The sequence below is a fragment of the Tachypleus tridentatus genome, chromosome 1, assembly GCF_004210375.1.
Source record: "Tachypleus tridentatus isolate NWPU-2018 chromosome 1, ASM421037v1, whole genome shotgun sequence".
NCBI lineage: Eukaryota > Metazoa > Arthropoda > Merostomata > Xiphosura > Limulidae > Tachypleus > Tachypleus tridentatus.
The window spans coordinates 84,884,691-84,956,779 of NC_134825.1; the positions used below are offsets into that span (position 1 = coordinate 84,884,691).

General features: G+C 32.0%; 2 protein-coding genes across 3 annotated transcripts; both read left to right on the forward strand.

Annotated features, from left to right (window-relative positions):
- Nucleotides 1-16,984: 16,984 nt before the first annotated feature.
- On the forward strand, nt 16,985-24,400 carry LOC143254233 (uncharacterized). 2 transcript variants are annotated; one of them, XM_076509060.1, is made up of 8 exons: nt 16,985-17,131; nt 17,871-18,020; nt 18,902-19,213; nt 20,272-20,622; nt 21,024-21,374; nt 21,781-22,116; nt 22,486-22,827; nt 23,138-24,400. In XM_076509060.1, the coding sequence occupies exons 1-8, from the start codon at nt 17,060-17,062 to the stop codon at nt 23,534-23,536; spliced, it is 2,313 nt and encodes a 770-aa protein (XP_076365175.1). In that variant the 5' UTR covers nt 16,985-17,059; the 3' UTR covers nt 23,537-24,400. The 2 variants fall into 2 exon arrangements, with proteins under 2 accessions (XP_076365175.1, XP_076365186.1); XM_076509071.1 differs by lacking the exon at nt 21,024-21,374.
- Nucleotides 24,401-60,286: 35,886 nt separating this feature from the next.
- On the forward strand, nt 60,287-65,538 carry LOC143254238 (uncharacterized). The gene is made up of 3 exons (XM_076509083.1): nt 60,287-60,634; nt 61,275-61,361; nt 64,942-65,538. The coding sequence occupies exons 1-3, from the start codon at nt 60,623-60,625 to the stop codon at nt 65,221-65,223; spliced, it is 381 nt and encodes a 126-aa protein (XP_076365198.1). The 5' UTR covers nt 60,287-60,622; the 3' UTR covers nt 65,224-65,538.
- The last annotated feature ends 6,551 nt before the right edge of the window (nt 65,539-72,089 follow it).

A 72,089-nucleotide genomic window follows, 5' to 3' on the forward strand; every position in this document is an offset into this window, starting at 1 on the left:
TCTGCTTCTTTGAAACATGTGATGTCACGATAAATGATAGAATTAGGTTTATCCCTCCTTTCTGACCATATTTTTAAACCTTTATAACTCATTAACGTCTAATTCAACTACTACTCATAGGAAAGTCACAAGATAACATTATTTACTGAGTTTTTCAGTCTAGAAGCTTATTCATGTTAAAATTAGATTTCACACAAAGAAAGTGTGTTTTACAGTCGTGGTATTCAGTGTGAATGACTCATGGAAAGAAGAATTATTAATAAAAATAGATGCAAGAGAGAGTTAATATTTTAGTATCTTCAAAATCAAGTTGTGACTGCTGTTTGACGTTTAATGTATTGAAGAAGTGAATAACACACATATTATAAAGAAATTACAGAATATCATGATATTTAATTATGAATATCAATAAAGGAAAAACACGCACGTGTAAGACAGCAACAACAATAAGAACTTTATAATTAAGCAACTTCTGCTGCTAATGCTAGGTGCTAAGCGATCTGTGTCTCTCAATTGGAAACAAAACAACATAGAAGAATGAGCGCTGTGATAAAACTTCTCAAAAACATAAAATGTAAAGATAACGAGTGAAAAACAAAGAAAAATGGACAAGTCCACGATTCACAAAAAAAAACAAACCATTAAATGTATTTTCACGGGAAAAACTGAACAAAGAATTCCAAGAAAGTCAAGTTCAGATAAAATAAATTAAACAATATTATGAAAAATTAGCGCATAAAATGATATGGCAAATCAAGCTATGCGTCAATCATATGTTCAATTTTGGTTCTTTTATGAAAGTTTTTCAAGATTAAAACCAATGCTATTTGTTGTAGAAAGATTACTTATACACGTGGGTTTTAAATTACAGATTGTTAATAGTGGCTGTACTCGCATTCCTAGTTCACGCAACTTGCAGAATATAAAGTAAAGCTATTTATCTCTAAATCTTTATTTGTATAATATAAAATAATGACATTTTTTGCTTTAGAGCTCTGGATTTTGTAATTAATAGCTCAGAACATTTTAGATGAATTGACAATAACGAATTCAAATCTCAATAGTAACGTTTAAAAATACACACATACATATGTACCATTCTTTCTGGTGTAACATTCTTATTGAAACCTTTATGGATATAGTGCGAGTACTCACTCCTTTCAACATCAGAACGGTATTTAACACATTCTAATAGTTTAATACCTTATTATTTAACCCAACAAAATAACTCAAAAGAAAACAGGAAAATGTAAATTGAAATCCAAACTGGAATTTATCTCTTAATATTTCTGTTACAAGGTTAACACGTAGGCAAGTTGAAACCATAACTAATAAAAATACGGTGTATAAGCTAACAATATGCCCCCCCCCCACCGGAATGTCTGTAAACTTATAACGTTATAATCCGGTTTTCGATACCCGTGGTGAGCAGAGCATTCGTAGACAAATGTGTAGCTTTGTGTTTAATTACAAAAACAAAATAGCTAACAATATTAGCTTAAACATATATGAAAATTAGATTATATAAAAACCTAAGGAAAAATGTTACTATATCTCTTCAGGTACATCTTATGTGCTTTACTTTTGAACTAAAATAAAGATTTCTAAAAATTTTTGAATAGCCAAGTTCAGTATCACGTTATTACAATTTACATATGATACAGTCGCACACGAGCATGTCCTATATTGAAAAACTGGATTTGTCGAGATATTTGATCAAATAAGTGGAGTAAAATATATTCATTCTCAAACGATTCTACCTAATACATTGAATATGAATTATTTTACATATGAAAGGGCTGGCGAGACATAAAATGTAAATTAGAAACTCCGTCGCCTATTCGTATGTGGTTAAATAGTAATACTTTACAATCATCAGCCTAGTTACTAGAACATCATGACTGAAATATGAGCAACAGGTTTATATGCATGAACATTTCATTGGACAGATTCACTCTGAATGTCCCGTTACAAGGCTGCCACCAGTTAGTTAACGGGTAGGAAATGTGCCAGATAGAGTGAACATCTCACTAAGGAATATTTTGCGTGCGCACACGTGTGCGTGCATTTCTGTAACAAAATAAACTTGGCATATCGAGGGTAAAAAGCATCAGAAAGAATTAAAACGTTATTCTTGTCACGAAAGTGTATGTTTATCTAGATATGCGCAGTAATTTATGAAAGTAACTGTCATTAAAACTATTAATCGTTTTTCAGAGATGAAGATTAAGATATCTATTATTATTCAAAACAACTAGAGTGATACCACTTCACAACATTAAATCTATATTTATCAATCGACTAGTGCCCAAAGTAGAACTAATGTTCTTCAAGGACTGTTTGTTTGTTTGTTTTGAATTCCGCGCAAAGCTACACGAGAGCTATTTGCGCTAGCCGTCCATAATTTTGCAGCGTAAGACAAGAGGGAAGATAGCTAGTATCACCACCCACCGCCAACTCTTGGGCTACTCTTTTACCAAAGGGCGAGCATGTTTGGTGTGACTGGGATTCGAACCCGCGACCCTCAGATTATGCGTGGAATGCCTTCAAGGACTGAACAAAACGTTCTGCGGATTTGATAAAAAAAATTGTATTTTTCTTACTAACGAAGTGTTAGACATGTTTTTCTGAAGTTAGAGATGGTTTTTTTGCTGTTAATTAAATATACGGTGATGAGTTGTCATCAGAGTAGCTATGGACTTAGAGCAAAACTCAAAAATCCATTCGCATAGCTAATTAAATATACTTTTCTTTCCTTTCTACTTAACGTTTTTAGCGATATTTTTCGTAGTAATCTTAATAATACCTACAAGGTCCGGCCTACTTAGATTTTACGTTTTAAGACTAACAATGTCAAACAATTGTTAAAATGAGAGTGTAATTATAAACAATAAATCAAAGTAACAAGTAATGGCATTAGATTTACAGACTGCCGTAATCAATAGTAATAATGAAATTAACAATAAGTAAATTATATAGTATGTGTAAGGAAGAAATACGTAAATATTGACTTCTTTTTATGTAATTAAATCTTAAAGTAATTGTTAAAAATCTATTATCACGCCTTTTATAAATGACATAAAAATGTCAGATAATAGTATATTATATAATGAGTAAACTTCAATTTCAAGGAAATATTTCAAGTCAAAATGCTATACACCCTTAAAAAGAGCGAGAAACAAAGTGAAACACATAAAAATTAGTACAATTTCTCTATCAGTTAGCACTGAAATTTAAATATGTAGAGATATTCATTTTGAATGGAATTTATACAATATATTTTAACATAACAGTGTTTTGGTTGTACATTGTCACAAAGTAAAGAATATTTGTATCTGTTTTGATAATTAGAACTGAAAAACGACAAGATGAACTGGGTTTTCCAGTTTGTTAGTTAATTAGATAAACATTATTTAACCATTGAAAATCATAAAACATATTTAGGTAAAAAAATGTGAGTAAAAATGTTTAACTATTTTTCGTCATATTTTAATTAATATTTTATACAAAATTTTCATTCATTAACTCAGCCAGGAAAGTAATATTTCATTCATTAACTCAGCCAGGAAAGTAATATTTCATTCATTAACTCAGCCAGGAAAGTAATATTTCTCTTTGTAGTAGCATGACATGAACAAATACCAAACTTAATTGGCATGTATGTATGAAAATATGTGAATGTGCAAAACAGGCTTAAATCAGTGTGAAAAAGTTATGAAAAAATAAGAATTAATCATATACGATCTTAGTTCAGTATTTCGAGGAAGATTGAACCAACCATCTATATTTACTAAAAGTAACAACAATTAGGATTAGCTACAAATGAATGAAAAAGACTATAGATTTACTATAAGGTGCTTGTTAAAAGTAATGGTTATAAAACATGCACTGACAGAATTTCCAAAAGCAGTATAATGATTTGAAATTAGCAAGTTAAAATATCTGAGAATCGATAAGAACATTTGAATTTCAACCAACATCATTTTGGCAAATGTTATTAGAAAATTTCGACTGAAACTCTTCCTTGTTTGTTACCTAATTATGTGTCTTCTGTATTTCACAATAAAAATCATCCTTCACCATATTCTTCTTATGATGATTGTAATGTTATTTTTCTATTTACTTGATAAGTTACACAAGCTTCCTTTATTTTCATGAGTTGCTGTTTTCTCTTTTTCCTTTTGCACACTGTAACATTTTTTCCTTTCTCTCTAATAAACATGATACTACTTTTACACTTTCTTATAAATTTTGATTTCAGTTTAGAAAACTGGTATTTTGTTTTCTCATCAGATTACACTTCAAACGTTTTGCGCCCGGCATGGCCAGGTGGGTTAAGGCGTTCGACTCATAATCTGAAGGTAGCGGGTTCGAATCCCTGTCGCACTAAACATGCTTTCCCTTTCAGCCGTGGGGGCGTTGCAATGTTACGGTCAATTCCACTATTCGTTGGTAAAAGAGTAGCCCAAGAGTTGGCGGTGGGTGGTGATGACTAGTTGCCTTCCCTCTTGTCTTACACTGCTAAATTAGGGACGGCTAGCACAGATAGTCCTCGAGTAGCTTTGTGCGAAATTTCAAAACAAACAAATTAAAACTTTTTCTACAAAAACAACAACAATTACAAATCGAGTTAAAGTTCCTTTGTACATGTTTATGGTTGAACAATATCGTTAGCGTGCTGGTGGTTTACATCAGTGTTTGCCATAAGATCAATCTTTAGATAAAAATATGTGTGACCTAAACGTTGATGCCATTGCTAATTTTTAATAGATTTGTGTTCAAGCACAGTGAATAACTGATATATTTTTATGTTGAAAGACAGTATCTAACCGATTAAATACGATGCCATAACACTAAGCAGCTTTAATTTTACAATAATAAAAGTGTAATACTTAATGAAGCCTTATGTATATTATAGACATGTATAAAAATTTTAAATTAGAATTCAACAACTCTATTCGCTGCTCATGGTTAGAAATGCAGTAATGAGAGTTAATATCAATTCAGTTTCAACAGTTACGAAAATGTCACTTGATTTCACTTCGTGAGAGTAATTTTGATGACATTGTTATATATAAATTACGTAGAGAATGAACAGTTGTTTAATTATTATAATTTGTTATTCTGAATTAATTTATCTGACATGCGTTTCCTTAAAAAAACTAAATCAAATGGAATGTGAGAAATTTTATATGCATTTAAATTCAATTCTTCTTCATTCTAGGTTTCAGGTCACAGTAATAGAGCCGGTTGAATTTATCGTTCTCAAAAAAACTTACAAAAAACAACAAGAAACATTCTGAATACCAAGAAAGATAATATCTTATTATTTAAGAGCCCCGAGAGTTATTTTTCGTGGGTAGCAGTATGAAAATGTAATCAAATTATGTCTCTGATTTTCAATTGTTCTTGTGACAAGCAATTGTAGACATTGGACACCTTTATAATATCAGGAAGTTCAGTTTCAGTCATGATACTGTGCAGTAAAGCTAAGACTTACTTCAATGCTACTTCTTTTGACAAGTTTCTTATTTTAACATATAAGGTGTCAGAATTTGTAAGTTTCTCTCAAATAATTCATGCAGACTGCACAAGGGGAATCCTATTACACTTACCGCTCGCACCGTTTGGAAGTAAGAAGAAAAATTGAAAGCAAGACGTGTAGAAACTTCACAACTAATATGGTAGCAATAACGTGTCCGTATTTGACCTTGCTCTATTAATCCTCAGGGCACACCTGCTGCTCAGGTGTCCTTGGGTTCTGGTATTTGTAGCTCATCCATCTTAAAGCAAAAAAAAAAAAAAATCAAACAGTTTAGGTGATATTGTTCAACAAAGATGGCCTTAAGATATATTCCCGTTGAATATCTCATTAGTTCAATGTAAAACTTGACCTGAAACAGATGTTCCCTACTAGTCTAACAAGCAATAATAAATTATTTACACTCTAAGCGTTGTAGAAGAATATTAAATAGATACAAGCAAAACTGTTTCACTTGCAAAGTGTTTGATAAAACGTTTAAAAATACGTAACATTCTGCAATGATAAACAAACAAGGTTATTTATATAGAAAGGTTAATGAAGCATAAAATGAAATAATGTTAAAATCAATAATTTATTTTACGCACTTGAAGAGTTAATTTAAAATTATCATTTTTATTGTGAATAATATCAAAAACAAATAGAACTATATACAGCTTCAATAGTATATTTTAAATTATTATAATAATAAACTGGCTTACTGACTTAATTTTACAAACATGACTTTTGATAAGCATGATCTGCATATTACATTAAATATTTATGGGATTTCCCTGATAACGTAATGAATGTTCTCCTTAATGAAACTTTGTAGAATGAACGGCTTCTACCTGTTTAGAAGACACAAGTGTAGAGGACGACGTTTCGAAAGTCTTCAAGACAACAAGCAGTAACCGTCTATTCTACAAAGTTTTATCACGAATGCTCTGCCTAAACTTTCTATCAAAAAAGTTATATTTTTCCAAAATAATTAAATCATAAATTTCTCACCAGTTACATTGTTTATTAGACACACTACAGATCGTTACCTGAGAAATAACCAAAGTTCCTGGAAAAATAATCATATATACTGTTGCAACTATTTATGTTGCCATGGTTCATGTTGTGCTTCAAATAAATATCCATTTTCAGTCTGCAAGGAAATTAGCATAAAAAACTACATTAATTCTAAACTGAGCCTTAAAGTAGGTTAAGTATGAATTCTGCCATTAAAGTTTTTACATTTTTTTATAAATCTTAAACCTAAATTATAACTTGAAGATTACAACAACTGATATTTATTTTAGTAAACCTGATTTATTATTCAAATATCATTCATTTCCTGAGTAAATATAGTAATCTTAAGTTATTCCTCAGACATCACTAATATCTGTAGAAGTTTAGTAATCCAAAATTAAACTAATTTTACTGCGCACTTGTACTAAAATGTAAATTTGCAAACTAAATATTATCATACAATTATAGCTCAGTAAGTCTGAGTTTTGTTATACTTGTTTACACGTGAAATATTTAAATGTGTCCTAAACGTTATCACATCAGTACATTTGTATATAGTAAATAAGATTTTACTTTCGCACGTTATTGAACTCTGTAAGCTTAGTAGGTGTAGCTATGCCCTGAAATTTGGTAAAGCTGTTGTTACAACATATAATTTATTAAACATAATACTACCTTAAACATTAGCGCACCCCCTATAGTATAGATCTAAGATCTGTCTAGTAAACCTGAAATAATTTTAAAACAGATTATTTATATTTTAGTAGTATATATTAAATGAATAATTAATATATATATATATTACAAGTATTGGTTAAGAGAGATGGGAGGTTATTACAGCTAGTTCTTCATCAGGATGGTTAAATTACACAAAGTGGTTTATGTTCGAGTGAAAAAAATTCGAAATTATAAGTAAATATCTTTATTGATAATTTCCTTCGTAAGTTAAAATTATTAACATTGTAAGTGGAAATATCAGATTTCCTATTTCCGTGATGGTCTGTAACTAACTTGAAGTGATGAGAAGGCTAACATTTTCATACTATTCTAGTCAGTTAAAACTATATGGTAAAATAAAAGTTAAATGTAAGAAATACATATATTAATATAAAATATCCATATGAACAATTCTAAGTTAAATATAAGCATTTATTTGGTTATAGATATTGTTCGAGCTTTTAAATTATTTTTTTTTATTTTCACCGTTAAACATTTGATAAAACTGTGCTATATCGAAACAACTGATAAGGATTATACAACGGTTTTACTTGTAACACAAATTCAGTAGTTGAATAATAAATATAAAAACTTGTAACAAAAATTAAAAAGTTAAAACCTATTAAGCGGGTAATCAGTTATTTACCGATGTTTAGTTTGTTTGTTCTTCAGTAAATTAACAATTGACTATTTTAGCGGTTATGAAGAACATTGTTATAATTCAAGGAGCAAAATCAATACATATATATTTGGTAATGAATGAAATAGTTGACACACAAAAAACTAACGCTGGTCTTGAACATGTACATTCACTACGCATACCTAAAGGACACAAATTAGATTTCATTAAGAGATAAAGTGAAAGTAACAAGCTTTGGAAAACCACGCCTGGGATAACTGTGGTTGAGTCATGTCTGTTGTGGGATGATGTTTTAGTGAAATGTGCTAACTTTTGTTTTGCAGCAAGCACATTTAGGAAATATTTATAAAATGAACATATCTTTACGTTTGATACATTTGCAGTTATTCTAAATGAACAAACAGTTTACTATATATTTTAAACCAATGTTTTTACTCTCTATTCAGTGTGGTTACCCATTCTCCTAAACATTACTTCAAAGTCTTGCTCGATAAAGATGCATTACAGAATATGCAACTTAATTACACAAAGTACATATAAATTAGCTGGGAATATGTAATATTACCAGTATTTTATTAGTAAGAAAATACTGTATTTAAATACTTATGGTTATTTATATTTTGTTTGTTTCTTATTTTATTTAGTTTGCCCATTAATAAAATTTATATTTAAAGATTTTTCCTACAAAGAAGACGACACCTATTTGTTATTTTACTGATATTACAATGTGTATTTAAATAGAAAAGAAGACACTACTGTAGTATTATTATTAAATAGTTGTCTACTACATAATATCGAATAGTAGATTAGGCACAATGCCATACTATAATTTGTGCACCTAACTTAATTTAGGTTACTAAAGCGGTGAGCTCAAAACGACTTAAAAACCAATAAATATTATTCTACTATTTAATCACGAGGAACAAAGTAAAGTGTTTATTTTTAGCCAGAACTACCACGATTCTTAGTCAACATTTTCTATTGTTTTTTTTAGCCTTAAGAAGTATTTTGGCAGTATTGATGAATGTACTAAATAATTTACTCCAACTGGCTCAGCGGTAAGTCTGTTAACTTACAAAACTAAAAATCGGGTTTCTGTGCTCGCGAATAGCACAATACAGATAGCCCATCATGCTTAGCTGCAAAAACAACAGCAACAATTAAACAGTTTTCGGTATATAGATTCTTAAGTTGTATATTGTAAGATCTATCTTTCTTACTGCTTTATCTTTATCTCAAGAAGAACACTTCTTTCCTCGTGAGATATGTTCATGTTCTGGTTTAGGAATCGTGGCTAATTTCTTAGCACTGCTTTCAGAAGTATTATGTTTGATATCCAAATGATTTATCTAATTAGATTGGACTGTTGTTCCATAATTTATTTTACCTCTAGAATTATACTACACGTCCAGCATAATGGTATTTTTTATGGTCTTCCACTAAAGTTTCTTCGAAAATATTTTAAAGTTTATACTGAGTTCCAGGAGAGCGAGTTCATATAGTACCTGAAGAATCTTATAATATAAAGAAGAAGGCAAAACACGAATCAAAAATTGTTGTCAAATGATCCATAACAATCAAAATTGTACCATGGCTTTAAAATATTGGATCTTATTCAATAATCTTTATACCTGTATTATGAAAACATCTTGCAAAATATACTCTTCAAAAAAAGAAACCCAAAAGGGATATTTTTGTTATTTTAAAGAGAAATATATGTAATAACGTTACAAGCTCAAAGTATGTGATGTTACACGTGTTAAGGCACTGATTGTCGGACCAAAATGACAATAAAAGTTGTGCACTTTGAAAACGGAGGAAAACATCGGATTTTTCGCCAAAACGCATTCGTGTCCAATAAATTTGTTTGAGAGATTTGCATGTTCTGCAAGTGCAACATGTGCAAAATCCCTATAAAAGTGACGGGTTCTCGGTTTCCATAGCTCAGTGTTAAGCCACCGACACGCAATACAGTTACGCCAAGACTGACTGAAGCACAACGCAACAACGCCATTGGTTGCTTGGAAGCAGGCGAATCTCGATCAGATGTTGCCAGAGCTGTGAATGTCTACCCAAGCACCATCACAAGGCTATGGAATCGTCACCAACAACATGGATCAACTTGTGACCGTCCATGATCTGGCAGACCTCGTGTGACCACGCTCGCACAAGATCGCTACAACCGGTTACGTCGCCTTCGGGATAGGACCATCACTGCGACGTCTACTGTCTCAACCATACCAGGGCAGCGTAAGATTTCCGATCAGACCGTACGCAACCGTCGACGAGATTCTTAGGCCCCATGTGCAACCCATCATGGTGAACGTCAACGACGTTTTCCAACATGACAACGCCCGTCCTCACACAGCCCGACTCACCACTGTCTTCTTGAGACACCACAACATCAACGTTCTTCCCTGACCCTCCAGATCACCAGATGTAAACTCCATCAAACATCTTTGGGACGAGTTGGACCGACGTCTGCGACGGCGACAACCTCAACCGTAGACTCTACCTCAGCTTGCAGCAGCTTTGCAGGCTGAGTGGACAGCCATTCCACAGGATGTGATTCGTCATCTCATCGCTTCCATGGGCATGAGATGCCAAGCAGTTATTGATGCTCACGGGAGGCATACTCGTTATTGACGTTGAGTGACGTTAAACGCTAACTAGAGAGCGTGGACTTCGCCTTTGCAGACTTTGGATGTTCAGCAGTGAATGTGCAAAGTTTCATACATGTCATACAGAACTACCCGAAATAAACTTGTTTACAATATGTCTCAAAGTTTGCCTTTTGCGTTTCTTTTTTTTGAAGAGTATATATGATATATTTGTTGGAGCAATGCCTTGATATTTTGGAAAATTTAACTTAGAAATCAATTGTATCACTGAGACAAACGCCATGAAAAGTTAAGTATCTTTATAACCAGACATTATTTGGAAGATGCGTAGCAGCATGAACCCAGCAAGCGTTGTTTTTCAAGGACTAATCCTTTCAAATTCTAGTATAAATGATTACTCCGAAGACCTTGCTTTTCTCCACCAACCTCAATATTTGTCTGTAATTGCACATATACAACATTCAAGGACAAAATTTATATTTTTCCCCTTTATACAAATAAATATATATCTTTTAAACACACGAGTTGTTAATAAATAATGAACGAATCATGGATTATAAATAAGGAATTTTTAACTTACTACTTTTACTTCTTGCCTTCACTCCAGAAGTAATCTTGAACAACATTCTGTTATCCCACTTTTGAGAAGGTTCGTATGTCAAATAAACACACAGATGTACACGCATTCACACACACCCAAACAAACATATATTTATATATACATATATACTAACCATTAAAAACGTCTGGAGGAATGCATAGAACTGATAAAAAGAAAGTTTGAGAACTTTGAAAAGTGTTGTTATTTTTGTTTTACATAATATGTATTTTATCCACAACAAATATACTTGTAAATATATTCAACCATTAGGTTCTTGATCCTTTTATTTACAGAGCAATATTAAATCTGTGATCTGAATTTGTTAGTTTGGAACCATCTAAGTGCTATAATGTAGCGAGTTTGTGTACTAAGCGTTGGGACGTCACCAAATTATAAATTAAATTATTAGATATGTTAGCGTTATCTGTATTGGCTACTCATCTCTAACGAAAGGACAGTTTTTACTGCATGTTATTCAAACTGAAAATCACGGTGTTTGAGGAAACTGTCAGTGACACAAGGTATAACCTTGAGTTATAAAAAGTAATTCAAGATGCTTCAGATTTTCTTCTGTTGGAGGACAATCGCCAGCAGCAGTGTTCTTTTTACGGCAAGGACACAGATATTTTTTTATATTAAGTGTGCTATGTCCAGGAGAGTTAGCTAAAATCTGTGCAGAGAAGCAAAATAGAGGAAAACAGTATAAGATTTGTGAAATGATTTTTCATCTTTTAGAGAATCACTTTACTAATGCAAAACAACAATAAGATTATAAAATAATTATTTAGAAAATTTTCACAACTTAAATTTAACTGTGTGTCTATGTTTTCTTATAGCAAAGCTACATCAGGTTATCTGCTGTGTCCACTGAGGAGAACTGACCCCCTTATTTCAGCGTTGTAAATCCGAAGACTTACCGCTATCCCAGCGGGAGACTAATTTTCAATCTATAACTTACAAGCAATTTCAAGGAAAAACCAAACTCGCCTCTATCACGTGAGAAATTGCTAGGGGACCATTTAGCATCGTTTGTCTTAATTATAGCTACAGTCTATACAGCTAATTTATTTTAAGAAAAATATTAATAAATACCTCTGGTCAACCACTAATATATACAATTAAAGGGTATCAACCATATGACATATGAATATGCTCTACCTACAGTACTTACAAATTAAATCCATTGAAGAACAAATACTTGTTTATAACTTCCAAAATACACAATTATCAACTATAGTACAATGTTCTGTCCATAACAGCTGAAAGTTTATTTGTTTATTTTACAGCAAAGCCGTTGTGAACTATCTATTGGGATCATGGCAAGAAATCAAGCCTCGGAATTTTGCGTTGGAAGTCCGTAAACTTACCGCTGTCCTAACGGAAGACTACACTTAAAAAAAAACATATCAGTATAATCTATATAGTCTCCTTTAATCTAATATATGATCATTAAAACTTTACAGTTAGACTAAATTCCACAAAACATATAATTTTATTTTGCCTATAATCCATATAACACATGCCATCTAACAATGAGTAATAAACAGACTTATTTTTCCTATATACTTCCCTGTTTGACTTTTGTTTTAGATCACATAAGTTAATGAATATGAAAATTGATACGACATAGAAACCAGATAGAGATGGATAAAATGATTGTTTTTTTGTTTTTGAATTTCACGCAAAATTACCCAAGCGTTGTCTTCGCTAGCTGTTCCTAATTTAGCAGTGTAAGACTAGAGGGAAGACAGCTGGTCATCACCACTCACTGACAACTCTTGAGCTACTCTTTTACCAACAGATAGTGGGATTGGCTGCCACATATAACGCTACCACGGCTGAAAGGGTGAGCATCTTTGGTGTAACGAAGTTAAGAACCCACGAGTTTCGAGCACCTTAACTCCTTGACCATGTGTGGCCCAGGACGAAATGATAATAAAAATGATATAACTTGAATATAAATAGATGTTGTAAGTGCGGTAGTACTTATAGTAGTAATGGGCTAAACGTGCAATAATAATTAATATCTAAAATATAATGCAAACAGCAGGAACACAAGACTTTATAAGCACTTTAGACATATTATTGAGAAGTAAAAAACAGCTGCAGAGTAGCAAGTCATCAGGGGCCTCAAAAAAGTCGATAAAGTAAAAACAAAAAATTCATAAAACCACAAATTTGTCAATCTGGTCGAGTGACTGACTTACCAACATTGTTAGAAAAGTGTATTTCTCTGTCTCTTTTGTTGTTAATTTCATACAAATCCAAACACATTAAATAAAAGCATTTTTTTTAGATTTACTTGTAACCTTGGTAATACCCATTTTGCAACACTCCTAATGAGCTACCAATACAATAATAGCGTTATTCCATGATTAAGAGCAGGTTATGTGAGTTACCTAGTAACAATTCGTCTTTATATTACCTGTAGACTCGACATGATTAGGTTGCAGCTGTATCGGCTAAATAAAAGCGTAGACTATATAAACTTCTTAGATCTAGATTCTAACTATGGTCTAACCTTTGAAAGCCAAGTATGAATTTATATATCTTTATCGAGAGTTCTATGTTGTATGAAGCAATTATATCATAGCAGTGAGTGTCCTAGTAAAGACGAACATTACTATTGCTGACGTCTGTCATGGATTCGTTCGAACGTTCCAAACTGAAAACAAAAACTATGAATTGTATAATTTAAGTTTATATTGTTTTCAAAATAAGTGTTACCTGTTAACATCTAAGGTTGCACTTGAAAGAATGAGATTTCTTTCTAATATGGCCGTCCTTCCACCCATTTCTACGTTGTGTTTTACTTTGAACTTTGATCCAGTTATAACCTTCAATTGAGTTTTAATTTTTAATACTCAATTACTCCTTGTTTTCTTACTTTTGGCACTTTTTCCTACTTACTAATTAATTTCTTTTTACATTTTAATAATTGATATTTCACAGAAACAGATTAATAGATCTGTAAAATACAAATAAGGATAAATAAACAAATCGTAACTATAGATACGTCGAAAGTCATGTCTGTACTAAACAAACGTCTCCCGCAGGTACAGCGGTAAGTCTACGGATTTACAACGCTAAAATCATGGGTTAGTTTTCCCTCAGTGAACTCAGCAGATAGCCCAAAGTAACTTTGCTGTAAGAAAAACACACACACTAAACAAATAAAAATGAATAGATTTGTTTGGTTTGTTTTGAATTTCGTGTAAAGTCACACCAGGGTAATCTGGCTAGCTGTCCTTAATTTTGCAGTGTAAGACTAGAAGGGAGGCAGCTAGTCATCACCACCCACCGCCAACTCTTGGGCTACTCTTTTTACCAAGGAATAGTGGGATTGACCGTTACTCTATAACCCTCTACGGCTGAAAGGGCACGCATGTCTGATGTGACGGAGATTCCAACCCACGACCCTCAGAACGCCCTAACCACCTGTCTAAGGCGGGTGATCTTTGATTAGAAATGTAGTAAAATTCATAATATGAGGAGTAAGATTTGAATAAGTTTATTAACATTTGGAATCACAAGAACCAACCATGAGTCAAGACATGGGAATAATGTTGTATCAGTTGTGTTCTTCTAAAGCTATATATTATATACTTTAGCAATAATTTAACGTTTTTAAATGAGGAAGTATCCAAAGTGTATTGAACAATAGACTTGCGACCATCTCGTTCCTTGATAATGTATGGTTATCCACTTTATCCGTTCCTGCTCCGATACAGTCGTTGTTCATATAAATAGCGCTTAGACAAAACTGCGAAAATATTCTTTGTAAGTAATTGTGTTTATAAATGTATTCTGTTATTTGTGCTTTGCATGTTCAACCACATCTCGTGATCCTCGGATTACGAGTCGAGTGCCTTAAACACCTGGCCACGCCGGGACTAAATAATTAGAAGAAAACCACGCCAATTAGACACAAGCAGAATGGCAAAAGTATAGTACAAAGAGATAGATATGGAACTACACAATAAATAGACACTGATAATCGGGACACATGCAAATAAATAGTTTGAATTAATGAACTCACTTCATGTTTTTAAAAATTACGAAGAAATAATTCTGAAAACGTTTTTTATATGAATTTCAAAATATGCATAGTAAAATAAGGATTTTTATTAACAAAAGATCTCTTCTTGAACTAGAGAAACAGTATTGTTTCAGAACGGAATAACAAAGAACTATATATTCCGGTAATCCCTTGCGGAAGATTTTGTATACACTGTTGGAAAGTCCTGAATCTGGTGTATCTTAATTATGGTAAGATATTTCGATCTGAAATTATCAGCACTCGCTTTCGTAGCGGTCACAACACCTAACCAGAAATGGTCACACATTCTAGTTGGTTATTTTTTTCCCTCTCAAATCAAATTATGCAATCTTTTTTCATTGTCTGTTTGTGATTGTAAACCTGGTTCTTGATATTTTGACCTATGGTGCCAAAAAGGCCATCGTGATCGCATCCCCAACAGCTTCACATGTTGCTTACGGAACATCTCGGAACCTCATATATATATAAGTAATCAAGGAAATGCTGTTGATAATAACATGTCATAGAATAGCAAACTCCAAATCACGGTAAGCGGGGCTAGGAGATATCTGTTGGATTCTAAACAGACGAAATAAAAAAAGAGAGCCCCAGTAGCACAGCGGTACGTCTGCGAACTTATAACTCTAAAAACCGAAATTCGATAACGTGGTGGGCATAGCACAGGTAGCCCATTGTGTAGCTTTGTGCTTAACTTCAAACAACAACAACTAGCTTTGTCTGTATATATGATAATACTGAAAACAAATTCCTTTTAGAGTACCCGTAAGTCGGAGTAAAAACTACTACATTAAGTGTTGCGTTATGCTTAATCTGGAATTAAATATAAAATTACTTTTATATCAGTAATTTCTCATTAACTAGTAATCTAATGACGATTTGTTTAATTAAAAGTATTTATTAAATGTTTTATAATTATGTGATATCTGGATAATCATCGTGAATCTTTGTTTAATTTATAGTCCCCTGGTTGGTCAGTTCTAAGTTTACGGGTTTACAATGTAGTGGACACGGCGCAGACAGTCCACCGAGTAGCTTTGCACAAAGAAAACTAATATGTTTAACTTATATTGTTAGGAACTTTTACACAACTTCCTTTTTTCAATAATGAGATTAAAAATAATAATTTTTATTTTAAACAAAATCACTTTTATTTAAAGGCATGATAAAGAAAACTGTTGTTTTTTTTAATATTGTAAATTTTGGAATTTTACACTTCTACAGAAGAAGAAGAAATTTCTGAAGAATTTCCTTTTTTTCAAAATAACAAAACTATATGATAGAAGACCAAAAGTTTCCATAATTGTTAGTATAATTTACTGAAACGCATAAGCCTAATAACTGGAAGATGATTAATATAACGTGAAACCCCAGCTATTAGGTCTAATGACTGGAAGTTGATCAATATAACATGAAGTTCCAGCTATTAGGTCTTATGACTGGAAGTTGATCAATATAACATCAAGTCCCATCTACTAGATCTAATAACTGGAAGATGATCACTATAACATGAAGTCCCAGCTATTAGGTCTAATGACCCTTGGATGATCAATGTAGCACGAAGACCAAGCTACTGCAAAACAATCCAATGGGATTTAGATCTGGAGAAGACTGTAAAAAAAATACCAATCACAGATAGAAATCGGACTCAATTATACTGACAGAAAAAAAAAAAGAAACACGTATACGTGGAGGTAAGTAGATAACACTAGATCACCTATCACGTGCACGTCGAGGCTAAAAGGATGAGCTAAGGTGCAAGATATTCAAGGTCTGTAGCAGTTTGCGCTACGGTCGGTATGGAAATTAGATCATCTCTACCCTGTTGTCCTTCCGCGAGTAATGAAAATGTTTCCTCGTCCAGGTATATAAAAGAGGGAGCTTGATGAGTGTCAGACATTACCCATCTGGAGGAGACAGACCGAGGATGGCAGAACATTTCAACATGGTGCTTGGGGTATGTATCGTGCCATACGTTTTCTGTATGTACAGAATTTTATAAGACTAAAAGAAACGCAACTGGCCAGCTTAATTCGATAGCTCAATGCAAAAATGATAATAAATTAGCATGTTCCACCATAAATAATACAACGTTCGTTCAGATATTATAGATGTTTTAGAATAGTAGAAACAGAACATGAAAAATTATATATCTAATCCAATTTAAAATATTTAATTTGCATACACAGAATGTTCTGATTTTTCAAAACAAAATCACCCTTACATTTTCTTATATAATAACGAAGTAATACCGTGAATATTTACACCAACTATGAAATAATTTAGGGTTCACAGTAAAGAAATAAATTTTGAGATTTTTAGCACGTACTTTGTAAATAGTTGTCACTGCATTTAATATATGAAAAACTTGACTTTATCTATGTATCAAAATAAAGAAGGCTTCAAAGGTTGGATTACTGATTGTATACTATAATTCAAAACAGAAGGAGAAATTCCAATCTAATCTTCAGTTATTATATATTTATAGCTTAAGAAACTGTAGCTCCCCTTCCTTGCCAGTTTCGTATTATACCCACCCCTCTTCTTTTATAACAAAAAAAAATAATTTTTAATTTATGTAATTAATGATGTCTGAAAAATATCTAAACCAATACAATTCCGTAAAGTTTTATGAAGTTTTAAATAAATTAATTCTAAGGGAGGAAAAATTATCATCATTCGACATTTGTTTACAGATACTTCTTTTCTGTTCCGTGTTGGCGCTTGGAGCTTGCATGGGAATACCTGGAAACGGAGCTGTTATCTTCCATTTAGTGCCACATGGCTACAAAGGAGAAGTTCCACCACCGGCTGCTCCTGCCAGTCCCCTTGAACCTGCTGAAGAAGTAAGAATAATTTTCTGTATTTTATATTGTTATTATTCATAAGCTTGAACATTTTTCTTGTAAAGCATAATCAAAGATCATCCAATCATGTAATGATACAGAAAAATAATTCAGAAATTATTTTCTATGTTTTAATGTTTAATGTTTTTAATGAAATAAATTACACAAGCCATTGCACTGAAGTAAAATTACAATTTCCAAAACGGGTGGTATTGGTATAAAAACTTTAATTAAAATAAAGTTTTAATACCCATACCAGCCGTTTTGAAAATACATTTTTTACTTCGAGTGGGTTTTTCAGCTTCACAAAGTCCTCAAAACATTTTGTTAAATGACATATGTAAGGATCATTTGTATTTTTGGACAATTTTAAGGCCTTAATTTCTTCTTATTTCTCTGTTATCCTAAGGTTAAAATCTATCCTACCTGAGATCTCAGCCTGAACATACGTCTCGCTATGGAAATGTTTCTGTTAAAATGTTAACAGAAAGTACCAGTTCCACAAAATATATTGCTGTAGATCGTTATGTCATAATTATAAAGAATATGTAATATTGAAACATTAAAGATAAAAAATATAAGTATTTTTAGTCAAAGAAATATATATATAAAATTAGAATTATCTATTGAGTCAAGTTCTTAGTTCATACGAGTTTTATTTCACGTTTAATAGCTTTTCAACTGGCTGAAGAAACTTTGTTATTACGTTATTCGTTTTCTCTATCTGAATCTGTAGGATATCTGACTGGCTAATACATAAATATGTGAATATATATGTAAAAGATAATTAGAAAAAAATATGCACATAAAGTAACAATAATTAAGACAAGAACATTTAACCTTTTTGGAACTTCATTATACATTACTTAAACCCTTTACAGTTTAGCCCCTTTTCCTATATGTACAACGCTGTTTCTGGGAAGGGGTCTCACAGTCGACTAGAAGATGGAGATTCCTCTGGAAAAGTGAAGGGATCTTATAGCTTGACACATAAAGATGGGAACAAGAGAATGGTTGATTATACTGCCAGTGGAAATGGATTTTTTGCAACTATAAGAACTAATGAACACGGAATTATACCAGGAAGTAACCCCGCCGATGTCTCAGTTCTTGGTTTGGAAGGAGCCTCTGTGTTACACGATGTGCTACCCTCTGCTAGCGCTGGGAAAGCTATTGAACCCGTTCAATCCCCTGTAAGTATTTGAATAAACTTAATTATATTGATTGATTACTTTTAATTCCAGTCTGTGAATTGTGTTATAAAATCATACAAATACTTATGTAAATATTACATACATTTCTGTAAACATATTTACAAAGAAGATTGTTTTTTTGTTTAATTTCGCCCAAAGCTACTCGAAGGCTATCAACGCTAGCCGTCCCTAATGTAGCAATGTAAGACTAGAGAGAAGGCAGCTAGTCATCACCATCCACCGCCAACTCTTGAGCTACTCTTTTACCAACAAATATTGGGATTGACCGTCACATTATAACGCCCCCACGGCTGAAAGGGCGAACATGTTTGGTGCGATCGGGATTCGAACCCGCGACCCTCGGATTACGAGGTCGAACGCCTTAACACGCTTGGCCATGCCGGGCCATACAAAGAATAAGCAAATAATTATTGATATCACATTAATTAGAGTCGGAGAAATTATAACCTAATCTGCAGTTACTGTACACCTGTAGCTTAAGGAAAGGTTTCGAACATGTTCTCTGACTGTTGTATGTATGTATGTTTAAAACATTATTCTCTACCCATTTCATAAAATAATCAAAATGAGCCATAATCATGAATGACTATTTTTTGATAGGAAAAGCCATGTAAAGGTTTAAAGCATTGTCTGTAAAGCATTATGCTATACTGTAATGGAATACTATGTTATTACTCGGTGGTCTCAGCAGATAGCTCAATGTGGCTTTGCTATAGAAAAATACACATACTGTGTTATTATATTTTTGTTTACGAGAAATGTCTTAGATATCTCTACCTACTGCCATTTCCAGAAAAATTTTAAATACTGACTCCTAACCGGATTTGGTTTAGATATATCTAATCTATAATATACAATATACATTTATGTTGGTTTGCTGTGGTCTACTGCTACTAATATAGTGCGTGTATGGTATTTTCAAAGCAGTAAGTTCAACAAAAATTTACTCATAATATTTTTCATAATATTTATTTATCATTATGTGTATTGAGGTTTCATCTTATAACTATCAAAATAAACGTTTACTTCTTTTACAGCCGTCTCCTTTCTCCTTCATGTACACTGCTGGTGCAGGAACTGGATCAACCTCTAGATCTGAAAACGGTGATGAAACTGGAAACGTGAAAGGATCTTATAGCTTGAAGGACGAAGACGGACGTCAGAGAATTGTGAAGTACACTGCAGGACTCGATGGGTTTATGGCAAAAATTCAGAGCAACGAACCTGGTGTAGAACCTGGTAGCAACCCTGCTGACGTCGAATTTCTGTCCATTCCTGGCGTAGCAGCTATTCCTGCAGCAGCTCCTGCTTCTCCTGCCTCTGATGTAGCTCCAGTTCGTGCTGCTGTCCCTGCCCCTCCTGCCTCTGTACCTGAACTTTCTGCTCCGGTTAGTTAATAACTAACATATTATTTATAGTCATATATATTTACGGTTGTAGGTTTAAAGAACTATTTTATAACCTTTTCATAAAATAATGGAAGACCTTTAAACTATTAAACGCAAACAGAAACAATATGTGACAGATAAGACAACAATAAATGTTTTATTGTAAGAAAAGTAATTAAAGTTCATTGCAACTTTTTGTAGAGCAATATTTTTATTTCTTCTCAGGAAATTTAAAGTAATGCTACAATATAATCAGTAGTTGAGAACTTCTTACGATTTTCATGGCATAAAATGCCTTTCTCATATAGCTATACGTTTTTACATATATTTTTTTCTTAAGGCGATCAAAACTGAACTTCACTGAGACACAATCATAAATCATAATAATTACATTTTTACAGCCGTCTCCTTTCTCATTCATGTACACTGCTGGTGCTGGAACTGGATCAAGTTCTAGATCTGAAAGTGGTGATGAAACTGGAAACGTGAAAGGATCTTATAGCTTGAAGGACGAGGACGGACGTCAGAGAATTGTGAAGTACACTGCAGGACTCGATGGGTTTATGGCAAAAATTCAGAGCAACGAACCTGGTGTAGAACCTGGTAGCAACCCTGCTGACGTCGAATTTCTGTCCATTCCTGGTGTAGCAGCTATTCCTGCAGCAGCTCCTGCTTCTCCTGCCTCTGATGTAACTCCAGTTCGTGCTGCTGTCCCTGCCCCTCCTGCCTCTGTACCTGAACTATCTGTTCCAGTTAGTTAATATTCATCTGTATTTTGTACTTTTAAGCTGGTAAAATGTTGATTTAATATAATTAAATTATTTTCATAAAACCTTGCAGATTTTTAGATCTCAAAGTTGAAAACAAATCGAACAACTACTTTATTTCTAAGCCAAAATTAATTACTTTTAAATTCTGATTATTGTAGTTACCATAAAAAGTATTTGTAAATCATTTACCACTGTACTTGTAATTAACAAAAACTAATCAAGCAAAATTTATCAAATAAAATTGTAACTTAAACAGCTTTTGCACTTCCATGGTATTATATATTTTTTAGTTATTTATTATTATCAGTTTGTATATTTGTTGTTGAATTATAAACATTTTCTCATTGTTAATCTGTTATAACTAATATTTATCAACATTTCTCAATAGCCGTCTCCTTTCTCCTTCATGTACACTGCTGGTGCTGGAACTGGATCAAGTTCTAGATCTGAAAGTGGTGATGAAACTGGAAACGTGAAAGGATCTTATAGCTTGAAGGACGAAGACGGACGTCAGAGAATTGTAAAGTACACTGCAGGACTCGATGGGTTTATGGCAAAAATTCAGAGCAACGAACCTGGTGTAGAACCTGGTAGCAACCCTGCTGACGTCGAATTTCTGTCCATTCCTGGCGTAGCAGCTCCTGCTTCTCCTGCCTCTGATGTAGCTCCAGTTCGTGCTGCTGTCCCTGGCCCTCCTGCCTCTGTACCTAAACTTTCTGCTCCGGTTAGTTAATAACTAACATATTTTTTAGAACTATTCTATAACCTTTTCATAAAATAATGGAAGACCTTTAAACTATTAAACGAAAAAAGAAACAATATGTGATAGATAAGACAACAATAAATGTTTTATTGTAAAAATAGTAATTAACGTTTTTTGCAACTTTTTGTAGAGCAATGTTTTTATTTCTTCTCAGAAAATTTAAAGTAATACTACAATATAATCAGTAGTAGAAAACTTCTTACGATTTTCATGGCATAAAATGCCTTTCTCATATAGCTATACGTTTTTACATATTTTTTTTTCTTAAGGCGATCAAAACTGAACTTCATTGAGACACAATCATAAATCATAATAATTACATTTTTACAGCCGTCTCCTTTCTCCTTCATGTATACTGCTGGTGCAGGAACTGGATCAACCTCTAGATCTGAAAGTGGTGATGAAACTGGAAACGTGAAAGGATCTTATAGCTTGAAGGACGAGGACGGACGTCAGAGAATTGTGAAGTACACTGCAGGACTCGATGGGTTTATGGCAAAAATTCAGAGCAACGAACCTGGTGTAGAACCTGGTAGCAACCCTGCTGACGTCGAATTTTTGTCCATTCCTGGCGTAGCAGCTATTCCTGCAGCAGCTCCGGCTCCTGCAGCTCCTGCCCTTGCAGCTGCAGTTAAGACTCCTGCTGCTAGTGTTCCACTAATGGCTGAACCTGTAATTATTTTTTTACCTTCACTATTTGAGAGTATATTTGTGCTCACAGTTTCTTTATGTTCAATTTACTGTTTCATTCATATCTATTTTTTTATTTTTACTTGGATACTGTGAACAAGAGTAGTAATTGGAATAGAAATGTGTGAGGAATATGAAGAACTGTTAGATGTACCGTGGTTAATACTTTTATGTCCTTCAGTACTGTTAAGAGTAACTGTTTTATAATACGTTTGAGAAGTTGAATTTCATTTATGTTATTGACATTTTTCTGCCTTAAATTTTAGTGGTTTTCTTTCCGTTTACTTTTCAGAACCCCTTCGCCTTTATGTACACTGCTGATGCTGGAAAAGGTTCTAGTTCCAGATCGGAAAGTGGAGAGGCTGGTGCTAAAATTAAGGGTTCTTACAGTCTCCATCATGCAAGCGGACATCAGAGAACCGTTGATTACTCAGCAAATGGTAAAGGCTTTATAGCATCCATAAAGAGCAACGAACCTGGCGTTAAACCAGGAGATAACCCTGCTGATGTTACGATATACTCCCTGCCAGAGGTAGCCGCAGCTGTTGCTCAACCTGATTCTAAAGCTGACACTATGTCCAAACCTATCTCAGCCAAAGAGCTTTTTGCAGCTGCTAAATACGCTCCAGTATCACCATCAAAGTTGGCCAACTACGTCTGGCATCCCAAGGCTATAGTAGTTGAACAATAAAGCGCAATTTGTTCTTTATAAAGATTTCGAACAGGCACGTCAACGGAACTATTAAATTTAAATGTTTTAGGTAGGAATTCTGAAGCTTAATATTAAGTAGCACTTTCTTTTATCTAATTTATTCATATCAAACTATTACAGCAAATTCAAATTATTTTTATACAAGACTTGGCAGGATAAATACTTTTTTATCTAGTTTCAAATTTAGAACTCCTATTGGTCTATTCATTGTTCAGAATTCCTAGTTAAAACAAAACAAATAAATATATATATATATAATATAAATACACCCACACATATATATATATATATAACTTTTGATATATTCATGTATAGCTTATTACTGTGTAGTAACGTTTTGTTTGTGTTTTAGTCATTGGGCTTGTGTAGGGGTGATCAGGTTTTTATGGTGATTAGCTTAATTAGTTGTCCATCTATAAATCAATCAGACCTTCAACATAGACTTTTGGGGTATCTGTTTTATACATTGTCAATCTTGTCTTATAACACTTTTACATAAGATCGTTAAAATACTGGGGTACAAGTGCCTTTGTTTATAAGCTGAAAATGAAATTCACACACATTTCTCACAGTTATAAAAATTATATTTCAAGAAACTTGTTACTAAATGCGTTGGATTAAATATTCTACCTCCTTTGCATCTGTTTTTGTGTATTTGAGTTAATCGTGTATATTGCATTGTTCGTGTGATGTATTTTGCTGGGGTTCAGTTTGCGTCTGCGTTCATTTCGTGTTGCTCTATTTCTTACTGTAATCCTAGTTCGTTATCGTGAAACGTATATATGTGGTTATGTATACGATGTTATGAAATAAAGTACCTATAAATGTTGCATTGAAAATATAGATATTTGCAGCGTTTTTAGTTTATTGTCATCTAATTATTCGTGTATTTCAAGAAAATTTTCATAAATATAAGAACCGTTTAATTTTATACAACTAGACACATAACAGAAATATTTACGATATTTATAACTCCTAATGATATTATTTACTGTTGTTACCATATGAACATAAAATTTTAAATGTTAATGTATAGTATAAATAAGAATCAATGTAATGTATCTATCATGACGACTAAAAGTAAAAATGTATTATAAAGACTGTTAGTATGAATATTGAAACTTTAATTAAAATAAAGTACAGAACAAAGTTTCGACCTTCTGCAGATGACCTGAGTCGAAACGTTGTTCTACTTTATTTTAATTAAAGTATTAGAATGCAGCGTAAAGTATCGTTTACAGCAAGTTTTCAAGCAGACACTTCGAAAAATCCGTCATATGTTTGTATGTTTATATATGTTTAAAAGGAAATTGACAACAAACAACGAATACAACACTTGTTTAGCACATGAACACACAAAATTATAAAAATTCGAAAATTTTATTTAAATTCTCGACTGATTCATAGCTGCTAAGAAAATAAGAAATTTAAGAATATTTTTTATATGAGACAACAGAACTAACTCTTTACACACTATTTACTAACAATTTACATTTTAAAACAAATTCATTTTTATTAAAAAAAACAACATAACATTACGAGGCCCGGCATGGCCAGGTGGGTTAAGGCGTTCGACTCGTAATCCGAGGTTCGCGGATTTGAATCTCCGTCAAATCACACATCCTCGCCCTTTCAGCGGTGGGGGCGTTATAATGTGACAGTAAATACTATTCGTTGGTAAAAGAGTAGCCCAAGAGTTGACGGTGGGTGGTGATGACTAGTTGTCTTCCCTTAGTTGTCTTACATTACTAAATTAAAGATGGCTAGCGCAAATAGCCCTCGTGCAGCTTTGCGCGAAATTCAAAAACAAACAAACGGCTGATTTAGAGAAGCAAAACTCTAGCGTGAAAGGATATTGAGATGCACATGAACATAACATTACCAGACTTTTAATAAACAAATGATAAAGTATTGGCACAAACGCATCATTAGCTATTTGTTTTTTAGTTGTTTTCGAAGGATTTTTATGTATAACATCAGAATACAATTATTCTGTATACCAGATGAAGAAATAAATACAAGCAAAATAAGCAAATACATCCCTGAATTATAAAGACAGGCTGGGCGTGGTCTAAAGGTTAAAGTGCTGGGCTGCATATCAAGGGTTCATGGTTCCAACTGCAATATGATAATTAACAAATTCAGCACTTTTACCAAAGTGAACTTAAGAGCCGTTTCGTTCATGTGTTTCATAAAGTACCATTCTAGTTCATAATATAAAATTACACTGTTGACCACAGAAAACGAAAGTGAAGTAGTTATAAGCATGTAGACGGACAAACAACTTAATATCTTTTCACATAACTTATGCTCAGATCTTACTGTCACGTGAAATCAATTCTTTAGTTAACAGCTTTGTGTTGAATTACCTTTTAATAGCGTCCGTAAATAATGTACTTATTTTTCTTTGTGTTTGTGTGTGTGTTTACTTGACATAAGAAAAAGATTTTATGGAGTTAAGCACAAAGTTTGCCCACCACTGGTTTTGAAACCCTGTTGCTACCACTTGGGAGACATAATAAGAGGAACTAAAGAACTCTTAAGTGCTAAACAGTAAATAAACGCTCTCACAGTTGTTTTCTAACTAAAAGGCCCGGCATGGCCAAGCCTGTTGAGGCGTTCGACTCGTAATCCGAGGGTCGCGTGTTCGAATTCCGGTCGCACCAAACATGCTCACCCTTTCAACCGTTGGAACGTTATAATGTGACAGTCAATCCCACTATTCGTTGGTAAAAAAGTAGCCCAAGATATGGCGGTGGGTGATGATGACTAGCTGCCTTCTCTCTAGTCTTACACTGCTAAATTAGGGACGGCTAGCGCAGATAGCCCTCGAGTAGCTTTGCATGAAATTCAAAACAAAACAATTTTAACTAACTTTATTTTGCGTCGAATAGGTTATTTATGTGTGTCATGAAAACATAATTCCAGATTTACAAAATTAACAAACGAAATAGAAATTTAACCAAATAAAAATTAGAATGAAGGAAAGTATAATATTACTAGTTAGTGATAACTATGCTATTGGAACACAGAATATAAGAAAAACTCGTATCATTTCATTTCACTGATCGAGAATGATAATTTCTTAAACCCAAGGGCAGCTAAACCAGACTTTCTTGTCCTTTGAAGGTTCCCTTGGTATCTATCCTTCAGGCTAAGATAGTATTAAATATCAGTCATAAGACACAAGATCAAAACAAAAAACCAAATGTAATTGATTGAAGACAACTGATTCACGTAAGCCCAAACTGTTGTATGAAATAGAATGACATTACCTGATATTTCTATATAAGTCCCAAGGTCATACTCACACCAATAAAACAGGTGCTTCTCTCAGCTTCATCTGTAACTTACCACCTGTTTGGTTAAATATAGATAATTTATAATATTCAATTAAAATATATTTTATGAATTTTCTGTCATTGGTCTAAATTTGTGATTTACGATCGATCAGTTTGCTTCTTTTTATTACTTTTAGTGATAGTAACGTTAATATTTTACTTTTTATTACTTTTAGTGATAGTAACGTTAATATATTACTTTTTATTACTTTTAGTGATAGTAACGTTAATATTTTACTTTTTAGTACTTTTAGTGATAGTAACGTTAATATTTTACTTTTTATTACTTTTAGTGATAGTAACGTTAATATTTTACTTTTTATTACTTTTAGTGATAGTAACGTTAATATTTTACTTTTTATTACTTTTAGTGATAGTAACGTTAATATTTTACTTTTTATTACTTTTAGTGACAGTAACGTTAATATTTTACTTTTTATTACTTTTAGTGATAGTAACTTTAATATTTTACTTTTTACTACTTTTAGTGATAGTAACGTTAATATTTTACTTTTTATTACTTTTAGTGACAGTAACGTTAATATTTTACTTTTTATTACTTTTAGTGACAGTAACGTTAATATTTTATTCGCTCATATACATTTGTGAATCTAAATATACACATTGTAGTCCAGCATTCTCTGGTGGTTAAGTGATCGTAAGCTCTGGGTTGTGATTTCGAATCAATCCTCTTCGCCAAAATTGCTCGTTCTTTCTGCCGTGGATGTATTACTATCTAACAATCAATCGCACTATCCGTTGTTAAAAGAGTAGCCCCAAAGCGGGCGAGGAACGGTATTAATTAACTGCGAAATTATTGACGGTTAAAATTTAAGTAACATTGCACGAAATTAGAAAACAAAATAACTCGTACTATATCTTACTCTTATAGCACAAAATATCGATTACAAGGTATCCATAATCTTATACTTCAAAAAAAAAAAAAAAAGAAACACTGCGAAAAAGTAAATATATATTTTGAAAAGTATAAGGAAAAGAATTTTCAAGAATTGGGAAAGATTATAATACTGTCAGCCCTAGTTTTGATTACTATCTTCGACAAAATCGTTTTAACTTACACACTGCTCATTAACTTTGTGTACAGTTTTGTTTAAAGCTTGCTTATATTGAATACTATGTTCTTGCCATGTGATTAACTAGGTTATTTTTCACTGTTTCATAACAATTTTTGTTCATTTATGTCACTTTGGATTTTCATGAATTATTTCCTTTCTTTTTACATGTTGGGTTATCATTTTGACTGTTCTTGTCATAACCCGAGGAATTCAGGCGTTGGTCAAACCCCCTATTCCTTATTTAGACGACTTACATTTCTCATATCTCTACGGTCTAGGCGCAGTTTCCAAGTTTCCACCTGAACTTTTACCACTGTCTCCGTCTCGCCTGAACTTTAACGTTCCATTCTTGGTACCTCGTCTTGAACAAACACCGAACAAGAGATTTGATACCACTGCGACCCCTACATTTACTGCTTCAGTTTTTCAGGTTAGGTAGAAACATTGAAAAAAACTAAGTGTTAACAATTCCCGATGTTCATTTAAGTAATTTTTTTAAATCGATCTCCTGAAAATTAGCCTGGCAGGGTCAGGTGGTTAAGGCACTCGACTTCTAATATGAGGATCGCGGGTTCGAATCCCCGTCACACCAAACATGCTCATCCTTTCAGCCGTTGGGAGCGTTATAATGTGACTGTCAATCTCACTATTCGTTGGTAAAAGAGTAGCCCAAGAGTTGGCGGTGGGTGGTGATGACTAGCTACCTTCTCTCTAGTCTTACACTGCTAAATTATGGACGGCTAGCGCAGATAGCCCTCGAGTAGATTTGCGTGAAATTCAAGAAAAACAAAACATTCTACTGAAAGTTAAAGCTTTATATTCAACCTTTTAATATTTTTTGCTATATGCAAATTAGGCGTAATATTTGAACATCGTTATTTATACAAACTTTACTGATGTATTTTACATGAGATAGAAAAGTTGGTTGTTATCAAAGCATATCTACTATTTTATCATTCAATTGTAATCCATTTTACTGTTGTTGTTGTTTTTCTATTATTCAGTACCACCTTCTGTTGACTCAGTAGTAAGTTCGAAGAATTATAACATTAAAACACGGGTTTCGATACTCACGGTGTGCATTGTGTAAACAGTTCATTCTGCCACACAACGAGAAATAATTTATGTAATATATTGACCTTAATTAGCAATTATTAAACTACATATAGTTCATATCTCTCTGAGTAATATGTTATGTAAAGGTATATCAGAACTTTTATTGTACCATCCCTCACTGTCTCTCTCTTTATATACATGTGTGTGTGTGTATCGTTTTGTTAACAGATGCATATTTGATTTTCGCTAGACTATATTTTAATAAACAAAGTCTATAAGAAATAAAAACAGAATATTTAAGTTGATATATCTTTCCAATCTTTTCTCATTGAAGCCAACTGTGGGATATGTCTCCCATTCAACCTTAACAAGAGATATTTCCGACACCAGAAAGGAAAAGCTCAACCCTGACGGATCTATCCGTGGTTCCTACAGCTTGATCGGATCAGATGGGCACCAAAGTACTGTAGAATACATCGTTGACAAATCAGGCTTAAATCCGCTCTCAAGTGACAAAGAAGACAACAAAAAAATGGATGAAGGTCATACAGGGAGTTTGTTCAAGAAATATGTCCACGCTGGTAGATAGAGACCAACTTTAACTGCCGGAAAAACCTACTTTAAATTTCCAGCAGTTTTATATGTAGATCTGTAACTGGTTACATCTTTTAACGCGACTTTTAAAGGAAAAGTCAAAGGATAATAGAATATAAATGTACTGTATGTGTGTTGTTGTTTTTTTCACACACAATATACTTAAATCTTTCATTGTCTGTTTTTTAAGAAAAAGTAATCGAACTGAGAAATGAACTTTAAACTATACAGTTACAAAACTATTACTAAAAAAAAGTTTAAATTTCTTAAAGTATAGCAAATAACTGATTGTATGAACGTCCCTTATGTTATTGTTTCATCATGATTAATATTCACTTCTAAATAATTTTCTTATGCGGAGTCAGTTTAAGTTGTTAAACATTTTTCTGATAGAACACCTTCACAGAAAAGCAGACTACACCAGCCTGCTATGAAAATATTCTAATAAACTTTGAACGTAACCACAATATGTTTGCTGTTATTTTCCAAATTTAGATTTCTTGACGCTATTCAGATTGTCTGAAATATTATGTATATGTATATTTAATTTAAGGTTAAGCACAAAGTTACACAATAGGCTATCCACGTTCTTCTAAACACGTATATTGAAACTTATGTAAACAAATCAGGGAAGTATGTATTCGGTTATGTTATAGAACTAAAATATAATTTTCTGTAGCCTCATAAGAATTACCTTGGAGTAGAAACTACAAACTTTTTTGATTAATCTATACAACACATATGCTCTAAATACTGAAACAACATGTCATGAAGATTATAAACCAATGAAAATCTAAATTAACAGCTTTTAACACAAGCCTCTAGTAAATGATTCAGTAAACAACGCGTTTGAGTAAACAGGCACTGAAATAAATTATAAATAGCTTCGGTTTCTTTGTTATGAATTTCGCACAAAGCTACATAAAGGCTACCTGTGATAGCCTTCCCTAATTTAGCAGTATATGACTAGAGGGAAGGCAGCTAGTCTTCACTACCTTTCGACAATTATTTTACCAAAGAGAAGTAGGATTTGTCATCATCTTATAGTGTCCCCATGAATGAATGGGCGAGCATGTTTGGTGTGACAGAGAGTCGAACCTGCAACCATCAGATTACGAGTCGAGTGCCCTAACCACCTAGCTATGCCGGGTGAATAACGTCAGAAAATGAGTAATAAACAAAGTACAACGTCAAACACAAAACAAGACTGACTTTATTAATTAATACTATTCATTCCTTTTGACCTGTAATAGACACATATACTGCAAATTTCAAACTTATGGTTTTATGTTGCAATGGTAAAAAGTTTTTGACCAGTTGGTTTTCTAAGGTCACATGATATACTCTAAATACCATTTTTTTGTAATAAGTAATTTGAATTTAAGATTTTTGCGCTACATAAATTCACTGTATCATTATTATGGCTTGTTTGTTTGTTTTTGAACTTCGTACAAAGTTACTCGAGGTCTATCTGTACTAGCCGTTCCTAATTTAACAGTGTAAGACTAGAGGGAAGTCAACTAGTCATCACCACCCACCGCCAACTCTTGGGCTACTCTTTTACCAACGAATAGTGGGATTGATTGTCACAGAATAACGCCCCCACGGCTGAAAGGGCGAACATGTTTGGCGCAACGGGGATGCGATTATTATGGCTTAAACACTAAAGTAATAGTTATATTAAAACATCAGTTTTTGAAATAAATGCCGTTTAATATTTTAAAGAAACACAGATTGTATTAAGAAATTCAAATAATCTACGCTTGCATGACTCTTTCAGTATAGCGAATTCAAATGAGTAAAACGTATTCATAATATAGAACGTAGTGCAATTCAAAGTGAAATTTTGGATAGAGCAGTGTTCCTCTGACATTCACTGAACTACAATGGTAATTTAGTGTATTGCAAGAATAATATAATTTAAGTGAAAATTAAGAAAATAGGAATTGGAGCATCAAAATTAAAGAAAGGTAAGAATGGACGGAAACATTACAACCCTTGGTGTGTTTTGACATGGTGTAACCTGAAACAGGGTTATGGTCTCACACTCTTATTACTTCGTTTGTTTTATGTAATTTGGTAATTGTTGAAAGTAAACGAAAGGTGTACACAGTTAAACTTATCTGTCGTAAACTTTATTTCAGTAAACAAGTGCAGACAGATGAGTGTAATCAAATTATGTGACCCTAACGAAATATTTTACATCATAAGGGGAGTGTTTGGTGTTGGAAGTGAGACAGAAAGTTTCAATAGTCCTACTTCGCTCATGGAAAATATTATAACTAAGAAATGAACCAAAAGAATTGTATTAAAATGTTAAAAACTGTTAAGTATCTAGAAATCATTATCTAACAATAAAAACTCATTTCAAGTCTATAATTGGATTAAAGTCAGAGTAAAACACGAAGTAGAAATTGGTGGACGAATGGTCGGTAACAACCATTTTGAAATTACACCATGTTTAAAACCACCAAGTGCTTTAATGTTATCTCGCCCATTCTTACTTTGTTTCCATACTTTTTAATGCTCTTTTTCTTACTTCCTAATTTCTTACACTTATTTCATACTTTTGTTTTGGTACTAAGTCTCGAGACCTATCCTTCTAGTAGATTTACTCAAAATCATCTCTCGATATTTCTTGGCTTTTGCTGTTATATTTGCCAGGATACCAGCCTTTTCTTTAGCTAGATTAATGGCTAAAGATTGTTTCCATATTTAGCATTACTGTTTTCAACCATATCTTTATTCTTGCAATTCTGCATTCTTCAATAAAGACTTTTCGAGGTTATCAACATAATATTTCTCCTTTTCTTTGGTTTTCTTTTCTTGAAAGGTGTATTTTTTAAAAAAAAACTCATTGTTTCAACCACAACCTTAAATGTCAATAGGTACAATTAATTTGAAAATAATGCAAATATAAATTATGCAATTTATTGTTTTTGTTTTCAGTCCAGAGCTCAAACAAAGCCGTATCAGACTTCGGCGGTGCTGACGTTCTTCTTCACATAAGAAATTCACGTATTAGACACCGACTACTATGACATAATTGTTTTGTCTAACATATAACTATCGAGTCAGGTGTATAGAGCTAAAACCTTTATTTGCAAAGGTTAGATCATAGTTAAAATCTAAATCTAGAGAATTTATATAGCCCGCTTTTACTTTTATCTAGATGATATAGCTGCAGCCTGACCAAGCAGCGCATGCGTAAAACATAGTCGTGAACCTCCACGTGAAATGAGAGGCGTTGTTACTTAGCAACTTACAGAGCATGCTCCTGATCATAGAATATGACTACAATTGTTTTGTAAGCTTTTCAGTAGTGTTGCAAAATTACTATTGTTGTTACCAAGGTTATAAATAAAACTGAAAAAAACGCTTTTATCCAATAATGTAGCGTAATTTAGTCATGTACTTTTAAATTTGCACGAGGTGAATGCAGGAATGAGAAATGTCTTTCCAACAACATTAGTCAGATCGACAAATCTGTGGATTTTGTAAAATTTTTGTTTTTACTCCACCGACTTTCTCAAGTGCTTTGGTGGCTTCTTACTTTGTAGATGTTTTGTTTACTACTCAATAAAGTGCGTATAAAGTTTGTTTATATACTTTTGCAAAGTGTTTGAGATTTTAATTCGTACTATGCGTATTTCACACCTGGCCTACTCCTACTATAAGTACTGCCGTACTATTATATTGAGAAATTCAAATTTGTTAGTTTCTGTTTAGATGTACTTTAGTATCACTTATTTTGCTGAGGATTATAGTTCCTCTGCTTATTACGTTTGCTATATTTAATTAGCTATCAAGTACTGGTTTCCGTAATGAAAATTTCGAGTACATTAGGTCAATGTAAACTAGTTAATTACTGCAATACAATTTTCAGTATAGGTAAATATGGTAGTTTTGTTTACATCTTTGCACTACAATGTTAAATGTTATACTGGATAAATTCGACTGGGCTTTTCTCTGCCATTGTGTGGATTCCAGTTTCATTTATTGTAATGATAAACCCAGTGCATTATCTATACATTAATACTCTACAATAAAATTATGTGGATAGAGAAATTTTAGTCTTCTTCATAAACCTCGCTGCAATATTTCTATTGTTCTGGAGAAATTAACTTATTGTGTTAATGTAGCATTCACTACACTAAACAGTTATGTTATAGACATCTGGATAAGAAAATAAACTGAAGTATATTGAGAGAATCATATTCAACTTTTTCAAACACATTTATCATCCCCTTAGCAAAAATGGGAAAGACCAAATCTACACTACTGATGCTACTGAAGGCCAGCAACATGGTCCAATCGAAAGTTTAGAAATACAAAAGGGGCGTTTCTTTGTTTTCAAAGTAATGAAAATAATTATGTTCGTTTATTAGTCATTAATTTTTAATTGTTAGGCTGGAGGATAGTTAATCAGGACCGCTTGACGTCAGCTCTTGTGCTACTCCTGTCTAACTAAATAATGGGGTTTCCGTCATTTATACATATCACTAGCGGCTCAAAGCGCGGAGAAGGTTTTTTGCGCAGTTGGTCACGAACCATAAGCTTTCGGATTCACAGTATGAGAATGCTTATCACTTTGTTTTGTGCAAATAGCGAAATAAAGAGATCACTTTGAAAGTGTGTCACCTCCACAATATTCTAGAAGATATTCGTTTTGAAGATATTCATCAACAAGAAATGCTCCTTTTTTCTTTCCTGAACTAATACGAGAAGAAACATCGGATGTGGTTGAATATGCAGAGCACAAATAGCAGAATACATTTATAAACACAATTGTTTACAAAGAATATTTTTGCAGTTTTGTCCAAGCGCTATTTATATCATTAGTGTTTATGAACAACGACTGTATAGGAGCAGGAACGGATAAAGTGGATAACCATACATTATCAAGGAACGAGATGATCGCAAGTCTATTGTTCAATACACTTTGGATACTTCCTCATTTAAAAACCTTAAATTGTTGCTAAAGTATATAATATATAGCTTTAGAAGAACACAACTGATACTACATTATTCCCATGTCTTGACTCATGGTTGGTTCTTGTGATTCCAAATGTTAATAAACTTATTCAAATCTTACTCCTCATATTATGAATTTTACTACATTTCTAATCAAAGACGACCCGCCTTAGACAGGTGGTTAGGGCGTTCTGAGGGTCGCGGGTTTGAATCTCTGTCACACAAGACATGTTCGCCCTTTCAGTCGTAGCGTAAAGAACAATCACACTATTCGTTGGTACAAGAGTTGACGGTGGGTGATGATGACTAGCTGCCTTCCATCTAGTCTTATGCTAAATTAGGGACAGCTAGCACAGATATCTTTAGTGTAGTTTTGCGCGAAATTTAAAACAAACAAACAGGATTACTGTTCATAGCACTGTTTTCATGCTCGAAATTTAAGAGCTATTCTTGCTTGTCAAGTGTCTCTCGATAAACAATAGTTTGTGAAGTCAAGCACGTTTTGAAAACTTTAATCACTTTTTTTTTTTATGGTTAAGCTATTTGAAAACCGATTAATATTTAACATAAAGCTACTTTCGAAACTTGAAGTCGGCTCTTCATTAATAAACGTATGTATATAGGTAATAAAGACACATTGTGATCTTATCGAACATTAGTGTTTTATCAACTATTCCAATATTATTTGACTCATTATGTTGTCCTTTACGAAGCAGTTAATATACGTACACTGTTTGTAAATATAGACTGTATATGACAACAAAAAGTATAAATACTCAGTTGTAGTGCAGTGTTTTAAAATTTTATTTTCTCTGTGTTTACGTGATGCTACAAAAAAACAAAAAAAACTAGACATTCAACCTAAAAGTGTTATGTGTCTAAACGTGTACGTGTTCACATTATATAACTAGAGCCCCTACAAACAGCTGTTTATAAATGAAACTTCAGATAGTTATCTTTCATCGCCTCATATTCTTGCAATTTAGCTTTCGAGATGTTTTTATTACCCTTAAGGGCAAAATTTGTTCTCTTGTCGTATAATCAGTTGTTTGCATGAACTTACATCTAAGAAGAAAACTGTAGTTAATTTAGACAATAATTTACTACCGCAATTTATGGTTATCCTCCATTCAACGAAACTGTGAAGCCTTCCGTTTAAAATAACTTTGTTTTTTTTACAAGACTATGAAGTCTCTGCAGGGAGGATACTAAAATTCGGACTAGTTCACGAAGACATGTTCTACCCGAGCCGAAGGTGGTAAACTGAACTGTTAACTTGATTGATTACTTCAACAACACCATACCGTGAAGCTCGGCAAAAAACAACAACATTAAATGTAGTCAGAGAGGTATGTATGTCGAGTGGGAGGAGCCACTCATGGTCCGGAATGGCCACGTAGTTAAGGCACTCGACTCGTAAGATGAGGGTCGCGGACTCGAATCCTTGTCATCAAACATGCTTGACCTTTTAGCCGTGGGGGCGATATAATGTGAGTCTCACTATTCGTTGGTAAAAGAGTAACCCAAGAGTTGGCGGTAGGTGGTGATGAATAGCTGCCTTCCCTCTAGTCTTAGACTGTAAAATTAGGAACGGCTAGCGCAGATAGCTCTCGAGTAGCTTTGCGCGAAATTCAAACCAAACCACTGAACTCAGCACGCAGATGGACAAAGTGGAAGTACAGACGACAGAAATAAAAGTAATAGTAACTAACTCTTCAGTATTTTAAACATTGTTTAATGTAACTAATGTCGTGACATATATTTTAATTATAATACAATATATTAATAAATACGTATAGATATCTTTATGATTTCAAATTTCTTAGGTAATATTCTTACACCAGTAAATATTTTCCATCATTCTAAAGAGAATTTCAAAGAAGTTTGAACTTTATGTTATGTTTTTATCAACTATTATAAATTTAGTTTATTTGATATAAAAAAACAAGAAACACAATATGTTTATTTAGTTCTAGCAATGCGTTACTCTACACTTGTACGAGGATTATTGTAGAAACACATAATCTACAAAAAGTATTGAACATTCTTTTCATAAGTTATACCCCCAAAAAAAGAAGTAACAAACAACAACATAAAAATAAAGAAATTTACCTTGAAACTAACGGCCTTGCAAATATGAAAAACATATTTTTACTGTAAGTCATCTAAGCTTTAAATACATAGAACAATATTCTACGAACCTTCTTTCTTGCAATTTAATAGTCTATCCACAAATAATTAATTTAACTGAATATCACATAGAAAGTTGGTAATTTGTAAAATACTATAACAAACCAGTTAACCCTAACTGTGTGGGATACATCAAAGAACTCAGCAGACAGCCCAATGTGGCTTTGCTATAGAAACACAGACACACATCAAAGAGATATCTAACGTGAAACATTCCTATCCTGGTCTTTTTATTGCTAATAAACTAATTGTCTGAACCTAATAAAAACACTTAATTTATTTCCAAAAATAATGTCATTTACAAATAGTTTTTTCAGTATATGCTACATATGCTAACAATCACATTAAACTATCAATACGTTTTCCAGATCCTCACTTATTCATGTAGTTTCCCAGTCTACTTTTCTACCTTAATGTTAACGAATCTTACAAACTGTATAGTCCAACTTCCGCGAAATACCAAAACGATATCTAAAGTGAAGTATTGTAATTATGTTCTATATTTTGGAAAGTAATAGTACGATTTTTAAAAACAACCACGCCCAAGTTATATCAATAACTACATACAAAACGTCACTGCAAACTACCCATATTCAAAAGTCATTCATAATAGTTGCACCTAATTATTTATGTAATTACCCAGTCAAGTTTTACTTTAAGCTAATGATGAACCGAATATCAGAGTACTTTATTATGTGCGTTATTATTTTCACAAAAAATCGTTTTGGTTTGTGACGGATACAAACAAAAATTTTTACAAAGTACACCACCAGGGATCAAAACGTTTTAATGTACACCTTCTTCACTATTACTTAGAAGGTTCAGCTTTTTATTAAAAAAAACTAATATTGCAAATAAATTAAATTATCAAACAAACAAGGCTTTTATAAAATAATAAAACTACAATGCAAAATGTTGTTGTTTTTTCAACTTTTAATAGTGGTTCTTCTTGAAATAATGCAAACACTTAGAGAACCAAGAAAAACGAAAAGGCATGAAACAGATGTAGGAAATCAGTGAGCCAATTATAGAACAAAGCAATTTCTAACGTTTTCGACGATCTTATACTCTAATATCTATATTCAAAACCCATGTAGGATAACTCTTTTTTCAATAAGATAACTTGCTAATGAGCATATTTTATGTTAAACAATCTGATCTCTTGTAGAGAATGTAGTGACTACAACATACATTATATCAGAGTTGTTCTGTTAACATCATTCAGCTTCCATCTCAAAATCCATTATTTTAATGTAAAATATACACTTGCTCATTCGTTATTAATAGCCACTGGGCCTCATAGACGAAGAGAAAGTGCAAACCTCTACTGGTCCGCCAACTTTATGGTTTGCAATGAAATTACTTGGAAAACAAAATAACATTTTCTTCTCATTGTCCAGTCCAGCTGTCGAATTCTGGCATTGAACGAGAGAGCTCTCGCTGAATTGATAGTTTCTCAAATCTCTGTTTTCAATCACAAAGGGATAATTTTTTCAAAAAATGTGAGAAATAACATTTGTAGCTTATGTGGTTTTTATCATAAAATATTACTTTTGTTGTTTTTAAATGCTTCGCCAGCTCTCGTCGTTTATACCACAACTTATATACAAGAATATTAGTAAGAGGAGAAATAAACGTAAAAGGTTGTGAGATTTTAGTTTTCTGACCAAATTACTATTATTACAGACTTTAAAATAAAGTGGTTTTTCTTCAAATTCGTAAGGAACTATTAAGTCTAGATGTTTCGAAATAAAACAAAATGTTCTTTTTAACAGAAGTTAACAAACATTCCATCACATATCCCTGTCATACAGAACATACTGGTGTTATAATGTGACGTTCAATTGCACAATTTGTTGGCAAAAGAATAGTCCTGGACTTGGCGGTAGGTAATGTTGACTGAACGTCTTCCCTCTATTCTATCAGTGCTAAATTAGGGATAACTATTACAACTGGATTCATGCAGCTTTGTGAGAAATTCAAAACAAAATATGAAATAAAATCAAGTTTCAAAAACATTTTATTTGTAAATGACAACGACTTAATGAGACTTGTTTATAGTTCAATAAATAAACAGCAGCCTTAACTTCTTGAAATAGTTTAAAGTTACTTCGCTTTTATTTTCAAGTAGAATGCTTACGAATAATGTGGCACATCGAAAGTCGCTAGAAAATATTCGTTGGAAAGCTACATGTTATTATCTTCCATGGAAATCAAAAATGATTTAAGTGCTCTAAGTGAGTTAGATGTTAATAGCTTAAAAACTAGAACTAGAAATTTCCTAGTATTCTAGCTGTTTGAATATGTCGTTAAAACTGTAATAAGTAAACATGATTGAAATGTGTAACTGATTTTCTGTACTTTTGAAGAGTGAGACTTTTCGTTTTCTCTAAGATTTTTTAATACCTGTAATCTGTCTTTACTGAAATGTATATATATATATTCTTAAGCTTAATTAACAAATAAAGTCAAAGCAATTCTTTTTATCTCAACTCTGATTTTATTAAAACGTTCTCCATATTTCAGCTGGTTTGATAAACCTCAGAATCTACAGATTGTTTACAATAATATTCCAGTTTTTTATTAACAGACATAATAAGTTTATTTCCCAAGTCACGACATTCTGCTTAATTTTACTTCATGTAAGATTTGAATTACTCTTCCAGGATTTTCTGTAGATACATTATTTATCTTACTGAGTCAGTTGCGAAAGATGAACAATGGGTCTACATTATGAGCTTGTATGAATAAAACAATATTATCTGTTAACTGACGTGTTTAATATATTTTTATTTATTTATTTCATAACTTAATAGTTGTGTTTGAAAGTGACGGTATTGCTTGCACTGATGGAATAAATTAGATGATAATATTTAGTAAAATATTTGTATAGAGAAAATGTACAAGCAAATGATTGTTTGATAAGTTTTTCTCCTCTACTGAACTGTACGTAATAGCTGTTTTATTAATGTATTACCCCCCCCAGTGGCTCAGCTGTATGTATGTCTGCATACATGCAACACTAAAATCCGGGTTTCGATACCCGTGGTGGGCAGAGCACAAATAGCCCATGGTGTAGCTTTATTCAAGAAGAAGTAATGTATTATAATGATACTGGCAATAGACTTATTACTTTGGAAATACGAAGATAATACATTTTAAACTACAAAAATTACTTCCCACGTATTGAATATAGTTCTTACCATAAAACCACAACTTTACATTTCCTAGAATTCGTAAGGTATAGAAACTGCCTAAACCCTAATATTTTCCTAAATTCTTTAATATTTGTTTTTTGCTATTTCCTTATGTTAAAGTGTTATTTCCCTACGTTATAGGCCTAGTTGCAAAACTCTGGGCTGCTATAAATTTAAATCATAAGGTCATTTCATCTTCTTTAGTAATCTTGTCTAATCATTGTGAAATTTACAAATGAGATTTCATTCGTTTTACAGTAACTTACGAACTACACTAACACGTGGGTTCGAATTCACATCATACCAAATAAACTCGCTCTCTCAGCCTTGGGGGTATTATAATGTGACGGTCAACACCACTACTTGTTGGTAAAAAAGTAGCTTTAGAAACAGGGGTGGGTGATAATTACTAGCTACCTCACTTTAGTCTTATACTGCTAAATTATTGGCGGCTAGCTTTGTGCGAAATTAAAAAAAAGAACAAAGAAACGTTAACTGGCGAAAAATATGCGCTTTCTCATTAGATTAACCTTTGTAGTCACATGTTCACTTTTGCTATTTATTCTGGTTCATACAATAGTTGTTAAATATATTTAATCCTTTTGTACGAATACCAAAACACTAACTTCTATTTTCTTTTCTGAAATACAAACATTGTTTAAAAAAAAAAAAGAAGAAAGAACTGCAGCGCCATCTTTTGCTTTAAAACATTATTAATTAAATTTAATTTTTATGAAATAAGAATGCAATGTTCAAATTTGAGTTGAGCACATTTACTTTTTAGTCGAATCTTATAGTCTTTTCGAATAACGTTTCAACTAAAAAGTCATTAAATTCTATGACGATTTTTATGTTGACCATAAAGTGTTATTACCGAAGGTCTTAAATAAAATGTAATTGAAATGCAATTAAAGAGTTCTTTCTACAGGAAAATAAAATATTAGATTTTGTATTAAAACAAATTTTAGATTATGATAAGGTTGATATTGTCACAGTAATCAGTTCTCTGTTTAGTACTGAAAGCTCTTAATTTATTTCGAAGAAAAGAAATGACCTAATTTAACGTTTATACAATATTAAAATATAATTAAAAACTAAAGTCCGATAAACGTGCACTAAAAGCAAAGAAAGAATTTTACTTATAAATAATAAATTACAAAAACTGTGTCTGATAAATTATATTTTAATAAAGAATAATAGTTCCATTAATACTAGTCTCTTTGCTAAATAAATATGCATAGTTTGTTTTCTATCAATTTTCAGCTATTTATACTTGTAATGTTATTAAATACTTGTTATATCAACAATGAACTAAACCAACGATAATCACGTTAACCAGTCTGTCCAAACATTGTGTTAACCACAAACCTGTCTTTTACAATCACAACTGACACAATCTTCATTTCGTTCGGTTTTAATACATTTTTATTTTTAACTCTAATTTAACCTGTACACTCATATTTATATATATGTATTCGTATATTATTTATAACAATATATAAACATGGTAAAATGAAGTAATATTAATTTCATACAATGTTTGTGAAGATATATTAACAATATTATATAATCTTACATTTGAGATTCCAGTAGAAGTAACTGCCACTTTGAGAGACACAAACAATACTGATAAAATTTAGTTAATTACTATATTGTGAAAACTGGTAACAAATTTTGAGTAACCACAATATTTGTCATACAGTAATGTTCTTGTAATAAAGCATTTTGTTTAACTCTTCATTTTAACGTAGAATATAAGTGTTATATATCGAAACATGTTACTATATACTACTTACATTACCTGAAAAGGAGAAGATATGTCTTTAATTATATTTTTGACCAAATATATTGTTATCTCAAATATATACATTTACAGCAGTCCTAACACAGAAGCCTATCAGTTGAACTTACCAACAACTGTAAAACTATGAACAGTAAAAAATAATCATGTAAGATACCGAGAGTTGATAATAATATGTGAAGTGACAGTAACTTTACCAGAAAAGGCTTGTTTGACTAGTATTGATGCGTGGCAGATAAAGTTCTTAAAGTGATCCATTTTTTTCTTCAATCATGCTATAGGTATTAGACTTTTGTAAGGGTTTGTCACGTGTTTAACCTAAAAAAACACGCTAATAATCTTTTTGTTATTAGACTCACAACTGCAACCATAAATTAAATTATTTCAAATTAATCACTGTGTGGCGACGTCTAGCGTCACACTTTTAAACACAATTTATATACATCAGATATTGTTATTTTTGAAAGCGTGCTTGAGCAAAAGAATAATCATATTTACTCTTTTTTGTTATAATATTACAAAGTAAAACGACTATGAAGAAAGTAAGATTACTCCTAGATTACAAGACTCCGAACTCTAATTGTAAGTGAGCTAGAAGGAAGAAAAGTTAAGACGGTACTTAATATAAAGTAGAGAGAGATGAATTAATATTAGCAAAAATATGAAATTCTGACTTTGTTTATAAAAGATAGAATGTGGAGATGTTTCTCATTGTACGTAAACTGGAATGGATTTAGACTGTGCTTAGTGCTTACTAAAACGTAAAAACTGCGGAAGTCTCTAAAATAAAACCACCAGCAGGACATTCTCAAACGACTTTTGTCCATATATGTTTCTGTACCCTAAAGTTTTACGATCAATCCATTTATAGGTTCTTGAAGGAACTTGTTCATAATGTTTGCTACCTGAAGTACTTTAAGAAATATGCTTCGTTTTACATAAAGGTCTAAATATAAACACATAGTTGTGTTTTAGCATAAGCATACTTTGAAGGCATGGAGGCAAGATTATTATTATAATTAACTATTAAACCAGGGGTTTATGTTTGCTACTCATTGTAAACTACAAAAGTATAGAAATACGTTTTTTAGAATAAGTTAGCCACTTAAGTTCAAAAGGAAAGATCTAAGTTATATACTTCATTAAACTGCAAAAACACATAATTAGGGTTCTCACTGTAAGTGAACTTTTAAAGGTGTGGAGATAGCATTACTAACTATAATTATAAAACCACAGACTTACGTTTCTTACCACAAGTAGATTACATCGATATTTATTTCTGTCTCAGCAAAAATTAAACAATACAAACAAAGCGTTATACTCTTCAGGGTTCCAGTTAGTTTCTCACATTAAAAAAATCTGAAGAAATATATAGATGTATCTCTTGCACTAAGTAAACTATAAGATTACATTTAATAATGTCTTGTTTTAAGTAAAATAACAAGATGGCAGAGGATAATTTCTTGTTTTAAGTAAACTACAAGATTACATTTGATAATGTCTTGTTTTAAGTAAAATAACAAGATGGCAGAGGATAATTTCTTGTTTTAAGTAAACTACAAGATTACATTTGATAATATCTTGTTTTAAGTAAAATAACAAGATGGCAGAGGATAATTTCTTGTTTTAAGTAAACTACCAGATTACATTTGATAATGTCTTGTTTTAAGTAAAATAACAAGATGGCAGAGGATAATTTCTTGTTTTAAGTAAACTACAACATTACATTTGATAATTTCTTGTTTTAAGTAAAATAACAAGATGGCAGAGGATAATTTCTTGTTTTAAGTAAACTACAAGATTACATTTGATAATATCTTGTTTTAAGTAAAATAACAAGATGGCAGAGGATAATTTCTTGTTTTAAGTAAACTACAAGATTACATTTGATAATGTCTTGTTTTAAGTAAAATAACAAGATGGCAGAGGATAATATCATGTTTTAAGTAAACTACAAGATGAGATTTGATAATATCTTGTTTTAAGTAAAATAAGAAGATGGCAGAAGATAATATCTTGTTTTAAGTAAACTACAAGATTACATTTGATAATATCTTGTTTTAAGTAAAATAACAAGATGGCAGAGGATAATATCTTGTTTTAAGTAAACTAAAAGATTACATTTGATAATGTCTTGTTTTAAGTAAACTACAAGATTACATTTGATAATGTCTTGTTTTAAGTAAACTACAAGATTACATTTGATAATATCTTGTTTTAAGTAAAATAACAAGATGGCAGAGGATAATTTCTTGTTTTAAGTAAACTACAAGATTACATTTGATAATATCTTGTTTTAAGTAAAATAACAAGATGGCAGAGGATAATATCTTGTTTTAAGTAAACTAAAAGATTACATTTGATAATGTCTTGTTTTAAGTAAACTACAAGATTACATTTGATAATGTCTTGTTTTAAGTAAACTACAAGATTACATTTGATAATATCTTGTTTTAAGTAAAATAACAAGATGGCAGAGGATAATTTCTTGTTTTAAGTAAACTACAAGATTACATTTGATAATATCTTGTTTTAAGTAAAATAACAAGATGGCAGAGGATAATTTCTTGTTTTAAGTAAACTAAAAGATTACATTTGATAATGTCTTGTTTTAAGTAAAATAACAAGATGACAGAGGATAATTTCTTGTTTTAAGTAAACTACAAGATTACATTTGATAATATCTTGTTTTAAGTAAACTACAAGATTACATTTGATAATATCTTGTTTTAAGTGAAATAACAAGATGGCAGAGGATAATATCTTGTTTTAAGTAAAATAACAAGATGGCAGAGGATAATTTCTTGTTTTAAGTAAACTACAAGATTACATTTGATAATATCTTGTTTTTAGTAAAATAACAAGATGGCAGAGGATAATATCTTGTTTTAAGTAAACTACAAGATTACATTTGATAATGTCTTGTTTTAAGTAAACTACAAGATTACATTTGATAATATCTTGTTTTAAGTAAAATAACAAGATGGCAGAGGATAATATCTTGTTTTAAGTAAACTACAAGATTACATTTGATAATTTCTTGTTTTAAGTAAAATAACAAGATGGCAGAGGATAATTTCTTGTTTTAAGTAAAATAACAAGATGACAGAGGATAATTTCTTGTTTTAAGTAAAATAACAAGATGGCAGAGGATAATATCTTCTTTTAAGTAAACTACAAGATTACATTTGATAATTTCTTGTTTTAAGTAAAATAACAAGATGGCAGAGGATAATTTCTTGTTTTAAGTAAAATAACAAGATGACAGAGGATAATTTCTTGTTTTAAGTAAAATAACAAGATGGCAGAGGATAATTTCTTGTTTTAAGTAAAATAACAAGATGACAGAGGATAATTTCTTGTTTTAAGTAAAATAACAAGATGGCAGAGGATAATATCTTGTTTTAAGTAAACTACAAGATTACATTTGATAATTTCTTGTTTTAAGTAAAATAACAAGATGGCAGAGGATAATTTCTTGTTTTAAGTAAAATAACAAGATGGCAGAGGATAATTTCTTGTTTTAAGTAAAATAACAAGATGACAGAGGATAATTTCTTGTTTTAAGTAAAATAACAAGATGACAGAGGATAATTTCTTGTTTTAAGTAAACTACAAGATTACATTTGATAATATCTTGTTTTAAGTAAAATAACAAGATGGCAGAGGATAATTTCTTGTTTTAAGTAAACTACAAGATTACATTTGATAATATCTTGTTTTAAGTAAACTAACAAGATGGCAGAGGATAATTTCTTGTTTTAAGTAAACTACAAGATTACATTTGATAATATCTTGTTTTAAGTAAAATAACAAGATGGCAAAGGATAATTTCTTGTTTTAAGTAAAATAACAAGATGGCAGAGGATAATTTCTTGTTTTAAGTAAACTACAAGATTACATTTGATAATTTCTTCTTTTAAATAAAATAACAAGATGGCAGAGGATAATTTCTTGTTTTAAGTAAACTACAAGATTACATTTGATAATTTCTTCTTTTAAATAAAATAACAAGATGGCAGAGGATAATTTCTTGTTTTAAATAAAATAACAAGATGGCAGAGGATAATTTCTTGTTTTAAGTAAAATAACAAGATGACAGAGGATAATTTCTTGTTTTAAGTAAAATAACAAGATGGCAGAGGATAATTTCTTGTTTTAAGTAAAATAACAAGATGGCAGAGGATAATTTCTTGTTTTAAGTGAACTACAAGATTACATTTGATAATATCTTGTTTTAAGTAAAATAACAAGATGGCAGAGGATAATTTCTTGTTTTAAGTAAAATAACAAGATTGCAGAGGATAATATCTTGCCTTAGTAAACTAAAATAGAATAGCAATATTCCTGTCAATATAAAAGTAAGAATAAAATCAAGCTTATTTATAATAGTTAGTAAGCCACTAGTAAATGTTATTACATCTTTTTATTACACTTGTCTCTCTCTGTAAGTACGATAAATAAAAATCAGATTTATGCGGTTTAGTTAAGTAAATTAAAAGGTTAGTTTTTAACGTGATATATATAGAAAATAGACGAAAAAAAACGAAGTAAAGGCATTAATCATTTAAACATCTAAATATATAAGCAGACGTTGAATTTTTGGTTGTACAGAAACTCGTAGAAAAAATAACATACAAATTAACCAGAAACTATTTATCCAGTATTTCAAGCAACAAATTATACACAGGTAACTTTAATGATTACTAATCAATATTTCTAGTCTTACAAAAGAGCTGTTTAAAATGTTTAGTAATTTTAAAAGTTACTGTATTTATGAAACACTTAAGTATGTCAAATATATGTTATTTTTTTCACCAAATTAAAAGTATTTTTTTTATTTTCTTTAAACTTACAGAGCTGCTTCACCATTATGGTGATTAATTTTCTTGGAGCATTAGTTAAGTTGATATCACAAGGAGAGGAAGTACCAGAAATATTTTCATAAGCTAAAATACGTAATATTCAATACGTTTTTGTATTATATAAATATTTTTATTTCTAAGCAAAACAAAACATACGTACGAAGCGCATTTTAAAACTAAGACCAATGAGAATTTATGGATACCGATGAAATGAAGTAATCCAAGTTTGTTTGTTTTTAAATTTCGCACAAACCTACTCGAGGGCTATCTGGGATAGCCGTTCCTAATTTAGCAGTGTAAGCCTAGAGGGAAGGCAGTTAGTCATCACCACCCACAGCCACAGCCAACTCTTGGGCTACTGTTTTACCAACGAATAGGGGAATAACAGTCAAATTATAACCCCCTCATGGCTGAAAGGGCGAGCATGTGTGGTGCGAATGGGATTCGAACCCCCGACCCTCGGATTATGAGTCGAACGCCTTAACACACTTTGCCATGCCAGGCCCAAGTAATCCACCTCATAACAAAGTAGTTAACTATTTTATCATCATTATAATTGGAACTACAAACCTTGGACTTTTCACTAGCCAACATTATAGCAGTAATAACCAATCCGTAATTCATGTATCATAACCTCCGATTAATGTATTAATATTTGCATAATAACAAAAATAACCAAGTAACCCGCTGATACAGCAGTAAGCCTACGGATTTTCAACGTTAAAATCAGGGATTCGATTCCTCTCGGTGGACTCACCACATAGTCTGATGTGGCTCTGGTATAAGAAAACACACATACGCAATAACCAATCCGTTTATGCATTATAAATTACGATTAATGTATTTATTTTCAGTGGTCTTTGTGCAGGATAAATTGATTTGCCCAACTAGTCAGTAATTCTAAAGTTTTATTTTACTTCGTGATTTATATGTTAATTTCACTACTTTTTCCTTATCACGGTTTTCTAGACTTCGTGTTCTCCGATACCATTACTACTTTACTTGAATTGTACTAGTATCATTTCAGTACAGTTTTTATTTCAAACTTCGCTCGTGATGGAAAGGTTTATTTCAAAACCTTCGATGAAGCATGTAAATGAAATATTTTTACATTCTCAACTGTGTTTTTCATTGTAAAAACATGTTTGACAACACAGATATCACATGACCGCTGTAATGCGAATTAAAATAACAAGCAAAGTCTATATCTTTTATGTTTAAATATCAGTTGAGCACTGCTTATCTAAGAGTTTTGAAAACAATAACTTCGATAAAATATAATGATTCTTTTCATACACATGTCTTTCCGTTATATATAACAAGCAATAGTGGAGAGAAAACCATACTTTATGAAAGTTACATTGTTTCGTGATAACGAGAAACCCACTTGAAATAAAAATGTATCTCAAGACGGCTGGTATGGGTATTAAAACTTTAATTAAAATAAAATACAGAACAACGTTCTGACCTTCTTAGTTCATCTTCAGGCTAACAAAGAGAATTGTAACTGACCTTTGTCGGGCACATGTCTTAGAGAAGAGAGTCGCAACGAGTACAGGATTGTAGGGGGCGTTGCAGTTGGATGTTAGGTTATTAATTAGTATAGGTATAAAGGTTTAATTTTGGTTTTAGTTGCTGTATAAGTAAGGTAAGTATCTATTACCTCACTTAATATCTGAATGTTTCCTATGGTTATAATGCGTTTATTTGACTTGCAGTGTTCAGAAACGTGTGAAAGTAGTTTTTGTGTTCTTTGAATCTGGTTTCCAATTTTCAGCTTTTTTCTGCAATATTGTTGCCGTGGCAGTTGTTGCGTTTTATCTTATAAATAACGTTGGTGTTGTGTTTGTCAATGCAGTTTTTACATAGTATGGACTTTGTTTTGTATCTGTTTTTTAAATAAATGTGGTGTTTACTGGAATGTTGGGTTTTGTTATAAGTGTTTTTCCAAATGTTGGTTATTTTTTTGCTGATGTCAGTCATATATGGTATACAGCAAAGTAAGGTTTTGTAGTGTGTTGCTTTTTGGAATTTATTATTGTTTGTTTGTTGTTGAATGTGTCGTTTATCTATATTTGTGTGTATAATTTTTTCAACGTTTTTTTGAGGAAATTTGTTGATGTTGATGAAGTGTTGTTTTATTTTGTTGATTTCATCGTTAATTTTATCAGGTGAACATAGTTTTGGGGCTATGTTTATTTGGTTTCTTAATGTGTTGAGTTTTTGTTTTGTCACATGCGTTGAATTCCTGGAAATGTATAGTCCAGTATGGATGATTTTTCTGTGGATTTCTGTTTTGAATTATGTATCGGTTCTCGCAATACTGAGGTTGAGAAATGTTATTTGGTTAGTTTTCTCATGTTCACAGGTGAATTTAATGTTGATATGTATGGGGTTAACGTGGTTGAAAAAAACTAAGTGTGTGTTCTGCAGATGTGAATCCAGCAACTGTATCATCAACATATCTGTACCAGTATAGTGGTGGGTGTAAGGCTAAACTGATCGCTTAATATTGCCCATACTTAGGCCATTTATTTGTAGGTACTTTTGGTGATTGAACATAAAGTTAGTTTTGGTGGTAGTGAATTCCATAAGGGTTGCTGGTTATAAAGTTCTTGGATATAAAGTTCTATGTTGTTTGTTTTTTAAATAAAAATCACAGAGCTTTCGTTGCTGTTTAACAGATTATCAAAAGATATAACGAAGAATTTGTAAAATATTCTAACACTATATCTCAAAAAGCTAGCTAAGAGATGTACCAGGCAACTAGCAATCTTCACTAGTGTTCAAATCAGTCGCTACCATGATGCTGTCTGACTACTGAATCCAGTCAGTCACGGTTCTGTACAAATCAAGACATTTTACTTTCATCTCTACCTAGCTGAATTACAAAAAGTTTTAAAGAAAAACTGATTAATTAATTGGAAAATGTCATTAGACATATGGATGTATGTTCGTGACGAGAACATGCCTGTCGGCAGTTTCAAATCTGAATTCTCAGTTCTCAGGAGCAACAGTTGGCAACTACGTCGTTTATTCGTATAAATGGCTGAAGATGAACACTTAGGATATGCTGACGATAGGCACCTCTTCTTGATCTCGAAGTGCTACAGTATTTTCACACTCTGAGTCAGTGCTCCTCCATGATGAGAAGAGGCGATATATATATATAAGGAATTTTTGTAAAATAATTTGAATTGTAACTTGTTCCTAGTTTTCCAAAAACTCTATAAAGACTTTTTTCACTATTGCTCAGATGTAAGACCGTTACCAGTTTTTCAGAAACATTGTTAAAATCGTCATTTGCATTTCAGAACGGCTTCCGGTAAGTCGTTTTTTTTACAAAACATCTTGTCATGTCCGATCCAGTAAAAGAAGGAAAATTGGCAATACTGCTGCATTCTTTAGTGGTTATAAAAACTTTAATAGCTACAATTATTATCCGTAATTCTGTAGAAAAATTATATGAGGAAGCAAATTACTTGGAAAGTGCATTATTGAACAGAAAAACATTGTTCTATTAATGTTAAAACGAATGTTAATTACAGAAAAGGTTTTCGAAGTAACCTACATGTGACTTACTGTGTGATTCCATATTTGGTTAACTGGCTGCGATAAAAGAACTTGATACGAGGTTGAAAATTGTATATCAACTTTTCATCAGTTATATGTATTTATTTTTCCTAGTCTAAAAGTTGAATTCCTTTCTTGAAAATGAATTAAACTAGCTGTAATTGTTTATAGGATTTGAGATTAGTTATAAGACAAAATAGATTGATTGAACTAGTTTTTACCTAAGGTACACTGGGTAGAATTTAGGCTCAAAAATCGTATAACTTGAACGTGCTCCGTCACACAAATCTTACAGGTGTTTAAAAATATCACTATTATAGAAGAAACAAAAAATATTAGTTCTGAACCTAACGTTAATAAACGTAAAATAAAATAAATTATAACAAATGCTGTTTGTAGAATTTTGCTCAAAACTACTAGAGACCATATGTGCTAATTGTTTTTTAGTTTAAAAGGATACACTTGAGAAAGTGCACCTAATCAAACTTTAAACTACTCTGTTGAAATACTGAGATTTGACTCCTGCTCTCAGATAACGCATCCATGGTTCTAAAGAGTGGAGCGTGTTTTTTTTAAATATGGGTCAGTAACGGGGTCGTGAACCACGGAACCTCGTGTCACTAACCACTTGACTGGACTAATTCTAATAAAATCATTAACAGAAACAAAAACTTCTACCGAATGAATTGAAATGATTAAACTTGTATTTATTTTAAATTGAAAGGGACATTTATAACACCAAGATAAGTAGGTGTACATAAAAATGTGTTGTATACCATTGTTTGATGCACCACACAATAGTGGAGAAACGTTGTATTGTGGAATGTGTTTTTTTATTATTTGTATATTTTAACTTTAAGTTTACGAAATTCCCCTTTTACTTACTTGTTGACATAATTCTAATAAAAATAAACCGGTATTATAATGGAGCGTGCATGCTAGCATAAAACAAGTTAAGGTCAACCCTGTCTAGAAAGTTAATACAGAGCTATATTACGGCAAAGTTGAACCGTAGTTACAATACTTTTCTTAACAACACTGCCCGTGTTCAGAATAATAGGCTCACACTAACACAGCCTTTACTTATTCCATCCGGTCGTATCTAGTAAAAAGGTACTTTTATGGAGCGTTATACGTGATAATCAGGAAGCAACTTTTCCATCTTGTTTGTTTGTTTTTGAATTTCGCACAAAGTTACTCGAGGGCTATCTGTACTAGCCGTCCCTAATTTAGCAGTGTAAGACTAGAGAGAAGGCAGCTAGTCATCACCACGTAACGCCAACTCTTGGGCTACTCTTTTACCAACGAATAGTGGGATTGACCGTCACATTATAACGCCCCCACGGCTGAAAGGGCGAGCATATTTGGCGCGATGCGGATGCGAACCCGTCACCCTCATATTACGAGTCGCATGCCTCAACCCACCTGGCCATGCCGTGCCCGTCATCTATTTTACATTATTCTTTCTAATTTTCATGAAACCTGTTCAAGGTTCTGTTAATCAACAGAAGTATTGTTTACTCAGTTTCTTAAAAGTAAAATCAACATACGTTATTACTCTCAGTCTTGGCAGTAAATAAGTAATTTAAGTGCTTTTTATTAGAGCGTGTTACTATGTATTTATATCACTAATTACCAATTCCATTGTTCAACAACTAAAGAAGCTCCTTATTTAAACTTATATTAGCACTACTGAACAAACACAGGCAAATAATGGAGTCCCGTCGCAACACTTTTGTTAAAGCCTCGTCCAGATAAAATTTTGCCATCTCTAATTCCTAACTACCAACCACAGAGAGCCAACCGGTCAGCAGCAATCATTTTTATTATGTCATTTATTGTTATTAATTATTACGTACCATTTTGTACTGTAGTTATCTCATGCAAATATGATATTGTAATATTACTTTTATTATAATTTTACGTCACAAGTTCTTCCCCCTCCAATAATTTCCTAAAGGATCTTCTAGTTCACTCAAGTACAATTGATTTAAATACCGTTCGTAGTTCATACCTACTATCGCGCTCGTTCCATTGCCACACGTCCACACATTTTATTCCCTTCTAGAGGTCAACCAGTGTGACCGTTTTGATGTTTAATTGTTCCTCCACTTCACATGCAATTTCACTGACGAAATCATTTGACAATTTTACTAAATCATACAAGGGTTGCTAGAAGGCTCACTTTCTCATTGAATGATGCGTCGCTGTGGTCTCTAATATAAGTCGTTACCACATGATTCATCAACTTTTTTTATTCATGTTCCTTGGAGGAAAACGGTCTTCACTCTTGTAATTAGGTTTAGAGACACCGTCAGGACTTTGGTCCTGTCATGGTTTTCATTGTTACTGACCAACCAGAGTCATTCACGCAATACTTTATCTTTTGTTTTGTGTAACACAAAACTATAATCAGGAGAACAATATAAAGGCCAATAACAGACAAATCATTTCAGAGTTATCAGATTTAAAATATGTCATTTAGCCCCTTAAATACAAATCATTACTAATCAAATTTACCCTGGTGGAGTGAGACACAGGAATGAAGTTTTCAATGAAAAACAAAAGTTAAAATTTAATCATATGTTAAAAATTTAAATATAAAATTGCGTTGTTTAACATATTTTCAGTTCTGCCATTAGATTGATGTTTCATAAGCACGAAGCTACACATTAAACTGAATGTTCTGTATATTTATTGTGGTGAATCGAACTGAGGAGTGCAACGTTGTAAGTCGGTAATCTTACCACTAACCCAAAGGTAGATTTTATCACTTAGTTACTTCATGCATATTTTATAATTTGTTTTGGCTACTGGAAGATGCTTTAGAGTCTATATATAAAGTTACTTAAGAAATTGTTCGTGATTGAAGAAGAGAATGGAACATTCTTTGGAAATCTATTTTGATTAATAATTCATTAACTTGTATTGTTTAATTTCTTTCATAACTTACAAACGAATTTAAATCAACTGTTTCATCAATCTCCACGTTAAGTAAGTAGATAAATCAATTGAGAAGAAACTCCCAGATGGCATATATTAACGTCGAATCTAGTGAATCTATAACATTCAATGAAGCATAGAAAGGCATTTATGAAAATTCTGTCTTTATGTGGTGAAGTGTAACAAAAATTCATTTTTGCCAGAGTTGTTTTATTGACTAACAGGTTCTATTTGACTACTTAAAATTAATTACCAGAAACACCCATACGAGTGACCCATTTCAACGATCTGAAGCTTGATTTATCGCTGAACATTACGTCAGATATTGTGGTGAAGGCCGTGGTAATATACCAAGTTGATGGATATGTGTTACAGTGAAATGGTTTTTATGACCAATAATTTTTATTCATCTCATAGCACATTTGTTTTTTTTACTTCCCTGTATCTCAAGTAAATTATTTAATATTTCTCAGTAACTTTCTATAAGTATTAGTGATGTTATAACAATCCGTTTGTTGCACTACTGAACTTGAAACATTTACTAACCAATTAGAATCCAGTAATACTAGGTTTGAGATTGAATCTAATATGTGTTGTGTTTCTTCCTTTGTGTGATGTCTGAACGTGGGTCCTAAACAAAACGCAATTTTATTACGAGAAGATACTCAGTAAAGAAATCTTATGTTACGTGTAAAATAAAGTTGAAATTGTTGAAGTAGGGAAAACACTGTGCACCTTATGTATTATTTAAACTTCATTCTTTTAGCCTATAAGAGAGCCAACTACAGACGCTTTACAAACTCACAGACACGCCCTTTGCCCACAGCTGTAGCGTACTGTAGTAACACCATTAATTTTGCTGCTTATGTAAATGTAAAACCAAAAATCCTTAGAACTTTCTGGAACATTATATACTTTCTTGGCCTTGGCCGTACCATGGCTGCCTAAACACAGCCTTGCACCGGGTATTTCACAATAAACAATTTGGCCTCCAACACTATCCAGAATCAAATGACAGAGAACAACAAGATACTAAGAAATATGTGGTCACGTGGCTTTAAAAATTATATATTATATCACCTCTCAATAAACTTTTGAATTGCGCTCCTTCTGAAAGTTTTAATATGTGTATTTCTTTACTTCGTAAAACTTCACACCACTTGTACTTGATTAGAAAGAATCAGTAAAAGAGAAATTAATTCACAAAACTTGTTGTATATAAGGCATACAGAGATTAAGTAAGTTACAATAAAATTATCTTTGAGTTTCACAACGCAGGTACAATTCATATAACCACGTCTGTCCAGACTCTAACTGATGATTGTGCATCTCTTTTATAACCCTGCAGCGTAAATTATTTTGCAAAAATATCTTCCTCGTAAGGTTCTAGTCTCAAGAACACAACATTGTTTCCCGCCTTCCTTAAGTCATTTAGCAAATAAGGACGATGATTTCCCAGCCTCCGTTTCAACTGTTCTGATCACACAGGAATCCATAGGAATTCTTCTGAAAAAATTAGATGTTATTATATGTACTTATCATCTGACCATATAAATATCTTACTTAAGAAGAGAATGTTACTATGTTTGTTTTCAAAAGCGATCTATTCTAAATCGAATTACACTGTCTACGAAGTACCAAAACTGGCTTATTTACATATTCAATCTTATTTTGATATGAAGTGCTTACCACTTTGTGTATATATTTGTTTACACTTAGGCATTATATGTTTGTGCACGTACTGTAACAGATTTACAAATATATATTTACTTTAATATTCATATTTGTTTCACTTAAATATACATTTAGAAATGTGTGTAACTTAAACTATTAAATATGTATTGCAGAAGTCCCGCCTGTTCTCTACATTTGTAGAAGATTCGCTAGATTAAGGATCAACAATATGTGTTTTACGAAAGCACCAGCGTATCTTCGAATATTGTCAGGCCAACTGAAATTTCTAGAATTTCGCGTGAAACTTATAAATCGACGTGCCAAAAGATAGTTTAAGGATATTATTGGTCGGCTACAGTCAGTATACTATAAACCTCAGAAGTTATCACTGTGATTAAAGCTTTTTAATCGGAAACTACAGATATTTGATCAGGAGCATTTAAAGATTTTAAACATCACGAACCGTTCAACTTCAGAAAATAACTTCGGACGTTAGAAATTCAACGAGGACATTAGATATTTTCGTCGGGAAAAAAAAAACTCACGTATAATTGTTTGTTTGTTTTTGAATTTCGCGCAAAGCTACAAGAGAGCTATCTACCCTAGCCATCTCTAATTTAGCAGTGTAAGACTAGAGGAAAGGCAGATAGTCATCATCACCCACCGCCAACTCTTAGGCTACTCTTCTCACTTATGAAGAATAGAGTTAGCTCGAAAATGATAATCCTATGTACTCTGAAAGAACATTTTTAATGGGATTTTTCATTAAAATTAACTTAAAATGTGTGTTTATTTTTTATAAAAATACGAATTATATGGTGAAAATAAAAACTGGGTCACAACTACAAGTTAGCAAACAATTCAAATGTATATCATTTTCAACTGTTTAGTAGCAAGCTCTATTGTTAGAATAGTGTCATTAACTACAGGATGTGATGTAAACCTGTTTTACTGTCTTTTTATTAAATAGATCAACAGTGATGGTGGACTAAATGAAACATATAGAACAACGAGTTTGATAAAAAGATCTAGTCATTTCGCAAATAATGATAAGCATGTTTCTCTGAAATATTTTATACCTGATTCGTTTCCCTTTAATGCAGAAAGCTATTACTGTAAAATAATAAGAAAGTATGAAAAATAAAAATTTTTATTCGCGTATATTCTAACTGAAATAGTTATTCATGCTAGCTTCTAAAGAATAACCTACCTAATGTAAAATATTTTTATCTATCTAAAATATCAATTTAGTAAATTTATTTTGCTGCTAAATTATGATATTTGAATCTAAAGAATGTGTAGTAAATAAAACATGAATATAAAATTGTTTCATGTTCAACAAGAAAGTGGCGAATTTTGCAGCCCATCCAAGTAATGTAAATATTTCATTTTGGGAGTTTTGGAGATTTTTTGAAACCTAAAGCCACAGGAAATTGATTATGCAGTTAGTTATTCAACATGTTTTTGGTGCAATGAATACGATGTTTTTAGTGCACCTTATATGTGAATTTTTTTACGTTTTTTAAGTGATTTCTTAATAATCGTGACATTTTTTTAACAAGCCTTACGATCCTCGAGATGTCAACTAAAATATAAGTAAATGTAATTTGCTTAAAATATATTAAAATGTATTATTATTATAATTAGTTGAAATTTACATGATCAGTTGGATTTCATAATCTCACAAAACCTGATATCTGTCTTAGACATTTAACAGGTAATGCTAAAAATGGAAATAACTAGATACTTTTGTTTGATACTGTGGAAAACTATTCGAGGGTTATATGTACTAGCTGTCCCTAATTTGGAAGTAATAGACTAGAATGAAAGCAGACATATTCGGTGATTGAATTCAAATCTACAATCTGTTGATTGCGAGACGAGCGCCCTAATCACTACGCCTTGTTAGGTCCTAACTAGATATGAATAAGTTCCTAGTTACAACAAATTGTTTATCTATATTCATGCGGGTCTTCTACAGCCATTAAAAGCATCAAAGTTAAAAAGAACACATTTAACTAGTAGTTACACACCAAATCACTCTTTCCAAAATATTAAGTCTGTTTACTATGATTACCTCAGGAAAAATAAGGCCCGGCATGGCCAAGCGTGTTAAGGCTCGTAATCTGAGGGTCGCGGGTTTTCATCCCCGTCGCGCCAAACATGCTCGCCATTTCAGCCGTGGGGGCGTTACAATGTGACGGTCAATCCCACTATTCTTTGGTAAAAGAGTAGCCTAAGAGTTGGCGGTGGGTGATGATGACTAGCTGCCTTCCCTCTAGTCTTACACTGCTAAATTAGGGACGGCTAGCACAGATAGCCCTCGAGTAGCTTTGTGCGAAATTCTAAAAAAAAAACAAACAGGAAAAATAATTTAATTTGGTGATCTTTCGTAACTAATTATTTTAAAAATTTGTTTCCTTTATTATTCTGGTTTGCATAAAATTGTTATGCTTAAATACTTTTGTGTGAATACTATTCAGATAGCATAATACCCATGTGTTTAAGGTTATCGTGTCAGATACAGTTGAGAACATGTTTCCTTATGAAATGGGTGTTTTCAAAATCAAGGTAATAAAAAGTGGGACACAATGCCATGTGCTTGTATAATGCTCCAAAGAAATGTTATTAATTAAACACATGAACTTTATTACACATTCACAGGATCATAAAAAAAAACAATCAATTTTATATGTTTGAAAAATACTTGAGACATTTCGTGAAATGAAATGTTGAGGTTAATTATAAATAAATACCAAGAAAGTAAGTATTGACATAACTGTTGTTAACTCAGGCAAATGGATTGATTAATTTACCTGAAATGTTAACACTTATGTTCACTCAGTTTGTTGCGAACACAAGGTTACAATAAAAGTTTAATTAAAAAAAAGGCTTAACAGATTTTAACGAAATTTGCTTCTATTAAAACTGATTTATAATTTAAATGTTATCACGTATTTCAAACTTACTAGCACCATGCTATCACTTAAATCAAAAACAGCTCTGCTGTAGTTTTACTCTTATCATGTCAGATCATATTTAGTAAACATTTATTAAATTAATATCAACAGTGTATTTAGTATGATCTTGATACACTTTGTATAATTGTATTTTCAACTTTATCATTGTTTTTTGCAATTGACGTGTCATTTTAAAGCTGGAAACCCTTCTTTTCTCTTATATGAATACGTATGAATGAGAAACAAAGTCAACACCTGTAGTTTGTTTTCGTCCTTCTTTAGATAGCACGTTCACAGTTCCTTATCCTTTCACTTCAGTGTAGCAACTCTACCTTGAAGGTAGAAGTTTTGTGTGTATGGTATCAGCACACTAGCAGTGCAAATTAAAAACATTCCGAATAGCAGATCCGTTGTTGAAACTTATGGTGGCTCTTTAAAGTAAATCTAGTGTTTGTCTTTAGTCACCAGTTTATGTTTTCTGATATCTTCCTTTTATCAAATATAGCTCTCCAACATAATTAAACTTGTTACACACCACAGTTGTAGCTAGAGTGACTTGGCATAATATATCACTTAAACGTGTTATTAGCAGTAAACTTGTTACACACTATAGTTCTAACTACAGTAACTTGGCATAATATATCACTTAGACGTATTATTAGCAGTAAACTAGTAACACAACACAGTTCTAGCTACGGTAACTTGACATAATATATCACTTAGACGCATTATTAGCAGTAAACTAGTTACACACTATAGTTCTAACTACAGTAACTTAGCATAATATATCACTTAGACGTATTATTAGCAGTAAACTTGTTACACACTACAGTTCTAGCTACGGTAACTTGACATAATATATCACTTAGATGTATTATGTCAAGTTACCGTAGCTAGAACTGTAGTGTGTAACAAGTTTACTGCTAATAATACGTCTAAGTGATATATTATGCTAAGATAATTACAGACAATTATAATTTGATTTAAATGTATGTAAGTTTATTAAATCAATACCAGTATCTTTTATATTATCAATAACTTTATTTCAATTTTGTTTCTGACTCAGATGTAAGATCTAAGAATTACAATTTTAAAATAGTTTGCAAAAGTCTTGATGTTACAAAGCTTTTGCTATATATTACTGTTGTATGTCAAAATTAATAAATTCGAGACATTTAAAACAGCCTTAATCATTTTTATTGGAAATAATTTAAAGCTTATAATTTGTTTGTCTATCTTACCACTTGAAAAAATGGCGTCGTTATCTTCTCTTTAATAACAATGAATATGATTTTAAATTTAACTTTTTATGTTGTCACTTTCGTAAGTTCTTAATTCGGAAACATCATTTTGTTGTCAGTAAATGTTTGTGCGGTCACTGAATCAAAGAATTATTTTGCAAACCTTATCTGCTTACTGCTCTATTAGAAACTAATTATCGATTTACGAAAAAGGTGCAGTAAGCGGTGTGTTTCTAGTATGAGTTACATAGTTCCTTTTTAACTTCATTTGCAATAATGCAAAATATAAGCTGAATTTAGGTGTAAATACATGCAGAAGTTAAAGGTGAATACCTATTGAATGGTATTACAGGGCAGTTACCGTATTCACATTTTTGGCTGCAGATAGTGAACTGTAACAGAATTCTTTCATCCACTTTGTCTGATGATATAAGACAGATATAATGTTTCCAACGTGTGTACTGATGTTACAGATTGCTACCCCTAAAGTCGTACCAAGTAAATACTTACTACTAAAGGTAGAACTTGGATCTTCTTTCTTTTGTTTTTGTAATAGCTACTTTTAGCTTCAATTTCATTTTCATATCCTTGGTAAAACGGTCTGTTGCATTACATGTATAGTTACCAAGAATCTAATGCTTTTTGTCTTGTTTTTCAGAAATAGTGCATTGTTATTTGAAAAATCCATTTAGAAATGCAAAAACAAAGTAAAACACCTGGCATTTTAAATGTTTTTGAAGCAAATAATTTTGGAATTATGTCTTATAAACAATCACAGTTATAATAATTTCACAGCTGAACAATCAAGTAAGCTGATCCAGTTACTGTGTGATGTCGGCGGAAATGTAAGGCATGGTTAAACATTATAATGATTCAGAGAAGAGATCTATTCCAAAACAAAACGGGAAAGTTAAAAGAAAAGAAACCATAGTTTTCAGATATGTTTACTGTTAGCTTGTTACATTTGCTAAAACTGCAAGATAACGATTATTTTTGGTTGATTACTGGAGCTCTTCATTGATGTAGACAGTGACTAGTCTCGAGTATGAACAAGTATAAAAGGCATGTTTTAAGGTAACACTTTAAAATGGCCTAGATTGTGATCAGTAAAAGACAACGTGGTTCGTTTTACCTTGAGCCAACCTATTACCCTCTAACAAGAACAAGTGTAAATTTGCTGTTGAATGTCTTTTTAGAATTATCGTTTAACATCAGTAAAGTATAGTGTACTGTCTTCCAAGCCAAGAATCATGTCAAGTAAGTAGTTACGCTTACTCCTATATCACGAAGACGGATTTGAAAGTTCACTTGGATACGTTTGGCTGACCTCGTCCATTTTATCCAAAATTCATATTGGAGGACGCCGGGAATAGGTACAGCGGCGGATTAATAAAGTTCGTTATGCGGCTCTTAATAAGAATAAAACTAATGTCTTAAACAGGCTAGTCATGCTTGAAATATCGTACCAGTTGGTCCCATAGAAGCAAAAGTTATATAAGGTCCAAGTTTAAGCAGACGGAATCTTTTCTTTGTCCATTACGGAGCATAGACCAACTTTTTCTTTTGGAACGAAACTTCTAATGGGTTTGAAGGTACGTCTTGACATCTTAGACATCTGGTTAATTCCAGCTGTTTATTAGTGTTTTCTTAATATGTTATTTAAAGATAACAAAGAAGTAGTTCGATAAATGTCGTGAAAGCAAAATAATAAATATTGGATCGGTCGTGAAAGTTTTTATTGTTGATGTATTTTTAACTCAAAACTTACAATGAGCTATCAGCGCTTTGTCCGCAACAGGGAATCTAGCCCAGGATTTTAACGTTGTAAACCTGTTACCTTAGCTCTTACTCACATGGAGACTACTATAAAAGTAGAAAAAGATTAACAGAGAAACAACTTTTTTGTATTAATTTCCAGCAATTTATTGCTCAAATAGTTTAAAAAGCACTTGCGAAAGGAAGTTTCGATGTTCAACGAAAACTGCAACGTTCTTCTTGCAACGTAATTTCTTTACATTCAAATATGTATCATGAAAAGAAGATTGTTATTTATCAATTATATATATATATGGAACATTTCACTGCACATATAATTTATTATTTTAAAATATATTAAAATTAATTTTCAGAGCTTTATCCAAGCAACGACGAAGTAATAGTTTGAACAAATCGTAGAAAAACCTGTAAATTAAAGTGACTCGACTTTTATTGTTATTTTATTTTATTTTCCAGGTGGTGATTTTTACAGTGTTCCTGTTAACATGTTTGTTACACTTAGTTCACACTAGAGGTTTGGGAATTTCACATACTTATCACGACGTAAGTATTTGCAGTAAATGTTATAAATGATCTAAATAATTTTATATTTAATTGAGTTTAGTCAAAAATGTTTGAATGTATTATAAACAGGGGCGTAGATTTTTTACACCTGATGGGGGGATGATTTTTTCAATCACTTATGTGGACTGCTCAATTTGCAAATTGGTAATCTCTGATTACGTGAACCTGAAAGCTGTAAACATGCAATCACAAAGTAATCTTGTTGCCACGATACTTGCATGTATACTTAGGCCTACTGACTGATACTTACGAACAATCGCTTAGATCGAAAAGCTTAGAAAAAGCCTACATCCAGGCCTAATTATGTAATTCGATTGGTAAGAACACGAGAATCACAAGAACAAACACATAATTTGTAGGCTTTTGATACAATTAAACTATTCAAGAGACCAACTATAGGGGAGATGATTGTATGCACCATACCCCCCACCTAAAATGAAGGGGGGATATATACCCCAACCCCCCGGGATCTACGCCCCTGATTATGAAGATTAGTATTGGATCTATTATTTGCACGTAGACTTCAGCGTATATTTAACATATCATTTCCTTCCATTGTAGTTATTCATTATATATTTTACAATTGTTCTGATAGAATGTTGAGGACAAGCATTTGAAGTATTTAATGAGGTGTAATTTGATTATTTCAAGGTTTTCTAGATGAATAGATAGCATTTTTCAGCATTTATAACATGTAATCTGCCTACATTTTAACTCTTTCTAATCTGATAGACAGCACCTCACGATTAGGAAAGCAGCCTGTAATGAGTATGCCCCACATTTAAACTACTTTAAAGTTTTTAGCGCCGTCATTATGTGATTTATATAATCACGTTAACAGAACCTTTTATTTGTTAATTTTTTTCATTTTAGAAATACAGGCAACTTAACTTTGACCTTGACCTTGACCTTGATATTTTAACTTACACATAGTGCAAACAAGGGCTCAGCATGATCAAGTGGGTTAAGGGGTGCGACTCGTAATCTGAGGGTCGCGGGTTTGCATCCCCATCGCATCAAACATGCTCGCCCTTTCAGCCGTGGGGGCGTTATAATGTCACGATCAATCCCACTATTCGTTGGTAAAAGAGTAGCCCAAGAGTTGGCGGTGGATGATGATGACTAGCTGCCTTCCCTCTAGTCTTACACTGCTAAATTAAGGACGGCTAGTGCAGATAGCCCTCGAGTAGCTTTGCGTGAAATTCAAAAAAACAAACAAACAATAGTACAAACAAATTGGTAAGATCTGGAAGTTTGCTTCAAATTTTATTTGTTTCCATTAATAGAAACGTAAAAAACAGTTTCGCCTTTTGCACAAAATTTGTATGAATAATCTAACAGATCCAATAGTAGATTCAAACAAGGACCTAGGTTTGATAACATTTAGGAACAGATTTTCACATTTCCTCGGGAGTAGATTATTCTAATAATATTAAAATTAATAGAATGGTAACAAACGTTACAAAATGATGTATAATACTGTATGAATCTTTCACCTTTGACGGCAAATGTTTTATTTGTTTTTTTCATAAGCCAACGTCTGGGGCGTTGTACTCACGTTATAAGAATTAGGTACCGAATGTTGTATTTGAATTTAATTAAGGACAGTGTTTTGGTTTGAACACTGTTGTTGTTGTTTTCAAGCTGGTGAAGCTTGATTACAATTAATTTTCTTGTCATTAGACATTAATATTAGGCCTATTACATTTTTGACACTCCATTCTATCTCTAGTTCCCCAGAGATTTTCAAGAGTTGTTAGAACGATGTAACATAATAATATTTGAAACATATGTTCACCGTATGCGTTACCGACAACGCGTTTTGCTTAGTCTATTGGACACAATAAACGCAGCAGTGGTAGGAATGTTATTTATATGTTTAAATTATTTAATGTGTAACGACAAGTAAATTTATTACAATCACGCTTTTACAGCATTTACATTATAACAGTTGTTCTTGTTGCAAATGTTTATTTTGCCCCACCTGGCCTGATGAGCTCTGAATTGAGCGAAAAGCATCGTTAGGCAGTGGTTGTGACGAACATAATGTAGGTGAAATCGTATTATTATGCACTTTTCTAATTCCTATTACTCCCTATGTGAATGGGTGTATAATGTTGTGATAAAAATACAGTAGGCTAAGCCTAATACTGGTCTATAACGATAAGTAAATTAATAAATTAAAGACATATAGAATTAACAGCAGTTACGAATTGTCTCACAAAGAGGTACAAAAAGTTGATTATCTCAGTATTGTGTGTGTGTCTTTTTCTTATAGCAAAGCCACATCGGGCCATCTGTTGTATCTTAATATTACTCTGCACTGAGCAAAAAATGTAGTTAAAAATAAATTACTGAAATGAAGTAGACTTACGTATTCACAAGTACAAACAACATGTATAGGTAACCAGAGTCAAATATCTACTTAAGTTTAAAAACATGCATCTGAGTAGTACAAGTATATTGTGTTTATAAATTATAAATCTATGCTGCATCATGGAATATTTGGGTTCACCGTTAGGTGTCGCGACACGCATGAAAGAAAACTTCCAGTCAAGATCTTCAAAAATATTCTAAATACACTAAAGGCAGACTTTTCCCATGAAATATTCTGAAATTCAATATAACTGTACCTTTCTCTCCATCAAATTTTCTGAAATTGATCAAAGGACGATAGATGATTTGTTATTATGATAAGTTTATTGATATTCAATAAATTCAATATACGTATGTAATGTGATTATGGTGGTGCACCAACTACTTCAGAAGTATGTAGTTAGATTACACTGTTTTAATTTGCTTTGGTTTACATCTATTACGTATTATGTTGTTGTTGTTTTCTTTATAACGATCAGACATCAACCTAAAGTGATGACGTATTTTCATTTCAAGACAATACTTACTCGAAGAAGTCCTTTTTCGGATATGTTTCGTTTTGTTATTACTAAGTAGACCAATTTTTTTATTACACTTATAAATCTTTTTTGATATATTGTAATGTTTTCACTCTTACCTTTTATCGCGTGAAAATAAGTAAAGAATTAATAATGAACTTTTATATTATAACTGTTTAATTTAACTCATGATAAGAGTTAACCATCTACGCCTCCAGCAGAACATGAGATGAAGTTATAGACCACTAAAACAAACCTTCTTACTGTTCAACATTACGCATTTGTGCACTTAAAAATTGTTTTTTAAAATGAAAACTGTCTTCCATGTGTATAAAGAATAGTTTTATGACAACAATTTTAATGTAATTTCTTTGTGTTAAAAAAACGTATAATTTTTCATAGTTTTGAATATTATTCTTTTAAATTAAAAAAAAAACATTACTAAAACCATTAAATATAAGCATGTCATTTTACAAAAAATATGTCGTTATATTTACAAGGTGATATTATTCAATGTGGTTTTACGTGTTTTTCGTATTGTTGTAATAAAACTAAGTTATATTATATTTTAAATTTTGAGATGTAATTTACACATGTTTAAACTTTTCAACTTTCCTTTGTAGTCTTCAAATATTTTTAAAATAATTATTTGTACGTATTGATAGCCTAAAGGGAATTTCGCATACTTCCTTCACACTCGAGATGGAAGGGTGGCTACACACTTTCATCGAGGCTCTGGAGGCCCTGCTTTAATCAAGTCTGCCAAGGTGTTTTCCAGACCTGCTCTTTCTCAACTTGCCATAAAACCTTCACGTGATATAATACAACCAGCAGCAACAATTGCAAAAGGTGTTGTTCCAATTTATCCGCCAATGAACAAGAACCGTCTTTACGTCATGGGTTACATATACGTCAAAGACTTTCTTCCCACCTCTAGAACTTTCTAAGAAATAATCTAAACTGAACCTCAAAGTTCAATAACAAAAGAAAGGAGTTTCGTTCCAGGAAATAATTGGGAGAAAGTAATGGCAAAGAATACTGTTGTTGTTTGTTTCTTTAAAACAAATCGATGCTCTAAATATTCCAGCTATATATTAGCTATATAACGTCATATTCTGATACGCATCGTTGAAGATTAACTCTCTAGTTACATGTAAAAAAAGAGATTTCTTCAAACGTTCCGTTGTTTCTAATTTCAGAGATAATAATGTTGCTATTGTAACTTCAAGTTACATGAATAAAGGGTATGATTTAAGATGAAATATTCTACCAATTAATATTAGCTTTAGTTCAGAGCAAGCTATCTACTGAGGTGAAAAGTAAAAATCATTGTTAATAAGCATAGCAAATAAAGTACACTTTTCTTACGTTATTAGTTATAAAATTAGAATGCATTGATTCAGTTTGGTATTCTTGCTGTTAATGATATTATTGGCTGTACTTTCAATTACACCTCACGTGGTTTAGCAATATCGGGAGATTTAGGTTAGTATTCAAACCATATACTAAGCTAACAAAGCAAAGAAAATTCTATAGTAAAAATATGGTCATAAAAATTTAAAATAATCAGATTAGACATATTAAAACATTATAACTAATATCGTGAAGAGAAGCAGTCAGTATCAAAGACATAATAGAGCGCATTTCACTTACGGAAACGACAAACACTTTAAATATTTATTTAACCCAGATTATTTCAATAGCTATTTCCCAATGTTTTATTAAGCTATAATCAAATGGTTAACCTAAGATGTACTTTTTTATGAAACATTGAAAAATAAATCTGTCTCAAACAGAGAATTTTTGATAAATTTAATTTATTCTCAAAATATCCAAAAGATAGCAGGTTATATAATATAGACTATAGAACCTGTTAGTTAATTAAAAGTAAGTGTTATAATATGGATCTACTTGTCTTTTTAAAAATTCCACCAGTTATCACCGTAAAATATTTTTTAACATAAGAGTGTCGGTGCTTTAAATATTCAAGTAGACCTATAACATTAAGAAACATTATATTTTGCAGTTCAGATACGATTCAAGCAAGATTTCACATAACGTTCATTAATCGTCCTACAATGTTTAGAGAATGTATTAGATGTCTACTAATCCTTAAAGTTTCGAACGCTACAAAAATGATACTAAAATTTTACCATTTAGAACATTTTAATTAAACATTTAATAATAACACAAAAGTAAATTACACTGAGGTTTATGGCACTGTAGGAATGATGTTCGAGGACTAATGGCGCCCTTTTGAATTACATCCTTTGTTGTCGTCTAATTACATCCTGATTTCCACAATAACTTATCATCAATCAATAGCGCAACTTCTGTCGTAGCACGCTGCCACAAAGGATTACAAAGTCAATATAAGACCACACATCTTCTTGTATTCAGAAACGTTGTCTTCAAATTCCATGCTCTAGTAGATCGTGAAGAAATTCGTTGGATTTCCATTGTATGAATTCACAGAGATGTTTTCGAGTGCGACTACTGTGATTTAAGTTAATTGGTGTCGAGGTGTGTGACTGAATCCTTTCGAACCTCTGTTGAATCAAAATACTTGTTCATCGTCTGATTTAAATAACGAGAAGATGTGTCCAGCTTTATCAAAATGGCCTTTTAGGTTAAAAGGTTCTATCTCCTAACCAGCACATGCACGTTGTCATGCATGGTCTGAAACGCTAGTGTGCCAGACTATGTGTTCGAAGATCCACGATTTGCGTCACCAAAATAAAAAAAGACATAAAAAACGGGTTCTATACCATAGAACCATGCAAACATTATAAGACTGCCGATCAAATCCCATTATTTTATTATAATTTCTGTGGATGTTGTTCACTTGCTACCTTCCCTCTAGTATATCAATTCAAAATTAGAGACTGCTAGTATAGATTTATACTTCTTCAGCAAGAGCTATAACAATTTCTTTTTATGACATTATACTTTCAAATGATCATGAATGCGTTGTAAACCAAATATATATAGGCATTATAACGATAATGCCACATCTGTGGTCACACGTCAACACATTAGTGTATGCAAATGACTCATATAAAGTGCGTTTTTAATCTTATTTTATTCCTTATATATGTGAATAACATACATCTGTATCTGTACTGATATATTTTTGTAACTATGGTTGTTACTGCATTAAAATGCGATTTAAATAATTATCAACTGTAACAGTATCTTTCTATATAATAATATTAATAAACATACATTACAAAATGAGAGGTTAATATAATTTGTGTGAGTGAAAGTTGTCGGCAAACATAAAATAATGAAGTGAAGATATCTTAACATGTAATTCAGAAACGCTCAAAGACAAGACATGCCGAAAAAAATGTTAAAACCCATAAAATTATCAGTGGTAAATCGTACAGTGTTGAAAATGGTATATTCTCTTTAATTGTATAACAACGTGAATAAAAATCTGATATCCAACAACAAATAAACAAAATGGAATTTGTAGAGTCGTCAAGTGATCACGTCCCTTAAACTGTTCTGAAACAAACTACATATTCACATTCTGCAGCCAATTATGGGAAGGTAGTTGTCCAATAATAAATAAAGAATAAGCAACCCACCCATAGGTAAACTTAATACAGAATGCTAATAGTAGTGACGTGACGTATAACATATAAAAGGTGAAATAAATGAAAAAAACTGAATAAATAAATAAAAGGTTTACGTCTCTCAGCCTTACATAATGAAGAACAGCCCACCCTCCTTCCACTCAAGAAACAGAATAACCACACATATAAAAAGCATCCAATCTTCGTCGCATTTGACAAACATAATACTGTTGTTTATTTGGTTTTATTAGCGGCCAGCTAACTTCCCATCTACTATTAAACAATAGATTCGTCCCTGCGTTGGTGAATAATTAAAGAGGTGGACCATCCTTAACTTTGAATACCAGTAACCACTAATTCACCACTGATAATTATATAGGTTTTTGACATTTCTTTTCCGGCATGCCTAACCTTTCCGCGTTTTGGGATTACATTTTAAGACAAATATGCGTATATGCGTCAATTTGTTACAGAATATTTTAATTACACATAAGATTTGATGATATTTTTAATTAAGTTAACCATAACCTACCATACAGAATCATTTGGAATCATGTGTAGCCAATGAGGAAGGAACATTATTTCCTATCAATGTATCTATTTTTCTCTCGAGTTTCTTCCTCTTTCTCTGTATCTATATTAAAAATCATTCTATATCTTTCTCTGTATCTATATTAAAAATCATTCTATATCTTTCTCTGTATCTATATTAAAAAATCATTCTATATAACACTTCACAATTTTTTCCTTTTTTCACACTTGTAAACAGAATATTTTCATTTTTATTATCTTTCAACTCCTAGAATTTCTTTCACCTTTCCCGTCCCCAAGAATGGTATTATTATACAAAATTAGGTCACACCAGACAGCTAAGGATTTCTACCCCGCGTCCTCATTAGACGGAATTCTAACGTTATCTGTTGGCAAGTCTTGTAAGTTTTAAACCTAGACAGGATAGTTTAAGTCTCCTAAACCGGTTTCCGTAACACGCGTCTTTATTATGTATCGCTTTTTTATTTTAAAAACAGAATTTTGTAGCGCAACTGCAACTTGTTTGTCTCTAGAAACGAATGTGATAGGGAGAGTGTTCAAAAGTGTCACGACTTGCAGAATAGTAGAGCAAATTCCAGGTTAAACAATTAAAGCATGAATAAAAGCAAACACTCAGATGAGAGTGACGGCTAACGTATCGTTTAGATGAAACATACGAATTAGAAACTTTTACAAATTGCACAGGATGCTTTTTAATTATTATTCTACTATTACTTTGACAGAATTAGTTTCTGGAACCAAAAATACAACAGAAAATAGTGGTTTTATCGGAATATGGTTGAAAATAGGAGCAAGTTTTTTTTTCTACACGAAAAAGTATACACACATATAACTATATAGAACTTATAAAGCACTCTAACGCTTAACTCTCATGCGGAATTTACCACTAATCTATATCAAATCTGGATCAACAATCCAGCACCTACACTACAGGCCTCTCACAGTGCTATTCATAATATGCTATATAAGTTTAATCCTGCATAATATCAGAAACATGAAAGATGATAATTATACCCTCTGCTATCTTTAATATTATCACAACACAAAGTTTAACTTTTTTGTTTCCAGATTGCATATAATAATAACTGACTCAAATTTTGATATTTTTTTTTAAATATAAATGATATAAATCAGAATAAATATTTAAAAAAAGATTGGCATTGCCTGTTTTCACAATTATAAATGTTTGTTATTGTAAAACATAAAACAAGTGTGCGTGACACAATATGAAAATACACGAAGTATTAGAAAACAAATCTTTAGGCTTATTTTTCACTTAGCTCAGATGAAATTTTGTGTGATATGTGTATTATTTTCAATAATAAGTATTGTTATTTCATGATAACTGTTCCAACTGCAGGTAGTTCATGTTGTTATTAAATTAAGAGTATGTTAAACAATATCTAACTTAGGTTTAGATGAATAATCGTATTTTGGACGCTTACCATTATTATTCCCTTGACAATTTAATTCACTGATGGTGTTTAATATCATAATGTACGTTCTTATTACAACCAACATTTGTTTATCAAATGAGGTTATAAATAATAGGAATTAAACGTCGTTTTCCATTGAACGGAACTTCTTTAATACAAAGTTGGAACAAGTAGTTATTGTACTGTACCAGTAAATCATGTTTAGAATCAGATGCACATGTTTTAGTATCCACAGGGCTAAGAAAGAATGCTGCATCACTTCGAAACCAGTAAGATTCAAGAATCTTAACTTTTTCGTTACAACATATATTCGTTCCGGAAACACCTTTTTGTTCATTAAACCATAGTATTTATTGTTGATTAATATTTTGTGAATTTTAAGAAAAAAATTGTGCATCATTACAACATCGGTTTTTCCGAGAAACAACTCTTTAAGACAGTGAGGATTTTATATTCATTAAAACACTCATGAAGTTCAAAAACCAATTCTATTTTGCTTGATCATCTATTGCTTCAAGAAATTACTCCCCGTTCATTAAATCATCAATACAACAAACCTACATCAATTGCAATATCCGTGACTTAATAATTTATACTTCATTGGTATAGAAGATGTATCTTATATTTTAGACCTATGCAGAATGAAAAAAAAAAAAATAGTGTCTTACGCCAAGGGTCTTATGAAAATAATTTTAAAAAAATTATTAATGAAAATGTTCGTAAGTATTTGAACGTGTGTATCAAACAATGGAACTCTAGATATTGTAATAAACATCTTCCTTAATATTTTAAAGTTTCTCTTGAAATTAATTACAGTTTACTGTTTCACGTTTGAAGCAGTATTTGTTAAGGAAAGAAGAGTTCTCAATTAATCAGTTTTTGTTTTGGTTTTTTGTGAATGAATTGTTTGCTCAAGATAACAGGAACGGTCTTAGCAACTTATTTAAACTTTCTGACTGGTGGATAAGGCGTTCGACTCATAATCTGAGGGCCGCGGGTTGAAATCCCCGACACACCTAACATGCTACTTCTTTCAGCTATGGGGGTGTTATAATGTGTGGACAATCCCACTACTCGTTGGTAAAAGAGTAGCCCAAGAATTGGCGGTGGGTGGTGATGACTATCTGCCTTCCCTCTAGTCTTACACTGCTAAATTAGGGACGGCTAGCACAGATAGCCCTCGAGTAGCTTTGTGCGAAATTCCAAAACAAATAAACAAACAATGAAAGGCAGTTAAATTATACTACTTGATTAGTGCAGTCTAAGAGTTATATGTGGGTTTTGTTAAATAGATGTATTCATTTTAGTCTATTAGTTCAAAACTGGAGGATGACTAACGTAGAAAATCTTTTGCGCTAATATTCGAAACAAACAGGCAATCAAATCGATATTTTTTAATATCCATACCTATTCATTCACTGGAGCGGTTCCCAGTTGTTTGCTGTAATTTTATGGTACATTAAACTTCCTACTCGTGTTTTTGCTTGGATACAAGAAAACAAGTGCGGAAAAAAGGTAGCAAGGAAAATATTCATACGTTGATCAACAGACCATATAATTATATCACTACGTAGTCAAGATGAATTTGAATAGTTGTAAAATAAAATATCTCCGCTGTCTTACATAAATGTACAACAACATTAGTATGACTCACACACAAAGTAGAATAATACCCACTATTTAATAAACACATCTATCCTGATCGTACCAAACATGCTCGCTCTCCCAGCCGTGGTGGCGTTATAATGTGACGCTAGAAGAGATAGCCCTCGAGTAGCTTTGTGCGAAATTAAAAAAATAGCCCTCGAGTAGCTTTGTGAAATTAAAAAAACAAAACCAAACACATCTGTACACGTACCATATTTTTGCTTTTTTTTATCCTGTTCATTTTAAGGTTTAGGTACCTCTGACTGCGATGTAATACCAGTCCTAAATTCACTATGCTCTATTATTATTATTCATTTGCTCTAGTTATTAGACAAAAATTGAAGTAAAGCTATTGTACATATATAAAAATCATGTTACTTTCTCTACGTGCATGCAGTTAACATTACATACATAAGTAAATATGTTTCATTAAACCTAATCTCACTATATCATTATAATCAATGTCATCACACCTGGTCTTGCTTTATGTAAAAGTGGTGTATCTTAACAATAACTTTATAGCGCATGCTCAGTTGCAAAAAAGTAGTTTAGCAACACGTCTTAGGTCTTTTATTCTAAATTGTAGGTGTAAATACT

Bases quoted from the DNA above. Each gene is read 5' to 3' on its own strand.
- LOC143254233 (XM_076509060.1), top strand. From the start codon at position 17,060: ATGAGTGTCAGACATTACCCATCTGGAGGAGACAGACCGAGGATGGCA. The intron at 20,623-21,023 runs GTTAGTTAATAA...ACATTTTTACAG, and splicing joins TACCTGAACTTTCTGCTCCG to CCGTCTCCTTTCTCATTCAT. The intron at 21,375-21,780 runs GTTAGTTAATAT...ATTTCTCAATAG, and splicing joins TACCTGAACTATCTGTTCCA to CCGTCTCCTTTCTCCTTCAT.
- LOC143254238 (XM_076509083.1), top strand. The intron at 61,362-64,941 runs GTAAGTATTTGC...ACGTATTGATAG, and splicing joins TTTCACATACTTATCACGAC to CCTAAAGGGAATTTCGCATA.